General features: G+C 45.8%; 2 protein-coding genes across 3 annotated transcripts; one reads left to right on the top strand and one right to left on the bottom strand.

Annotated features, from left to right (window-relative positions):
- The first annotated feature begins 26,320 nt into the window (after positions 1-26,320).
- On the top strand, positions 26,321-32,446 carry LOC119167207 (putative nuclease HARBI1). 2 transcript variants are annotated; one of them, XM_075875836.1, is made up of 4 exons: positions 26,321-26,767; positions 26,843-26,982; positions 27,435-27,603; positions 30,072-32,446. In XM_075875836.1, exons 1-4 carry the CDS (start codon positions 26,558-26,560, stop codon positions 30,747-30,749), a joined length of 1,197 nt encoding a protein of 398 aa, XP_075731951.1. In that variant the 5' UTR covers positions 26,321-26,557; the 3' UTR covers positions 30,750-32,446. The 2 variants fall into 2 exon arrangements, with proteins under 2 accessions (XP_075731951.1, XP_075731950.1); XM_075875835.1 differs by having other exon boundaries at positions 26,321-26,982.
- On the bottom strand, positions 32,431-34,429 carry LOC119167208 (uncharacterized). The gene is made up of 4 exons (XM_075875838.1): positions 34,292-34,429; positions 33,815-33,877; positions 33,579-33,641; positions 32,431-33,111 (listed from the first exon to the last, which is right to left on the bottom strand). Exons 1-4 carry the CDS (start codon positions 34,371-34,373, stop codon positions 32,444-32,446), a joined length of 876 nt encoding a protein of 291 aa, XP_075731953.1. The 5' UTR covers positions 34,374-34,429; the 3' UTR covers positions 32,431-32,443.
- Positions 34,430-72,089: the final 37,660 nt, after the last annotated feature.

The raw sequence follows: 72,089 nt of genomic DNA, 5'->3' as shown, positions 1-72,089 counted from the left end.
CATATTTGGGTACATGTTAAAAAACACCATGTGGTCGAAATTTCCGGAGCCCTCTCATCATCCCCACCATTATAACTTCTTATGATCACCATCATCATTATTATTGTCGTCTTCCTATTATTTTTCAAGTTAATCTTACAACTCGTTAACTCTGAAGCTAAAATTAGGACTACTCGTAATAATGCTTCATTATAATTACATATGTTACCTCCATTAGTACTTTGAAGTATTAATAACAACAAAAACAGTCTGTGTGATCCACCCGACCCTCGGCTATAGTTTTTCCTCTTCAGCGCTCCGCGCCCACCCCGCCGTGCTAGTTGGCGTCTCCGCCAGCCGTGTCGGCCAGCCGTCGTGCGTCTCTTCTGCTTCTTCGCCGGAGCCGCTTAGCGGCTACACGACAACCATCATCATCATCATCATTCAAAGAAAGCGTGAGGCCATTCGCGCTCGAGGCCACAGCAGCCATAACGACGCATCCGCATTGATCCGAACTTTCAGCTCTACTTGTTCTGTCACCGATATGTACGGTTCCGGCGGGCAGCGATATGTGCCTACTGCGGGCGGCGGCTCGGGCGACGACTGGCAGCACGCCGGCGACGCCGTACCACCGCGAGAGACGCCCGACGTCGCTACAGGTCTGCGGCTATATTACGAGTACCGCGTTGCCGGTTTCGGCTTGCACACGGATTGCCAGCTTCTCGAGTTTCTCGACCAGCTCCAGGAAACGCGCTTCTGCAGCTTGTGTTGCCTGGTGAATGACAAGATGTGCCTCCTGCCGTGCCTGCACGTCATCTGTCCCCGGTGCAAAGAGTTGGCGTTCGGCCGTTCTGCGTCGGGATATTCAATCTGCCTCATCGACAAACAGACGCTGTCCGTCACCAAGACTATCACTTGGACTAACAACGTGCTTTTCGAACGCGTGCGCTGCCCCAACTGGGGCTGCGACTACACGGGATACTTGAAAGACCTGAACGACCACTTGGAACGGTACTGCGCCTTCTACCTGGAGACGTGCGTTAAGTGCAAAGGCTTAGTCGCCTATAAAGACGTATTCAATCACTTTATGACATGCGAAGGTGCTCCTGGCGTCTCCCTGCAGGTTATGGACGTCCAGTCAAATGGGGAGAATGATTACAACGCGTGCAAGGATCTGTGTGGCGCGGGAGAGGGTTCGGAGAGTGTGACAGCTCCGGCAAATGCGATCAACGCAGTGTCCGAGCTGTTTGGCCGGTACAAAGAGCAGCCAGACTCGGATCAACCGCATATCCCGAACCAGGCATTGCAGCAGCCACAGTGAACAGGCGTTCATGACTTCGGCCCAGTGGCTGCATCATGACCGGAGCGAGCATCTTCGAAGCGGAGGGCATTTCGCAGCACAGTCCTTCAGTGTTTCAGGTCGTACATTGGCTTTGTAATGGACACGCAACAAAATTTCTTCAGAATGCGGTTTCCGCATGGAATTCGATAAAAGTCAATTGTCGGCATGTCACGCCGGATATGTATAATCTTGCGTTTTCTTTCATTCGCAGCTCGCGGCTCACATTTGTAGCATACTTATGTTCAATCTTCGTGGGCACCAATTAGAAAAGTTGATTAGGCTGTATTATAACGTATAGTCCCCCGTAGTGGGCAGATGCTAATTATTCAAAGACCATCTTCATCATTATTACACCAAGCAAACATCGGATGCACAGGCTATAGCCATACGCAAGAAAGGCGAAAATGAATAGCTAAAAGACGAGGGGAGGGGCTAGCACCTTCTCGCCTCCCTTCGTTGCCGGTGGTCTTGCTAGAACTATACGCACAACTACAAGACCTGTACGTAGAATTCGAAGACCGAAGAGTAAGCTTGGCTACGCGAAGCTGCGACAAGAGCCAGACTGTTCGTGTAACAAGCCAGGTCCTCCATACGTGCGCATATCTCTGTTTGGAACACACATATCCGTTTGGGACGCGCACAGAGAAAGATGCTGACAGCGCAGACCGGCCTATCCTTCGAGACATCAGCGGGTGAGCACGCGTGGGTGTGTATATATATAGATACCAACGTTCCATCACCCGAGCACGCACGGCAAGTCTACGCCGCAGCACTCCACACTGTAGCGTTCACCGAATTGCGGAATGACAAATAAAGATGCAATGCGCGCTGCAGCTGTCTCGGTTTGGATCGCTTGCGCAATTTAAAATCATTCATGGCGCTTAGAGAGTCCTGCGATAGCTTGATACCTACTGCGGGGCGCGATCGCACGCTGGGAGCAATGTGGACGTTGGCATTGGGAGCGTCGAAGAAAATATGGCACGGACCCTCTACTAGGGACTTGACAGACAGTACGTTAGCATTATGTACACCTGCATCATACGACTCACATGTCACCGATAAGAGGTGCCCTTAGATAACATCAGCTGACGCTAGTCGTCGTGGACTCAACACTAGCCCATGTTAGCCAATGTTACCCAAGTATCTTCATATAGATGCTATCGGAGCACCGTGAAATGCAGTGTACTTTTTCATTTTTTAACACAGTAATATGGAAGACACGACGTGCGATACGCAAAGAGAGTGCAATTAGGCGTGCGGTACGAGTATGTGCGACATGATGCACGTGACTTCTCACGTGCTGCGCAGATTTACGTACAGAATCTAAACGCATGGAGTGCGTGACATGATGTACAGCGCGTGCGTTGTAAACTCGATACGCAGCACTGGTCATTGGCGCTTGTGTAGAGATTTTCAGCTTCACGGGACTGCGATCGGCGAACCGCTGATAAGAGGCGAGTGGTAAAGAAAAAGCATTTAACACCAACACAAAGAAGTGGCTGTATATTGGCGTGCTGCGCCGCAAATGTCGTCGAAAGACGATAGTCTTCGGCCGGCCTTTTTTAGAGCATAGCGTCGCATTCTCAGCGCAGCCGAAGAAACACTAGGCTCTTTACAATTACGTTTCTATGTATTTGCTAGTAAACAAATGCACCACCTAGTACTGACGTATTGATTGTCACCTCATATATAAGTCATATTTGCTTTTTAATCGCAACGTCCACAACTATGAACGCAACTACCAGTTAAGTATAGCTGGGAGTTCAGCAAGACTTTGAACATTTGCCGCGTGGCTGAACTATGTGACAGACAGACAGACAGACAGACAGACAGACAGACAGACAGACAGACAGACAGACAGACAGACAGACAGACAGACAGACGGACGGACGGACGGACGGACGGACGGACGGACGGACAGGCAGACAGACAGACAGACAGACAGACAGACGGACGGACAGACAGACAGACAGACAGACAGACACACAGACAGACAGACAGACAGACAGACAGGCAGACAAACGGACGGACAGACGGACAGACTGACAGACGGGCGGACAGACAACGAAAATTTCTGCGTTCAAGTACCTCAAGATCGTCTTTAAAAAGTCATTGGACGTCGAACTAAACCATGAATTTGGTGTCTGAATGGTGCGATCCAGAGGTCGACTTTGCGTTTTGTCGTGCTGCCGAAACGAATCTCAGGGGCCACGCAAATGAAGAAAGCGCGTGGTTGAAACTCGCTCCACCAGCTGCCGCAGCTGCCTGCTCCATAAGACTGCCTGCTCTTCCGATTAAGTCGTTAAATTAATTTTGGTTGACTATTCTGACTGTTAAAGGACTCTTATCCCAAGTATATTATCCTCCGATATTTTACGTATTTATTATAGCTCTTAACTTGAACCAGAGCCGCAACTTCGACCAATTTTGTACCAGTTACATATTTTGCTAGACTGTTTTTGAATATTCGGAAAGCCTGAAGCAAGTGCTTAACCAGAAGAGCTCGAGATATTAATATTTTCAAAATGAAAACGTTCACATAATATCTCATGCTTACTTCAATGAGCGTTTTTACCTAATATGGGCAATAGCGACTCTTGGACCAAGAACGCACCAAGTTGAAGCGCCAGGGAACGAGATTGTGCATGTTTTCTTCGATGGCGGGGTTGCAACCAGGGTCACTCACCTGCGAAGAAAAAAGAAATACCCACATAAATACAAAGATGACAAACGCAATTATATAGCACTGAAAAGGCGCACCATTGATTTCACACTATCATTTCACAGCCCCACATGCTCGTTATAAAGCTCGGGAATAAATACTTTTTTTGAAAGAACGACAACAAATGGCAGCATTCCCTTCTCCTCGAAGAAGCATAACGCATGCACGCAATCAGAGACGTATGTCGACGAAGTAATCAACAGACACTTAGAATAACTCTCAAGGTTTACTTCGCTGGTGCCCACTCTCCCTTGTACTCCTTGAAATTCACCAAATTGGTAACTGGGCAAGCTCGCGTCCATTACTCTTCAAAGCTTTAGTTAAAAAAACAAAAAAAAAACCTGGCATATTCACGAAGTGAATGATGAAGAGTGAGCGAAGCAGTAGGATCGTTCGGTGTAACTGTAAATCACCCGTACTATTACCCGCTCACGCATATAAATAAGTGACAAAGCGGTGTACAGTTGCATACATTGTTCATTGGTCCTAACTGGTATACCACGCTGAGTTGTGAATTTCGTTTTACTTTCATTATTACTGCTTTTCGGTATCGTGTCTACCTAAAGTTGGCAAAAGCGAGGTCTGGGAACGATCCCCTGGTGGTAGTTCCTTGTGTTCAGTCATGTGAAATGCATCGTATGATTATAATTCCCAACAATCACATCGTCCTTAATGAACTCTCCTTTTTTTTGTTGCTTAATGGTTTCATGATTTATCTCTAAATAATGTGCCTCAATACAAATATCTAAATCTTTATTTTACTAAGAATCTGTCTTGGCGACATCACTTTGATGTCACGTGTAAACATGCCCTTCGAAGACCTGAGTGAATTTGGATTGGATAAACTTTTATTTGGTCCTGAGTACCGACTATAAAACTTACGTTTGTCCCCAAGTAACGCAACACTCTTGACCTATAGTCAAATCCTAATCCGTCCGATACTCAAGTATAGCTATGTCATATGAAATACTCACAAAACAACAGACATAAAAATTTAATATGTCCAAAAGAAAGCAGTACACATTACATATCGTCTCTACGACAGATATTTCTCACCTATAGTTCTCACCTTCACACCGTTCGTTTTACCACTCTCTCTTCACGTCATCACGCTGAATTTCAGTGTTTACTTAAACCAATACACTGTGCACGATTTCCTTTACTCAGCAACTACATCCCACCCGCTGGTCAATATCCACCAGTTATGATCATGAGTTCAACATGTCTCCTTTTAATCACCGAACAAACGCATATGTATATATATTTTGACTGCACTATTCAAATATAAAACGCTTTTACCAGCCATGTTACATCTTCACCGCGCGATTAATTAATTTTGTATATTGTCAACTAATGATCTTCATGCTCGGTACATTTTGTATTGTATTGCAATTTTCGTATTTAGCAGAAGACGCGCTCATGTGCTGCACCGGATTCGCCTGGGCGTCGTCATCACTCGACAGTCGACACTACCCCCTCCTAATCAGCCATGCGGAGAGCCCGAATTGTGAGCGCTGCCAAGTGCGCGAAACTTTAACTCGTATATTTTGTGACTGCCCATTATACGTGGTGCAAAAGATGCTAACTTCAACGCCGGCAAGCATTGGACGAACACCGCTTCGTTAAAGCTACATTTTGTGAGCACAGTGCGACCAAACAGTCCCAAAAAACTGCCACAAGGGTTGTTTTAGACTTTGCCAAAAGCACTGGAATAGATAATAAACTGTAGGGTACTATGCTAAACGGCTACACCCACCACCTCTTCCTGCCCCCCTCATCATCCTTCAAAGCTCTTTTTTTTTTTCATTCCCTATTTCCTTGCGTGGAGTAGCAGGCTAGAGCGCACTAGCTCAGGCCGACCTCTCTGTCTTCTAACAAATTCCCACTATCTCTCTGCCTCAATTTCAGAGATGGCCCTGCAAGGCTTCAGTATGTTAAAATAAGTAAATAATTAAATGAATTAATAAATATAATCACTTTAAAATCAGCACAACGTTACGAGGCAGATGTAAATTATGCCGGCATGACTTCCATGTCTTGAGTATCTCGTTTGGTTCATGTCATTTACTTTCGTCGTCTATTGACGTCACATCGTACCAAATTTGATACATGGTAAGCTAGCAAAGCGGCCACGAGCGTATCATGAGCGTGGCGTGTATTCATGTTAGATGACACGAATCTCATGATTATTTTGTTTGCACCAGTCGAATACCTTCATCAGCCATTGACGTCACGCAATACCAAATTTGGCATATGTGAAGCTTGCGAAACGACCACGAGGGCATTATGAGTCTCGCGTGTAGTCATGACTTACATGGCATGCATGTCATAACTTCCATGTTATGGTCTGTCATTTGTGTTCGCCGTGCAGTGATGTCATACCATACCAGTTTTAGTTTTAGTGATGTCATACCATACCAGCCCTCACCAGCATCGGTACAAGGAAAGAACACGAACCGATCCCGCCGCTGCCAACCAGTTGATATGCCCGGGGAGGGGTTGAGACTGCCACCCAGGATCCAGCGAAGGACGACTCTTGCAACGCGTCTCACGAACAAGTAGAAGATGCGTTTAATTTGCATATTTGCAAGAGAAGTACATTGCAACGAGAGCGTACAGACGCGCCTTTCCATCACAAGGGCCCAGAGCTCTCTCTCTGGACTTTCACCGCGTTTTCACCACAAGGGCCCAGGGCGCACTCGAGACCGCTCGTCTCGAGTGCGCCCTGGGCCCTTGTGGTGAAAACGCGCGTCTGTACGCTCTCGTTGCAATGTACTCCTCTTGCAAATATGTAAATTAAACGCATCTTCTACTTGTTCTTGAGACGCATCGCAAGAGTCGTCCTTCGCCGGATCCTGGGTGGCAGCCTCAACCCCTCCCCGGGCATATCAGTACCAATATTGAAACGGCTAGGAGAGCTAAATGTCAAAGGCGGCTAGATAGATAGATAGATAGATAGATAGATAGATAGATAGATAGATAGATAGATAGATAGATAGATAGATAGATAGATAGATAGATAGATAGATAGATAGATACCTTCACAGTCGCCGAAGTTTTCTAATAAATGCTTTCCATTTAAAAGGTAACCCTGAGTCATATGCAAAGCAGCCATGGCTCGAGTTAAAGTCCTGCAAATGGGTGCTCTTTAATTATAACCATAGACGCTCAGGGTTGAGCACACAGGTGCTTTACGAGCCCTCACCTTCTCTTACTCATGTCTTCAATCACACTACTAAGCTTTGTGTGTGTGGGAGAAAGAAAGAGAGAGAGGAGTAAGCGCTTTTACTATACAGTTATCTTACAGATCTTACAGAGCATCGCAGCGACACTAGCGGTCTTCACTCATACGAGAACATGCACCGCAGTGGAGCGAGCGCTTTACCGCAGAACCATGTAGTAGTCACTCTGACTACTAGCTTTGCTACGACGACGGAAAAGGAACAAGCCCCGACCATAAGCTGCTTGGCATCTCAAGCTTGTGCTGTTCGCGGCAACAACATGGTTTTCATGCACGAAACAACGAAATGGAACAACAAAGTGTGCCGTCGTTATATGACCAATGGCGGGATGACAACAGACGCCATCGCTCTTGACGGAGTTTTCTCCAGCGCTCTGCTCGAACACAGAGAGCAGCCAAGGCCCGAATTCATCGTTGCCCTGACGCTGACTGGTCGCAACGATGCAATAGGTTAAAAGAAATGAGGCACTGACAAGAATACGGGTTGATGTACGACAACTCATTTCGGCCATTATCTAGAGCTTGAGAAAAATCTATGAAAGTTTGAAACGATCCCAGAGCATTTGCAGCGGTTTTTTAACGAGAGATTCATTTTTTTTTTCTTGTGCCATTTGCCTTTGAAGTCAGTCACAGGTCTCCAGTTGATTGTTCCAGTTGAGGTCTTTCCATTTTTTTTAGACGCTGCCAAAACCTATAAGAGCCAAACAATGCCCGGGCAGCTTTGAACATTGGTACCCACGGGACGCCTTCAAGCTCTCCCATAGTATAGTACCCTGTACTCTAAATCGTGTCCCACTTCCTGGACCCCCCCCCCCCCCTCCAGTGCTGTTACCCATCACGCAATGCTTTATTCCTTTGTATGGTGTACCAAGTTAGAGTACCATGCTCCCTAAATTATTACACACTGCTTCAAAACATTGCAGCCGATGCGCTGATCGTATCACTCCACTTTATTTCGTGGTGCAGTGCGCCGGCATTTCCTATGTCGCTCTATCACTAGTCGTTGGTCCAGTCCGTGAACTCATTCACGGCGTAATTTTTGTCGAACCGACCTCATAAAGTGTGAGGCCTTAGATTACTTGGTACTCCAATAGTAGAGTACCAAGTACTCTAAATCGTTAAACACTTTTCCAGACCCATGGCCCCCTGGGAGTATTCATTCCGAGATCACTTATGCATACAATGGCCGTACCTAGATTGAAGTCTTTATAAAACGCCATAAACTCTTGCAGGGTGTAATTTTTGTCTGCACGGCTTCATCAGGTGTGGGGCTCACGGCACGGCTTTACGCTCTTCCATAGTAAAGTACGAATTACTCTAAACCGTTAATTACTTTTTCTAAACACACAGGTGACAGGACTCACTTGGTGCTGGGACAGCTTACTGCTCTGTCATAGTAAAGTAAATCAAACTCTAAATCATTGAAAATTTTTAAACACATATATGATTGTATATGTATAGATATGTACAGATATCATGATATCCCTTTGTGTTCTTTTGTGCATGCACGTCGTGTCTGTCATGTACATTGGAGTAATGATGTGTTCACTACGAAATAGTGATGTTTGTCGTGGCACATAGATGTGCCGATGTCCATGCGTTCCTTAATACTGGAATGGCATGATTTTTTACATATAGTGTAAATAAACTTTTTAAACAGATACAGAGTGGCCTAATCATGACGGCTTACTGCTCTTCCGTTGTTGAGTATGAAGTACTCGAAATCGTTAAACACAATTCTCTGAACACAAAATGTTCATGTTCCTTTCACGTCATCTCATATCCATGTTCATGTAAAGTAAGCCTCTTTTGTCCTGATTGTTGACGCGCTCATAACAACAACATGTTCTGTTTAAATGTTATTGTTGTGTGTGGGAATAAATTTTTCTAAATACACTTATGAACGAAGATCTAGTCACTATGGAGGAAGAAGCTGTTTCCCTGCGCTAGTCAACGCGACTTATTCTTCTTGCAAAAACACAGAAAGTAGGCCAGTGCTTACCCTTTCAGTGAAACTTGCATTCAGTATGGTATATGCATTTTTTCGTTCCTCTTCGTGAATCGTACGTACGTCTGCACGTAGTTTTCAATGTGTACGCTAGAAATTTCGTTTGCAGGTACAAACAGTCCCTGTTGCACACATGCGTGTATATTATGGTATATTATGGATGTCTTGAGAAGTTGTATCAGATGAATGTATTGTTGTGTATGTAGACTTCTTTCGGAAAAGAAAACGCTCTTAAACGTAGTAACCCATGTGCTCACCCCGAAGTTATGCGTTTTGCAAGAAGCTGACTTCTCAGAGAGCCGAGCCCGTTGGTTATTCAAGCTGCCAGAGCCCTTCCCGCTGTGTCACAACCTGCACGTGTACTATCACTTTTCCAAACACATTTCTAAAGCATGGCTCGTACGAATATGTCAACGCTTTATTAGTACAGCCGAGGCATCTACAACGCTTAGTGGTCTGCCTAAGGTTGCACCAGAGGCAGCCGCACGACTTTGTGCAAGTCCATTTGATGGAGTGGTGGAGGCATTGTCCTCTATGAAACGTGGTTAGGCTCCTGGGCCGGACGGGCTGCCTGCTGAGCTTTATTCAACCTTTTAGGGTGGCAAAGGTGCCACTCTCACCGCTGTTATTTGCCGCAGCTTCGAGAACTTCAACTTCCCGGACAGCTTTAACTGTGGTCGTATTGCGTTAATACCTACACAGTAAAAATTTTTACACCCGGAAGGGTGTAAATGAGCTTGTCCCGTGGACGACACCCTAAGGGTGTTAATTCAGCACCTTCCAAAAAGGGTGCTTTACCATGCACCCTTAGAATAGGGTGCACATGTAAAAAAACTGTAGGGTGTTAAAAAACACCCTTAAGGAAGGGTGCCTTCGATGTCCATCACTTTTTTAGCACCCTCTGAGGAGGGTGCGAGAAGGGTGCACAAGGGTGTTGAGTGCCCATGGCAGGGGTGGCGAATACTGCCACCAATAGATATCAGCATGCACTGATTAAACACTACTTGAAGAAAGTGGTCCTGATTATCGATAGTGCACCTGTCGAGCTCCATTCATTGCGTGTGGGCAAAAATATAAACGCGTACAATCGTGGATGAACTTGTGCTGGATCTATATATACTTCAGTGTATATGCATAATGCGCGCTACAGAAAATGAAGCCTTGCTGCCCTTGCATATTGCGTTTATTTAATAGGCAAATAAAACATAAACTTTTCTTCTGCCACACAACTTTTTCACCAGATATACGTTCATGTATACATACACTACACATGCAACACCTCAAATGTTTATTATATTCTTTCAGTTTCACTTTATTGACAATTCTTTGCAACATACAATTACACTGGTTTCAGTTTAGTATACTGCTTCAAGTACATAGAGACTACAAATGAAATACACGCTAATATATCCCTATAATTCTTTCAAGTATCTACAATCCTAGTGGTTTCCAGTTTAATACTCCGTGTACACAATCGGTTAATAAGAATGAAATACAGGCAAATACATACTTATGATTCTTTCAAATATATACAATCACCATTATTTCGCTATATACGCCTTCATGTACACAATCGTTCCCAAGAAGTGATGCACACAAAAATATATATGGATAGTGTTTTCAAATGTATACAATCACAGTGGTTTAAGCTTTGTATTCCTGGATGTATAACAATTGGTTATGAGAAATGATGTACATGCAAACATATACGGGTTTTCGCACATATAACTTTAGCAAATACTTAAGAAACCAATACAATGATCCGAAACACAATATGCTAAAAATGAACACAAAACTGACTCAGGACACACAAAAAACAAAAGAGGTAATGCATAATTATGGCTAATGACACAGCTGGGTCACTTTATGCCAAATTTCCCAGCCATTTTGGCAACCATCTCAAATGTATTCGAAAAACTCGTGCTGCATTGAAAATAGTGAACTTCTGAAATATTTAGGAGAGGAAAAATATTTGGTCACGTGGCTGCCTTCTGAATTTTCTGGAATGCCGTCTAGGTGTTGTATGTGAAAAATTTTATTTTAAAAGCACCGCTCCTTCTTTCCATACGAAACTCGGTCTACGTGTTACGTAACAAGAGCTTAATTTGGGAGAGTTGGTTCATCGTGGTTGTGTGCTAGTCACAGCGCGACAACTTTAGGAAGAGACAGAAAGGACAGGAAAGAGCACAGACTGTCAACTGAATTTAATGAATGTGCTACGAGCGCTTTTATACGGAGTACAAGAACCGTGTTCATGCGCGACGACACGTGTGAGCACTACAAAATAATTTTAACTGTGAAAAGAATACTCCCTCTCGGAAAGGATAAGTGAACGTGTAGTGATGCACTGATCATTGGTTTACCTGATAAAAAATATTTCTACAAACGTTAAAATTGCATTAAGTAAACCTATTCTCGTGACGAATGGGGCAAGATTGACTATTCCTGTTGCTGTTTAGTACACACACTTTTGAAAGCTTGCAAGGGGTGGAAAAGAACACGCTAATATCATATCTGCTGGCTATTTTTCTAGTTGTGAGACACGTGATGGGGTATAACATGCAAAGGTTTTGGTCATTGTTTTTTGTTGGTCCTGTCTTCTTTAACTTTACTTTCTGCAGGAGGGTTTTGCAAACGGGTGTGAAGATTCTGTTGGGATACCCAGCATATTTTAGTCTTTTAATCTGGTTTTTAAGCCTGACCTCACCCTTGTGCTAACATGACTTCTGAAGGGTGGCCTGAATACATGTGGTATCAATTCCTCTTTCTATTAATTCTATTAATTTTGAATGCCCACTATCAAAAGGCAGAACATTCTTAGCACTCCTGGGCTGATAGCACCAGCCAATACCCCAACAGCATCATCACACTTGTTTGCGAAACCCTCCTGCAGAAAGTAAAGTTAAAGGAAACAGGACCAAAAGAAAAAGAGAATGACCAATCACCTTTGCATGTCACATGGTACTAAGTACATAAGGTGTCTCACAATTTTAGGAAAAGGGCCAGCAGATATGACATTGTTGTTTTCCACCCCTTGCAAGCTTTCAAAAGTGCATGTACTTACAGCAACAGGAATAGTCAATCTTGCACCATTCGTCACTAGAATAGGTTTACTGAATGCCAATATAATGTGTATGAGATACCGCTAACACGTGGAAAAGTGAACATAGGACAAACTGGGCAATGCTTCAATGATCAAGCAAGACAGCATGCTTCAAATGTTAAAAAGGGCTATAGTAGTCTCATGGCCGGACACCGTAAAGAATGTAAGTGTAGTCCTAGGTTTCATAAAACACGGTTTTTGAAAAAAAAAGCAAGCAGAAAAATGAGATTTTAGAACTCTTTATCAGGAAGGCCAAGGATCAATGCATCAGTACACCTTCACTTATCTTTTCCGAAAAAGAGTATTCTTTTCTCGGTTAAAATTATTTTGTCATGGTCACACATGTGTTGTTGTAGATGAGCCCTGGTCTTGTGCTCAGTATAAAAACGCTCGTAGCACCTTCAATAAAATTCAGTTGACAGCGCTCTTTCCTGTCCTTTTTGCGATAAGATTTTTATTACAGAAAAGAATTTCATTTTCTTACAGTTTAGGTATAATGATGAGTTTTCATTGTATCACAACATGGAGCAAATTGCATCTCAATACGGACAAAAATCACGATTTTGTGAAATTCGTGATATTTTCTCGTATATTTCAGCAGCTCGAGAGGTATAAAGATATTTTTTCCTCAGAATATACCTTCTGTGGAGTAAGTATTCACTGCTCCGATATTCATACAAAGTGCAATATTGCAATAAAAAATGCAAACATAAGACATTTTGGCTTTATTCTTGGAAGCGAATGTGGCAAAAAAATTGCACTATTATTATTGAGCTTCAAATACCTTACAGAAGCACATTTACTTAACAGGTAGACCGAATTTGCTTTAGAAAAAATAAGAAGTCGTTTTAAAACAAAATTTTCCACAAACAGCACACAGACGGCATTATGCCAGGAAGTTATAAGCCAGCCACATGAACAAAACTTTTTTTCTCGCTGAAGTATTCTAGCAGTTCACTGTTTTCAACGCAGTAAGTCAGCACATTTTTTTTTTCAAATACAATTCAGATGGTCGCCAAAGTGGCTGGGACGTTTGGCATGGAATGGTCCAGCTATATTTAAGCAAAATAACTCACACAAATAACAATATTTGTTCATCTACCATGACCACACTAGAAAAAGTTGTTCAGGCATTGTGACACTAAAATTTTCAGCGTCGTACTGCCTGAACAACTTCTCTGATAAACTCCAAACTCACGCCGAGAAAAGCCGCTCAATCACGGTGGTTGTTAAAGGCCTTGCGGCCGTAGACAATGTTGAAAATAAAAAAAAATCAACTCATCAGTGCTGTCACTCCTTCCTTCTTCGTCATTACTGACATGGAAGATTTTCGGTTATCCATGTGGAGGTTCAGGAAGTAGGCTTGCTCTAGGCTGGGTCCAGGGTAGACTACGCAGGACGTCAGCGGCACCCTCTCATCCTGTAATAAGAGCAAATATGACTTCTCATAAAAAAATGTTCGTGCTGTTCTGGCAGCACCATATATAAAGAATGTGTAGTGTGTATCCTTCGAAATGGCGTGTAATTGACATTACACTGAACTCGAAGCATACAACCCATACATTCCAATAATTTCGTATGATAAAGATAAGAGTTTTCCAGCATACAGCGAATTCCCGAAATGAGGTGAAGTGTAAGACTACAGCTCAAAAATGGCACTTACGAAAGCCTGAACTCCCTTAAGAATCAAATTCCTTCTAGGGTAGTGAGCCAGTGTGAAAAACAATTCTTAAAGTACAACGTTTAGAACATGTAGCATTACTCAAAACGCACAAGAAACTTACCTCTTCATGTACAAACAGTGAAGACATCTCTGCTTTCTCTTTTACATGAGAACAAATGATCTTGGGCGTGGCACTAGCGAAGAGGTCTGCAAAAAAAAAAGTAAAAGATTTACTTACCTAAATCACGCCTCTAACAATCTGAGGAATTGTTACAAGTCAGCAATCAGTGCAATTCTGACTGCCTCTATAAGGGCATCAAAAATGAACAATTTTCTCGTTCTTTCTACTCTCACAAGACGCCCCAAAAAAAATGGAATCTAATCCAAATTTGGCGCTGTGCTTCCTATTTGCCTGCTTTCTAGACGTAGGGCTGCGAACATGTGTTTTGTGCACCTAATCTAGCACAGAAATTCGTCATCTATAATTCAATCATCTTAATTCATTGTAATTTGATAAAAGATGTGATAGCTCGTCCAGTTTTTAAAGAGTTGCGGGCCTGCAATAGGCACTGCCTTGCACGTATGAAAGTACTTCTTTAAAAAAAAATTCAAAGCTTGCTTTCAGAAAAAGCGTCTGGCATATTTCGACAACCAAGCCCATCCTCTGATGGCAATCAGGGGCACGCTATTAGCGATTATTTACTACGAGATTCACAAACGTAACCCGTGCCTAAATACTCAGTTAAACACAATCACGCAACTAAGAGCGCTCGAACGACACCAACGCGCGCGGACGCCGACTACGTTGCAGCAGCCATGACTTATGCTAGAGCAACCACACATAGCTCCAACAGTCACGCATACTCTCTCGATTCTGTTATAACGCCGAACATTATCGCAGATGAAAGCGAAGCACGAAAACAGCAAACAGAAACGAGGGAAAACAACGCACGGCGATGGCCACAACAACGCGTCTTTGGAAGTCTGCTAGATCTTTCCCTGTTGCTGGTGGCACTTGTCCTAAATAGCTTAAAAGACCGAGGCGCACGTGCTGGGAGCATCGCGGCATATCAGCACCTCCAACTATACCGTCTTTAAGCAAAAAAAAAGCCATTTCGTACAGTGCGCCTCTGTACATAATTTTTGCTTTTTCTTTCTTTTTTTGCGCTTACACCTACAGAAGCACGTTGCACATTTGAGTATTAATAGAAATGTTATTACGATGTAGCCCAAAGCACATCTTAAAACAATATCAATCACTTTGTGCAGTGTAGAGACAATGTGCGATCAGCAACTAATCCCGCCCTTGTTAAGTGATCACATTACTCACTGTATGAGTGATGCAGGCACTTGCACAACATCGCGCATAGCAGTGTGAGCTCGTTAAGTCACACGTTTAATCGGGCATCTGCAACAGGCCCGCGAACGCATGCTGTTGTAAATGGCTGGCAGCCTACTTCGGCAGAGCTGCTGCAGGCGCCCAGCTCGCGCTGTATGATTACTACCTACGAAAACAGTATACTCACCGTTAACAGGCCCACGTTGTCCATGTCCGCCACTCCATGAATATTCCTTAATCCGAGCGTCACTTCGAACACGGTGTCATGCGTGACCACCATTGAATATGCGCCTGTTCGCTAGAACACACACAGCGACCAAGACCCCCGACCAACGCAACGCATTTGAAAGACTGATGAGACAGAGAGGGCAACACTGAGAGAGAGAAGGAGGAGGCACTGGCGGCGGCGTGGCGGCGCCGCAGCTGTCGACGCAGGTGTTCGGTGACGCAACTCTTCGCTTATCTACGCCGCCATTGTGGGAGCAACGCTGGCCGGGTTGAGCGGGGGGGGGGAGGAGCGGCAAACCCTCAAAGACGGCGCCGAAAGGCAAACGCTATGGCGCATTCGGCGGACGGCCGTTCAACGCGGAATGACCCCTTGGAAACGGCCACTCTCCTTCCAGCCAGTCGCACAGCGACGCAGGTTATTTACCAGCCTCGGGTTCTTTGAGTATTTTGACGGAATGCGATTGCAGTGGGCGAAAAATAGTGAAGCAAAACTTGCGCAAAACAAAGTGCACCATGGAATGGCCAGAAACAATAATTATTTCGTCCTCGGTGGCATTAGCGGGAGAGCATCGCTACACCTTTTTCCAGAGAAATTTCTTTTTGCATTGTCTGTGTCAGGCGATTCCGCGTATGGTGCCGCAAACACTGAATGCGTAGTCGAAGCTGGAACAAATTAATCCACAGTAGCGGATGTTTAGAAGGCTTGTCATATACCACGAAACGTGCCGAGGTTGTTATAACAAACTTTTTGCTGACCACATGATCAGCACATAATTCCATATGGTTGCCCAATGAGCTAGCTAAGCACCTGTAGCAAAGGCAGTGCACGTTCTTGTTAAACGTTGTTAATATAAACGATGGTTGTGCATAAGTGCCGTGACAGCTTTCCGTGTGAATTGGTCATAACCCACGTTTTCGAGCGTAGAAGCGCCTCAACGGAGCTAATCAGTTACCACAGCAAGTTCGTAAGCAATGATGAGGTACGAAAATGTGCAGCTGTTTTCCATGTACTGAATAGTTAGTGTACAGTGCCTTGACCACCGCCATTTCTTAAGCCACTTCCCATATAGACTCCCAGTCTGAACAGGTGTGGGACCTTAAACACTAAGAAGCAGTGCCCCCCCCCCGCACACACACACGAAATTTGAGGGCGCACGGGCTGATGCACACGCATACTTATTCACAGGCGCACACACATACGGCAACACACACACGCGACCGTAAACGCATGCATGCATGGGCGCACACATGTGCACAGGCACGCTTAACACAAGCACGGACTCGCACATACACGCGCACGCACACATCACACATGCACGGGTGTACACACAATCGCGCTTACACGCGAACACATGCGCAGGCTCACGCACACACACCCATACTCGGGCGAACATTATGTTCCTGTATATAATCCACAGCAAACATGTAGCTTATAACCAACGCTAAGGTGAGCTTTCGTAACGTGGATTGCAGTTAATTGCCATTATAGATGAAACGCGATTTGCTTCTGCTGGCATTCTGCTGTATTCGGAGAGCACCTTCACACATTCTAAGTCTAGGCCGTCATTTAACGCAAGGTCTACCTATTCGTGCAGTAGCTACGCTGCTCGGCCGCCAATCCGAAGGTCACGGTTTCGATGCCGGCCGTGGCAGTCGAATTCAGATGGAGGCGAAAAGGTAGAAGCCTGTGCACTGCGCGATATCAGCGCCCATTAAAGAACACCAAATGGTCAAAATCTCTAGAGCTTTCCACTACGACGACCCTCATAATCATATCGAGGTTTTTGAGACGTAAAATACCAAATATTATAATTATGTGTTCTTCTTATGCTGCATATTCCATCTGATGAATCGTCACCTACACCCTTCTCAGGCACAAAAGCACCCTTAGAGCCTATTTTAGGGTGCTATCGAGGCAAGCACCCAAACAAATGGGTGCTTTTTTTTTTCAATCGACCATTTATGGGTGTTAAAGGGTGTTGCATAGGGTGCTTTCTCCTAAAAGCACTCTTTTTACACCCTTTTGGGTGTAAAAATTTTACTCTGTAGCTAACATGACCCATCGTGAGTTCGCCCGGAGGAGCGGAGACCAATTACGCTTCTCAACGTCGACACAAAATATTTGCAGTAGTTGTCATTCGGCGCTTAATTGAGAAATCTTATACCTTCTCTAATAGGACATCATCAGGCGTGCTCCACCTTTGTTAGAGAAATTCATAGTCTCTTCTTTGTACGCAAGACATCATTGCCTACATGATAGCAAGACGTGCGCGTGTGTTCTTGGTTTTCTTTCGATCAAGAAAGGACACTCGATCGCCTTGAGCACATATTCAGTGTAATGGTGGCATTTGGCTTCTCGCAAAGCTTCATTGAGCATCTCAGAAACGCATACAGAAATATACACAGCACGTTACTTCTGGATTGTTGTGAAAGGGCCACATTTCCTGTTATCCGCGGAGTTCGCTAAGAATGTTTTCTAAGTCTTGTCCTTTTTGTGTTTAGTCTCGAATAATTTCCGCGCTCATTACCGAAAAATCACCACATTCGTGGCATTACACTACCTGGAAGCGGTCCTGTGAAGGTGACAGCTTTCGCCGGTGACATCACATTGTACCCGAAGAACGAGGACAGCCTACCCCGTAGCCGGCGGCTTTTTGCTGAGTTTGGAACCATTTATGGCGCAGCGTGAAATTTGTCGTGATGTCGATATTTGTCCGCTGGTTCACCAGATACATGCCTAAGTCCGCTTTTCCGCATTCAAAAAACCAGCTCGATTCGCATTTTGGGGCTCGATTATGGGTTTCAGTACTTAGATGATGTAAAACAGCATGTCAAGGAAGCGCAAAAATACAGTATATCACTATAGAAGAAAAGGTATTTGGCACACATTCCATTTAGCTGTCGCGCGTGGTACATTTATCATGTTGTAAAGCCACCATTTCGAATAACGAGCTTGCTGTGATCCCTTCTTAGCTCATTTTTCTGGTCAGGTGGAACGGAGTCAGTTTGCCATGCATGCTGCGCTTGGGCAACCATGCAACAGCGGTAGATTCGCGTTCCCATCCGTGTCTGTTCATTGCCGGCTGTCCGCTTTTTGATTCCTGCTTCGCTTGTTAGACGGTCATCAGTGTCCAGCGCGTGATCTTGCTTGCTACTTCTTAGGCACTAAGATAGATCATTTGTTACCGGAAGCAAGACTTAATGCCTCGCCGCAAGTTCTTAACGTAGCTGTTTTTTTTTTACTTCAAGGATGTAGCAATTTATCGCCACGCATGGCAGCTTTGTCCTGATATTGACATACTGAAAAGCCGTGTTGCATATATGACGGCGGCGATACTGCTCCCTGTGGTTCTACCAGCCTGTATAGCACTTTATGACTGCGTCTCGCGGAGCTCTATAAAGGCATCTTTTCTGTATGGCCATCTACGTGACTTCATGTGGCGTTTGTGATGGAGAGTGCTAGCCCAACGCGAGAAAGACTGTAGAGGTGGGGCACGGTGCCATCTTCCACTTGCCCTAATTGCCCAAGAGTCAAAGCAGTGTGTGCTACAGCGAAAAGTTGGGAGGGGGGGGGCACCCTTAACCTTTCCCTTAAAGAGTTGGACGCGATAGTGATATTTTGTTCCTAGTGCGTACTTCAAACATTTCGTGTATGATATCTGTTTGAACTTGCTATGCACCCACTTTACGAGGCCTTAAGGGTACAGTAGCGTGTGTGCCTTTTGTAGTGGGTGACTGGCTTTGAGCTATGAAGTCATTATGATAACGCCATGTTGTGACGCCGGATGGTGACGCCATGTTGTGACGCCGCAATGTATGCCTGCACCACACATTATTACTACAATGTTTCATGTTGTATTGTTAAACTTGCACACATGACGCGTGTGTTTGAAAAGCACAGAAGTTACTTTCATTGCACTTACAAGCAGGGAAAGTCATTTTCACTTTATTCACAAGCAGAGGTGTGGCTGTGTGGTAGAACACCCGCTTGCCACGCAAAGGACCCGGGTTTGATCCCCTCTCTCACGCAGGATTTTTTTGTCCCTTTTATTTCATTTGCATCATTCTCGATTTACGGTCACGCATAAGATCATGATTTTTCGCTCACAGCCAATGACGCCGTCGCCGAAATTTCTGCAAATTGAGCTATTTAAACCTATTGCGTTATTATGTAATTTCAACGGTATTGCAAAACGCATTTAACCACTAATTACACTCCTCCGTGATTATGCGAGGCACAATGTGTGGCATGTGAAATAAAGACTGTGCTTAAACACAAGTGAAACATTTGTCGAACACACTGTGGTCTAACCTTACTAAGAAGCACCAACATGTAACCAATAATTGTGGAAGGCTTAAATGCAGCGGCGCGTTGACCCCCCTGCTAAACAGCAGGGCCGCACGTTTCAGCTTTCGCTGATTTGTACGGAGTGCTTGGGCGGCGTTTTTTTTTTTTTTCAGGACTTATGAATTGTTCAAGCTGTATAGGGCGCGCTGTGAGTTAAGGCGCATGGTATATTTTACGCCCCTTTCAGATAATTGGAAAACGGCTCAGCCCCTGGCGCCGCCGCGGTGGTCTACTGGCTAAGGTACTCGGCTGCTGACCCGCAGGTCGCGGGTTCGATTCCCGGCTGCGGCGGCTGCATTTCCGATGGATGCGGAAATGTTGTAGACCCGTGTGCTCAGATTTGGGCGCACGTTAAAGAACCCCAGGTGGTCGAAATTTCCAGAGCCCTCCACTACGGCGTCTCTCATAATCATATGGTGGTTTTGGGACGTTAAACCCCACAAATCAATCAATCAATCAATCAATCAATCTCAGCCCCTGTGTCCTCCATATGACGTCACGAGGTGAGACGTCGTGATGACACTATGCTGTCATAATTTCTCGCATTACTCACTTTGCCCCCACGGTGGCTGTTCCCGTTTGATGCCTTGTTCAACCTTCTACCTTCGTCCAAGTGGGTTTTTCGTATTGCAGTATGAGCCCACGTCTTTGTTATGGAAGAACGCAGCTCTGACACCGGCTCGCTGAGTAATGCCTTGCGAATTAAGCAAATGAAAACGAGCTTTTCAAAAGTATCTCATGGTAACAGTATCCACAGTTGTGTCATACACGTTGTCTAAATTAAGTGCGATCCACGTTCTATTTTCAAACACGTGCACGAGCGTTGGTGTCTTCACTAATGCGTTAACACAACTTACTACTAGTTCACTCCAGAACAACGCATTCTGGGAAACTCAAACTATACAACTTGTTGTGGTTGTTATATAAGCGCCGCCGCGTCAGTGTCAACTCCTTGTAAGGGCAAGAACGTTTAAACGCTAGCTATACCCCCAAGTATTTGTTCGAAAAAAGAAAAAAAAATCAACGATGGCTTGCCGAAAGGAGTGCGCTGACTTTGCCTTCGTCAACGAAGAAGACATGCAGGCGTTAAAACAGGCTATGCTATAATCGGAACACGTGACAGGCAGAAGAGAGAGGGAAAGTTAGACTTCCAACTGAGTTTGAGGCAGGGAGGCTTAGGGAGCCGGAAACAGAGAAAGAGAGAAAGGACAAAGGAAAGTAGGGTGAGAAGAAGATCGTCCAACTGAGTTTGACGCAGCGACGTATGAGGGCATCAAGCCATCGTTGGACAATTAACCAAGAAAATAACTCTCTGAAGGATGGACCGGCGTGTTGGAGGCCAAAACGGCGTGAATGAGTGGCGTGTCGTGACGTCGACGCATACGGACGAATAGGTACTTTAAGGAACATGAAGGAAAAATAAGAAAAAAAAATGCGAAGGAGAGCTGCAGTGAGAGTGTGGAGTCGATGACGGAGAGTGTCTCGGACGAAAACTGAGAAAAGAGATAAGCGAAAGTGACTTTAGAAAGACATTGCCGGTGAAGACACTTCAACGCTCTTTGCAGGGACAGGCGCGTCGGTTCGAGATGGGAGACCGGCGCGGGTGCAGTCGTGTGGAATAAAAGAGAGAGCGAAAAGGGCAGAGCGGTGAACACCGCGGACTCACGACGCCAAAGCCTATAGCGTCGGCTCGCTTGAAGCGAGGCCGGTGACGTAGGCGCTCACAGCGGAGTACGCCATGCGTTTTTGGGCCCTTCCCGACATCCATCAAAGTTTAGAAGGCCTTCGAGTTGGCGGAGGCCTGTCGGTTGAGTTGAAGTAAAAGGAAGAACGCTGCAGGTGCAACGGCCCCCGCTCGCGTACTTTCTTCAGGGTGTTAGCCGTTCCTTCATACACTACTTCATTCTCTCCATCTTTAGTGAGGTTTTTTAGTGGGCGAGTTCGTTCATAGCTTTCGGATGTTACTGAACTGAGCCTTAACGACACTGAAGAAAAAAAAACGTTTTTTCTTGTATTCGACCTATTGGCAGTTGTTTTCGTTGAAAGCAGGTACCCATCATTATTTGACCTCCGCTTAACTGCTTTAAGCGGGACGGCTTTATGCTCTCCCATAGTAGAGTACCTCGTACTCTAAATCGTTAAAAACGTTTTCTAAACACACAAACACTCATTCGACCTGTAGATGGCTATCAGTTGTTGTCGAACCGGAACAGCTTAATGCTCTCTCATAGTAGAGTGAATGGTACTCTGAATCGTCGCACATTTTTTTTTTCAAAACGGATTCTGATATTTGTCGCGTCATTTTTAGAATGTAATGATTTCTTGTCTTTTGTACACAGTGTAAATAAGCTTGTTCCAAACAGCAAATCACATTTTTACAACCCCGAAACCATCACTCTTACCGCGTTACCACACTTGGTAAGCGAAACAACGGACAAAAAGAAAGTGTGGATGGCGACGCCACCTTGAGATTGCCACACTAAACACTGTGACGTCATAGATTGTGAAGACGTGTACTGAGTCCTACGCATATTCTAATTGACAAAATTGTGATCTGTGGTTTAAATAGGCTTAGCGTACTAACTTTCAGAAAATTTCATCGAGTCAATGTCACGAAAATGGCAGAAATACATTCTGGAATTTTTTACGCCACGCACAGAGATTACAGCACGAAATTTTAAAAAATGAAACTGATTTTCTCCACGAATAATGAACGTATGACACTGAAACTTAAGACATTGCAGTTCTCAGAGTGCAGTTTATCAATTGTTGTTCTTTGGCGTCTCTTTAAGACGAGAACAACAAAGAAGACGCGAATATACACTTGTGACATTGTCTTGTGGATGAATCCTTATCTTATCTACAAGTTTCAACTCAGGAGCAGCGTAAGAATTATTTACTAGGGGTAGGGAAAGGGGGGGGGGGCAAGGAAGACGAGTTCCTTCAGGGACGGAGGTTGGAGGGGTGGCAGAGAGGCCAGGAACTCATGCATTCTCTTTCGACTTTGTTTTATATTGAGAGGGCAGAGAGACGTAAAAAAGAGAGCACCCCCCCCCCCCCCCCCCCATCCCTCCTTACTGGCGCTGATCCTGTTTCGCCTTCGGCGCACTCGATGGACGATTTCAGGGGGCCTGTCTGATGTGAGCGCTCATACCACTCATACTAATCTGAAGATAACTGCAGCCCCGGCACTCGAACACAACACGGATGGGCCTTAACCGGGTGTAAGCGATGTTGAGATGTTTTTAAATGGCCGCTGGCGTATGTATATGCATGCAGCCTTGACCTCCTGCCCAGCGAATCTTCCTGCCCAGCGAACCTCCTGCCCAGCGAATCGAAGAATTCGTGGCCGAAGCGGGCGGTGCCGGATCGGTGCCCATTCCAAGCCGTGATTGCCCCGGGCTGTCGCGTAGGCCCGCATTGATATCAACTGCAGGAAACGCAACCTCTTCAATCATATGCGTGGAAAGCGTTGTGGTGGTGGTATGCACGTTCTTTGTAGGAAATTCATCAAGTCAGGAATGACACGGTATGGCATCTGTGAGATTGATGTGTTGCGCGAACGCGGGCAAAGGAGCGCGGACTGGGTAAAGGGCTCCGTAGGAGAGGACCGGTAAGAGCGGAGGGACGCTGCAGTCGAAATTTCAGCAGGCTTATAGATAGAAGCCAAAATAAGGACCCTCAGTGTCATTCTTTCACACTGATTTGTCACGCAAGACATTGGTTCAATCGCAGAATCTACACACGGGGCGGCCCTCGTGTACATGTATATTTAGATCCTAAAACATTTGACTGAAACCCACCCTGTTGGTGTGACCACTGATAAATTAACTTAGATAAGATATATGTAGAAAATAAATTTATTGTGCGGGTGTCTCTATCTGCTTTTCCGTCGTCGTCTTCGTGCCTTTTACCACGCACCATCCGAAACCGACCCGCCCAGTCGTCCAATCTCACTGCGTTATTATCTCGGTTAAACAAAGAAAATCTTAGATTTTGGCATGCTATTGTTACCAGCCGCACACGGAGGCGAATATACCTAAAAATAAAATATCTGTTGATTGATTGAAAATGCTTCTGTTATCACAAGCTATGTATGCTAAAACTCTATTTGACGACAAACTAAATGCGACAAAAAAAAATGAATGAGAGTGGAATAGTTGCATTTCATTGAAGCTCGTGCACACTCTGGCATTATTTAATGATTGTTATCTTTTTGTGCGTATCATAGTTGGGTAGGACACGATGATTACGTTCTTTTCAACAAAGCCCGCAAATTGTAAAGTCCAGTTTACTTAATCTTACTTACATAATGAAATAAAAAGAATGCGCAGCAAATCTTCGCTATCAAAGTCACACTGTCCCTTGTGCCTTCGCATTAGAGGACTTAAAAGGCATAAGCCGTTTTTGTCATTTTCTACGTGTAAGCCATTTGTACAGATCCCTGCCGCTGTACCGTGTTTGCTTTTAGAACGTAATGTGGCTTTGCATAGGGTTCGTGATCGGAGGCATGCCAGCGTTCTGCACCTTTCGTGGTTTCGCAGTACACTGCCTCCAATATCAGCTCGCGTTAGCTAAGAGACTATGTCGTACGATGACCTCATCATGTAACGTCATGAATACGTTTCAACTTGTTGCGACCTGCGAAGTCACAATGACGTTATCGCTGGCATCACTTCGTGTTGACGCCGATGCCGTCGGATGCGGACAGCCACTCTTCGTGTTTCGTGAGACCTCTCAGGTTTCGGCACTACAAAGTTCAAGAAAAGGAGATGACGCGCGAGTCCGCAGCTCGGGCGTTACTCGAATAAATACCCCGTTCCAGGCGCGAAATGATTTCAAGTCTCCTTTGGCCAAGGGCCTTTGCCTGACTGAATTCGCCTTATATATTGTCGCGTCAGCAGAGCGTAATTGCATCTCCATCCTCACTGAATGCTTCGTCGACCGTCATAGAGTGTTGTTTTTTTCTTCACGGTGCAAACGCTACGAGCATCCGTCGTTTGCCCTCTAATCCTTAACCACCTGTTCTCGCTGTGCCTGTCAACCGGTGTGTAGAGGCTATCCGTCTTACTTTAACCTTCGACCTTACGTAAATTACGCACGGAGCGCGTAAATTATAAACAACGACCGCGATTGTGGATGACTAGAAGCGCGAACGGTTGCGTCGATCCATTTATATAATTTAAGAAAACCCTTAGGAAACAGTCGACGATAAATGGAGATAAAAAAACGTCGGTAAGGTCGATGGAAAATGGGGGCTGTATACGACTGCCGAGTCGCTTCAAATTGGCGTCGTTATAAAACCAACACAGAACGAAGACGGTTCATCTCTTTGTTTCTTCTTCTTGCCCCACTTTTGCTGTCTCTCTAAAAAAGTACTCGACCAACTGGAGATGCGAGTAGAGACGTTAACGCCGCAAACGCCGCAGCCACCCTTTGTTTTTCAGTGAGCCTTTGAATGAAAGGGAAACACGCATCGAGTGAATCACCGAGGAGCAAGGTTATCTATTGTTATGACCGCCATCAGTTGTCGTTATCCCACCTCCGATCACCAGTTCTGATGACCCGTGTCGCTGGGGATCCCACCGCTGCCACCCAGTTGTCGTAACTCGGGGTGCTGCGTCGTATCCCACCGCTGCCACCAGTTGTTGTAACTCGGGGTGCTGAGTCGTATCCCACCGCTGCCACCAGTTGTTGTGATCCCGGGGTGCTGTGGTAGCATGGTGTAGCTTCGGGTTGAGGAAACGAGCGCTTACAAGATGGGGATATGAAAAAACAAACAGGTTTATGGCACTATTTACAAATATTTACAGCATGAGGTTAAGAGTTTACAAACCACGAGCGTGGTGGTTAAACCGTTACACAGTTCAGAGCCTTCACAAACTACGAACGTGGTGGTTGAACCTTTACTTGGTTCAGAGCCACGTCCTGCACTCTGCGGCGCCGTTATAAGCCCTGTCGGGCTCCTCCTTCTTCAGTGGAACACCAATCACACACACACACCACATGTGAGGGGTACGAGCATGCACGGCGCACGTGAACATCCAATTTCGAGTCAAGATCACTGCACTTAAAGGTGTCGCCAGAGAGGCTCTTGCTCGTCGTGTATGTCGCTGGTCGAGGGATCCCAAGCTTCGGACAGCAGACATCAAACGGTCCGCCAATCTGTCCGCTCAATTAGCAGGGCACTTTGTGGCGGCGGTCGCCGTTTCTTCAAAGTAATACGCTGTCTTTTTTGTCCCCTCTGGAACGGCTTACCGCTTCGTGGCGACGTGACGTCTCATCCGCCGGCTAGCAGGGACAATACCTGGCGGGCATAGGCATTCGGCGAGACGGCTACTTGTTTGATGATTTATGCTGTTTTTCACTGGTAGATTCGGAGCAGGTTTTTTTGCTCCGTGGCGACGAAACCGCATTTCACTGGTAGATTCAGAGTGGATCCGCGCTTTTCACTGGTAGTTTCAGAGCAGCTCGCTCCGAGGCGGATTGCTCGCACTGCTCCGCCGACAAGTCGCAGATTCGGGCGGAAACACGACGAGCAGCATACGTCACTTCCGTCGTTGTACGTTGCTGAGTTTTGCAAAATGGCTGCGTTCGCTGCCTTGGCGGAACTTCTGTCTAGCGACGAAAGCACTTCAAGCAGCAGCTCGTCCAGCTCAGACGACGAAGACTTCGAGGAAAGACAAGCGCTATGCGAAGCCTTCTTTCGGGAAACTTTTTCGGAGTCCCACCGCGAACGTCCCAAAATTTTGGGGTTCATCGAGAACGTTGCGCGGCTGTACACAGACGAGCAGGTAAGCGCGGAGCTCCCTCTTTTCATAATACTACATGAACCTAATTTCATCTTTTTATCATTTCCTTCTCTGCAGTTCCGTCAAGACTTCAGGGTGTCGAGGCGTGTCGCGGAAACGTTGATCCGTGGTTTTGAAGGCTCGCGTCACTACCCATGCAGTGATCGTGGTGGGTCCCCCTCGAAAACCGCGGAAGAGCACATTCTGGTCTTTCTGTGGTAAGTCTGCACGCTGTTTTAAAAGTCATGCCTACCAGTGTGTATAATCTTAATGCTTTCAAGTGCTTCGGCGTAGAAGTACGTTTTTTCGTTGCGTGCGCAGAATTTTGACGGGGAGTCCAACCATTATAAATTTTTGTTCGTGTGTTTATGTGCGCGTGTGTAGAGAATATACACATGTGAAATTTAACAATTTCGGCGGCGTTAAATCTCCCTAGTAGCCTTCCCGTGGCTACGCCGCTTGTGCTTTTTGTCCTTGAAAGTTGCTAAGTGTGATGCAATGGAAACCAATGAAATATGACCGCTTGCAACTGCACAGCCAGAGAGAACAGTGTTAAGAGCTTCTACTTTTCTTACGGCTGCTAATTTTGATGCAAATATTTCATGCCTTTATTTCACAAAGCAGGCTTTACTTGATCACTTTCTTCCATAATGTGTGTTTGCTGTGTCAGGTTTGCTGCAAACAAGGCGTGCCTGAGGGACGTTGCTGGACGCTTTGGCATGGCAACTGCGACAGCATTTAGAGTCGTGGAGCGCACGCTCGAATATTTCCTTGATATAGCCGAAGAGGTAATATCATTTCCAGGAGATCTTGATCAGCTGTCAGCGGACTTCGAACAAGTAAGAATTTTAGGTATTTCACTGTTCCATGGCAAACACAACAAATGAGTTGTCTAATTGAAGCTTACTTTAGAGAATAGTCACATAATACATTGATTGTAGCAGGTTAAGCTGCCGTTGGGGCACAGGGGATGTGGTACTAAGTTGCGCTTGAAAGATGGGGTTATTGTCAAGCAGTCTCACTATCAAATGAGAAATGCTAGTGAAACATGTATTGTTCATTTACAGTGCACATAAAAGCAGGGTGTCTGCCAACGTGGAAAAGTCAGGGAATTTCAAAAAAACCAGGCCAGGTCATGAAAACTGACAGCAGTTCTGTGGGACCGTCACAAAAATAAGCATCGCCATTCATCAAAGCTTAAAAAGTCTCTCAGCTGCAACTACAGTGGGCTGCTGGAAGGTGTGTGAAAAAAAAAAAAGGACAGTGCATAACTCTTGCTTCTGAGTGTAAACGCGAAAGGGACCCATAGAACACAAAGTTTACTGACATTTCAGTACCTCATATGGGAGAGAGCCTTGTTTAAAAGTCATGAAAAAGGCACAGTGTACTTCAGTACGCCTAAATACGTGACGTAAGCAGAGAGAGTACATTGTCAGAAGCCTCCCATCACTCCTGTGCAGCGTATGTACAGTTGTCTGTATCTGGATTCGAGAGTTTTACAAGTCTATTTGGTGGTCTGTGATTCCGTGTGTTCAGGGAGGGCAGTCGAGGCCACGCCTCGTTTTGTGGTATCATATTTGTGTTGTTTAACTTTTACCAGTTTCACCGATGTACTGGTCACAATTATGTCAGCCTATGGCATAAACTAGACTAAGGAAATTTCTGCTCGGCAACTTGTCCTTCACATTGGCTAAAGCATTCTTTAACATCCATGTTGGTATATCCACTCTTTTGGTGCCTGTTGCTTCTACATATCACACGGCATATCTGACTCACGTCTGTAGATTTATGCATGTTTTGTCTATGCCACGATTTCGGCCCGGCTTGAAGGCCGTCTGGTTTTTCTAGGCTAGAACTGCTATCAGCTGAAGCTTGCTGGGCTACTCATGTCTTTTAATAATAATAATAATAATAATAATAATAATAATAATAATAATAATAATATTATTATTATTATTATTATTATTATTATTATTATTATTATTATTATTATTATTATTGGTGGTGCAACACCAAACGTCTTCAGCTACACACTTATGCTGGTAGCTCGTGTTTCAAGGGTAGAACTTGGGTAACTTCAGCTAAATTTTTCATTTCAGTTTTGTGAGATTGTGTAAATAAATCTGCAATTATTTTTCAGTGTCACGTCTACAGCAGAGTACGTAAATCAAGGTAACATGCGGAAATTCATGATTCATCTATAGAATCAAGGAAACTGTTCCACCTTGACAAATTCATTCTCACCACCACATATTCAAATGTCAGCACTTTAAACGTTGACCCCAGCTTTCATTTCACTTCAAGTATGACAGCCCAGATAAATGCATGTGCTTGTCGTAAAAAAAAAAAACATTTTGCAGTATGGCTATGTTCTTGCAACGTTGTCGTTACTCGTTGTCAAGGCAAGATACATAGAATATGCGAGTAGTAGTTATTTACTTTTTTTGTTGAAAAGTATACTTTAGAGGTGTGCAAATTAGGCGGCGGCGCAAATCAATAGTAAATACATCAATCTAGGTCGAATCAGTTCTAATCTAATCTACATATAAATAGGTGAGTCAGTAAATACAGTAGTTCAGGTCGATCTAATTAAATCCAATCCACATCCTAACCGGCGTGGGCTACAGCCATTATAGTAAAATAGATTTTACTCCAGTGGCAGAACCGGCCAGGCTCCTGTGTTTTCATTTTACACGAATGCCACCAAATGGCACCACTTCTAAGTTTCTCAGCAGCTTTGACTGCGATGTCAAACGATCGCAGACACCTTCAAACTTCATCTGCGGTTACTCTTAACTTGTGTGTTTTCTTCCTGGTTCTTCGGAACATCAAACAGCTGACTTGCTCACTGCCTAGCTCAGGGGTTTTATTTTGGCCAGATTTACATGTTTTTTCACAATTGTCGCATGCCCTGAGAACATTTTGAGTGCGTCTGGTAATTATGTTTACCTTTATAGAGCGCCCGGTTTTTTTTTTCTACTCGGGTTTGTTTGCAGTGTACAGTGTTTTCCATGCAAACGTGGCAGTCATGGAATTTGCTTTGAATCATGATGGAAAACCTGGGAAATTCAAGGAATTTAGAAATATGAAATTGGTAGACACCCTGAAAGGGACCCCTGGCACTTAAAATTTCTAATGCCTTTTGCTGTGGTGTTCCGTACAATGATTCCATAGTTCTGGCATGTAAAAGACTTGTGTCACCTAAAGTTAACTCCGCTAAGACCAACAAAACTACTGCATCAAGTGTTAAGATTATTTACTTCAAGAAGTTCACTACAGGTGTGTTCTTTTTCTCTCACTGTCACAGGTGTCAGGAGTGCCCAACACGATCGGTTGCATTGACGGATCCTACATAAGCATCCGCTGCCCTGCAAAAAAAGTGCGTTCAACCTATGTGAACAGGCACAGTTATCCGTCACTGACACTGCAAGCTCTGTGTGATCACAAAAAGAAGTTTCTCGATGTGACTACTGGACACCCCAGCAAGATTCACGATTCGAGAATCTTCAGGACATCGAGGCTTTCTTCAAAGTTGCCGCATGTGTGCTGTTCCGGGAAGTACCACGTTCTCGGGGACGCTGCCTACCCGCTTCGAGATTACCTCATAACCCCATTCAGGAATTATGGTCACCTTGACGCGAGGCAGCGCGCCTTCAATTATCACTTTTCGGCAACGAGAGTGAAGATTGAGAATGCCTTTGGAGACCTCAAGGCCAGGTTCCGCCAGCTGCTGCACCTGGACTTTCTGTTTGTAGACAAAATGAACAAGTTCATTATAGCTTGTTGTGTTTTGCACAATATGTGCATTAATTGTGGTGATGTGGATGTGCCGCCGTACATCGATGATGAACATGCACCGTGGGAATGGGAGGCACAACCGGATGATGTTCCCCCCAACAATGGCCCGCTTGCATCAACTGAAGATGCACTGCGTCGCCAAGGCGAGGAGAAGCGTGAGCGCTTAATGCAAGCGATGCGCATTTGATTTAAAGTTAGGACTGCCTACGTGTACACAAAACAAGAAACGTTAAGGTGTTGTAAATTTTGTTTCGTGTTGTAGAGATTTCTAGCAGAAAATAACACTAAAAGACGGGACGAAGCAAGGACACAAACTACGGCGCTGACTAACAAGCAAATTCGTTTTATTCTTCTAATCCGCGTATATATACTTTACCACAATCTCAAGGAAACAAAAAAAATAGAATCATGATAAATGCATGCCCCTCATTTCTGAAGCGTATCATTTACAACGGCGGCGAAACATGCATCAGTTTCCCTTATATTTCCCTCTCTCTGAAGGAGTTACCTCTCCTGTCTTATTGAGCATTTCTTTCCTCCTGAGTCAGCCAACATTTGTGTGTGTCTTTTTTTTGCTTTTTCTCACCCTTCAGATTAGTGGTGGAGTGTATATACCTAGACTGGAAGAATAAGACACATTTGGCTGTTAGTCAGTGCCATGGTTGTGTCTCTGCCATGGTTGTGTCCCTGCTTTGTCCCATCCTTTAGCACTGTTTTCTACAGGAAACACTGTACTAACCAGCTAAAATGCATGCCGCACTGTGTTGTAGTGACTCATCTTGCTAGGGCGCAGCCTGATTTTTTTGTTTCTTAGCTTTGTGACACGTAGCAGCTTCCACATAGCGTGAGTCAACCCAAGATGTTTGCAGGAATCTGACTGGATCAGTGTAATTGTTTCCTATGCGAAGCCATCAGCATGCTTATTGCTGACTAGTGCTAACGCCGCAGCGTGTTGGTCGGTATGGCTACTGCAGCTGAAGATAGCTGGTGATATTGATAGTAACTGCACTCTTCGTGCTGGTGAGACACGAGAAAGTGACAAAGTCAACCGGCCAAACATAGCTGGGCTCCAGCTCTCGTCAGCCACCACAAACATTCTGAGAAACATGTAGTGACATTGGCATAAGTCCAAGCTAGTGCAGGCTACACTGAGGAGCATTTGTGTTAATGGAACAATGTCACCAAAATTACGAGCTTGAAATGTTTGTGTTGTTTGTCTTGCAGTTGGGGCACCATGCTTGTCAGTTAAACCTGTCGCTTCGAGGAATATTCGTAATGAACACCCATCCCGACTCATTGTTTCCCACGCATGGTGCCCAAATTCAAAAAGTGCGCTCTGAACGTCACAAAAGCCCGAGTCTACATAGTCTTATGACTCCTGAGATTGTTCGCTGTGTAATTTTTTGTGATTCCAGTAGTAGTTTTACAGTGATGCCAAAATTAGTCACAAGGAGCCATTCTTGCATTAATTACACAGTACATTGCAATATTTATGATCAAAGTTTGGGGACTACCGGACACAATGCTCTTAATTAAAGCATTCAAGTCAAAACAAAAATTTGTCAGGGGTCCTTTAGGCATGGTGACTGCTGCTGTGAGAAATGGCTTCTTTGTCATGCAATTTGGTTATTGCTTGTGCATTAACATTTCATTTGCCTGATGAAAATTTGCATGGACAAACGTTCTGCATTTCTTAGTCTTTGTTCAGCTTTTCTTACCATCAAAACGGCGTGAAATTATAATGATCATTGCAACTTTGTCTTGTAAAAGGGCCCTGGAACCCTTATTTCACCTCAACAACAAACATTGTCAATCTGTTATCAATGCGCCTGCCAACGTGCACATGTGTACAATGCTTACAATAAACATGCTTTTCACATTTTATTCATTTTTCTTCAAGTTGAAAATTTCACGGAGAAGATTCATCTTTTCTTTGTGCATTTCTTCTCGTCGCTGTGTTTTAGCAAGTCGTCGCTCTTCCCTCTTGCTGTCTCTTTCAGCCTTTCGCTCTGCTCGCCGTTCATCTAACTCCTTCATTTTTTCAAAGAAGGTTTGCAGGTGGAGCTCGCGTGCTGAATTCGGGCGTTTTCTTTTTGAATCAGGAGTGTCGTCCTGCCCAACGGAGCTGGATGGAGAGTGTGACGTTGACGAGCTTGAACCAGCAAGTGGAACAGACTCGGTGGATGACTGTGGACATGTCTTTTTTGATACCACTCCACTTGCGTCGCGTACCACTTCTGGTTCCAAGCTGTCGTCCAGCCACTTGATTTTTTCAAGCTCGGCCTCGTAGGGGACTTCTTGTGGGGAACAGCCAGACGTATTATTTTTCCCAGCTGCCACATTTTTTCTTTTCAGTACGGTTTTGTACCGAGAGCAGCACTGCTCACCAGTTCTCATTACACCCAGTTTATTATTAATGTCTGTTGCAATTTTTTCAAACATGGCCTTTTTGTTGCGAAATTTTTTCAGAGGGCCAACTTGAGGGAAATATGAGGCGTAGAGGTCCAGCAGCAGCTTCGTCTCGCCACTCGTCCACTCACACCCTGCAGCTGAAATATGCATTATACACACATAAAATACATATAAACTGGCATTAATAGACTTTTTTGATACAGGGCACGAAGCTATATGCTCTCTGAGCCATAGAACACTTACTGTAAAGCATTAGTACTGTCACACTGTTTTGGCACAGCAAATATTGGGTGCTGTGGGGATCGCTTTGCATATCAGAACAGACAATCATGCAAATTCATAATATTACTATACATAACTTATTCACAGCATAATTTTCTTAGAGAGTAAATTTGAAAACACTGCATAATAAATATGGGGCCTCTTCGTGCAGCTGACTATTCGTTGAATTCAATTTTATTATTTAAGCACCCAATATTGAGAAGCGTGAGCAAGAAGCCATTAAATGGTTTTGCGTAATTCGTGGTTTTTTTGAGAGGGTTTGCAATCTGCTGGACCTATCTTCATCCTAATGCCACTAGCATGTTTGTGTATGCATGCTTACCACGTGCAGGAGTCCCTGGCTGACAAGCCCGACTTGGTGACGCACCAGTAGACGCTGCAGAATCTGTGTTTGATAATTGAAAAGCATTGTAGTATGTTAATATGTGTTAATTTTAAGCAGGTACACAATTTTCTTCAAGTAGTCCTTACACGTTGCTCGTCAAGGCATTGTCCTCTACATATATAGACGACTGTATACAAAACTAGTTCTACAGAGACACATGTAGACCAATTTACCATTTCCTAAAAATGCGCCCTGTGTATGTGACAAAGCGTCGGTGGCGTCACACTGTGTAGCACCTTCAAATAGAGAAAAAGAAAAGACATTTGCGGGTTAACACCAAAAGAGTAGAGGTCAAGAATCACCAAGAAAACGTTACTTCTCTAGTAAATTTTTCATGCATGTATTCATGCGCGAATACAGAGATCGCCATGCATTTTTATTAAAGGTAATACAGCAGCTTGGTGAGCGCTGCGAAAATTCCGGCGCTTGTGATATTCTAAATAGTAGGACTGTAAGGTGTTGGGTAAGCAACTGCTCTGATTAAAAAAAAAAGCCTGCTCACAACATGCCGTATTTTTGCGAGCGCCGATTGCGGCCGTTACCACGTGTACCCGCATGCTTTACAATTATCTGACCAGTCTTCATGCGGAGCTATCAAAGTTAGCATTCCGTGCAGAGTTTATTATCAGCGTCAAGTACGTCGCACTTACCGTTCAGATCGTTGCCGCTGTTTCTGAAAACGCCCAGCAACAGCCGACGCACAGCCGGTGTCAATTCCGCGTGCTCGTCCATACTTGCTACACAACTGCTGTTCGCGACTGCGTTAAAGTGTTCTACAAAGCTTTAACTGCGTGGTAGGGTGCCTGAATGGTTTCCCTCGCCCGCCGCTCCCTCGCACGGAGCGGCGGGCGAGGGAAACCATTCAGGCACCCTACTGCGTGGTCGAAATGCGCGCCCTGCAGTGGCGGCCAAAGTTGCCAAGGAAACGAAGAGAGCGGAAAAATAAACTGTTTCCGGAACCGGTTTGCGTGACGTATGCATAATCAACTTCCGGGGCACCTCTCACGGAGCATTCTCGTGTTTCACTGGCAGAGGTGGCTTCGTGCGATCCGAGTGCTCGCTCCGGGATTTCGGCGGTCGCTCTGAATCTCCCAGTGAAAAACACCATAAAAGAGCGCCGCTCCCCCGTCAGCTCTCGACGCTGGTTCCAAGAAAACCTGGGTTCCAGGCGTGGGAACGCGGCCCGGCTACGTTTTTCAGCGACAGCATGGCGCCTACCGATGGCGGTCATATGGTGTGTGTGTGTGATTGGTGTTCCACTGAAGAAGGAGGAGCCCGACAGGGCTTATAACGGCGCCGCAGAGTGCAGGACGTGGCTCTGAACCAAGTAAAGGTTCAACCACCACGTTCGTAGTTTGTGAAGGCTCTGAACTGTGTAACGGTTTAACCACCACGCTCGTGGTTTGTGAACTCTTAACCTCATGCTGTAAATATTTGTAAATAGTGCCATAAACCTGTTTGTTTTTTCATATCCCCATCTTGTAAGCGCTCGTTTCCTCAACCCGAAGCTACACCACGCTACCACAGCACCCCGGGATCACAACACTATCTATCTATCTATCTATCTATCTATCTATCTATCTATCTATCTATCTATCTATCTATCTATCTATCTATCTATCTATCTATCTATCTATCTATCTATCTATCTATCTATCTATCTATCTATTTATCTATTTATCTATCTATCTATCTATCTATCTATCTATCTATCTATCTATCTATCTATCTATCTATCTATCTATATTGTCGTAATAGTGGCTGCGCTTCCTAGCAAGACGAGAACTGTAACCACTGATCCAATGTGACGGACCTTACTGCAGTTGCACATGTCCGCTACGTCCTTGTTCGGTTTATTAGGGAGCTTTAGAATAGCGCACCGCAAGGGTTTGTGGTGCGCATGCAGTGGTAGTGACCACTGCATGCGCAGTGGTCGCTCCTGCTGCGCATGCGTCGTAAAGTGAGCTGCCGTTCACGCTTGCGGTCCGCCCGCAGAAAATCCGAAATAGCGTGCGGCGGTTGCGGCTCGCAAGGAACACAAAGCACTGGTGTCGAGGCTAAGGTGTAGCTTCCATCGCGCATTTTAGTTTGCGGGGGAGGGGGTGACAAACGCTTTTCTAAAGCTCATATGGCACTCGCTACGCCCGCAACGCTATTCTAGAGCTCCGTATTGCGTGTTGCTTTCATCTGGTTGTGTCTGACCGGGAAGAATGTCCTTCCCACGCATGCTTGTGAGCTCGAGGAAGCCAGCGAAACGGCTGTGTCAGCGGTGTAGAGTGAAACGTCAAAGAATAGGGGAAAAAAACACGCAAGTAAGAAGGTAACGACAAAGGACAAGAAAAAAAAGGAGACGAAGGCGCGGAGACAACGAGACAATCGTACGAGCAAGCTTAACGAGATATAGTGAAACAAGGTAACGAGAAGTGCAGCCGTGCCAATCCTCTGGACAGAATTTTATCTTCTTCTTTTTCTTACCCTCCAACATGTATTGTACCTCTTCAAGTAGCTTTCTTTCACGATACTAGGTAAAACAAAACGCAAAACTCTCCAAAACTGCAACGACGAGCCATCGTCGTCTGAGCGCAAGACCATCGAGTTTGCAAAACGCACACACACGCACAAAACGGGACGATGCGGCGCCTCGTAATTCATTCAGCGCGTATACCGCGAAGATTTCATGTCACGTCGAAGGTTTCCTCTCGAGTAGGTGGAAAAGAATACATCGAGTGAATGGAATCCGGGTCCCGAAACAGTCGGTTTCTGCGCACGGCATCAAACTTGAAGCACCGCCTCTTTTGTGTGCTGTTGTTGCGTGCAGCGCCATGTGAGTCTCGGCACTTGGTATAGCCATGGTTGACACCGAGCAAATCGTTTTCGATGCTGCTCCGCTTTCGCGCTGAACTGTGAATTGCAGTGAGCCGGTGACTATTACGAAACCACATGTCATCACATGGCACATGACACGGCGCACGGCATCAAACTTGAAGTCACGCGTCTTTTGTAGCTGTTGTTCCGTGCAGCGAAATGTCGGGTTCGGCTATTGATAGCGATAGTTGACATAGAGCAAATCATTTTCAATGCTGCCCCACATTCACGCTGAACATCGGGTTGCAGTGGGTAGGTCACTATTGCGGAATTGCGTGCCGGCGTGTTAAATGGTGCTGACTGACCGAAAGCGCAGGAATCAGGGCCCACAATCTCGATCGATCACTTTTATTGGCTGATTCGATTTGATTTTATTATGCTGTGGCAGAGCAATATTTGTCCCCATGACAAACCCAGAAAATGGCTTCCTTATATGCTCTTCACCTTCAAGCTCAACTAATCTCAACGCCGGGGTGGTGGGAGGGGGTGTTAGTCAAGGACGAAAACACAAATAGACCTGAGAAAGTCGCGAAGCTCGATTACATGTTTTTGTTTGAGAGCAGTGTCCCGGAACATTCCGTGCGGTGATAGCACATGATCCGTAGGCCTAGAATTACTTCCACCACTTACCCCTCGGTGTTCAAGCCTCGTCACAGAATTTAGAAGATGCTTGAGCTTCGCTTTCAAGAGCAGAACGTGAGAGCGCAATCGAACCGTGTTAGTATCGCCTCCTGAATCGCCAGTCTGGCTTCGCTTCTCGGTCAATACCTAAACCACGCCTCAAGGAAAGCTAACGTGCGAAAGCGCGCCGGTTCCTATATTCATGCACGCATGCAGGGATATAGAAGCCGGTACTCTTCGATGTTCTGTTGTAACAAATGTGGCACAACGGAAGATGTAAAGCGCGCCTGTTAAGCGCCCATGGGTCCTTTGAGCCGTCTCGCAACCCCTATTCATTTATTTTGTTTGGTTTAAAACCTGGTATGCTTTCTTGCAGGAACAGGTTATATAACAAGTCGGTGACGCACCTCCGAAACGAAGTGTTCCTGGACCCAACGAGTCGGTCCGCCGGTGCACGCCCGATGAAGACACAGACGTGCAGCGTCCGTCCCGGGAAGGTCGAGAGGCGAGCTGTGGTGAAGAACGACGTACTACGCTATGGACGTGACCCTACTTCCCGCAGGGTGTTTGCGGACATCATGTGCTGTGGACAAAGTTAGTTTTTTTTTTCTTTGGGCATCCAGTGCCAAACCTGAAGAAATCTAATCATGTACTGTCGAAATGTCGATGTGTCGTCGAATTACTTCTCTCTCTGATTTTTTTTTCGTTTCTTTTTTTTTCTCAAGCTGCACCATGTGTACGACCTCTGTAGCCTGTTTTGATTATGTGGTCGACGACCGATCGCAACGCTGGCATCTCTAGTGGAGGCCCTCGCGCCCAATAGAAAAGGGGGCACGGCGTCAAACTGAGGCGACGCCTGCTGGGCTCCGAGTTTGGTGCGAAACATTAGGAAGTTTTAGAATAGCGTGCGAAAAGCTTGCGGGCGTTGCGGCGAATGCCTCGTATGCTCACGGGCTTCCGTTAAGTGACGCCCGCAACACTACGCTCGCAAGCTTTGCGTACGCTATTCGAAAACTCCCTGTTGAGGTGTGGTCACTAGGTCTCGCATGCCTCGCGATGTGTTTCCCGAGACCACGAATAAATCAAGGTTTGCCCGGCACAAATCTCGACCAGCCAAGTGGCCATCTTCTTCGCTATAGCCCATCGTCACCAGTTCAAGCTGCCCCCAATTTTTTTACCGTTTCAAATATATTGATACGTGTATGATCTTCCCCGTAACAATATTTTTACCGCGCTAATTTTAACTCCCATTTTTACTCACAATGTACTCACAATTTACTCACAAAGGTGTTCTAAAGCTCCCAGGCCATGATACCAACCCATCACATGGGACAGCGGGCTGGAAACTTTTGAACACCTCTGTACGCGGTTTGAACATCTATCTTTGTAAGTCTGAGTTTTATGGGTCAGAGATGAGAATGTGTCAGTGGTGTTGTATTAAGCATCGATTCGCTAATCAGTCAAGGCGATTTCGCGGTACAGTTATGACGTGCATATGTCCTTTGCTTAATATCACAGCGAAGCATGCATTTACTGACAATTTCAGACCGCGCTGATGACATGCCGTCCGGTGGTCCAAGCTACGGCAGTTACTACTGTGTGTCGTGGTGCTTGAACAATGACAGAACCCACAAGAAGCCATATAGATCCATATAGATCCTTAACCACTTGCCCAGTGCGTCATACTTCACCAGCTTGTCGGCTACTGCCAACTCTAGCGAAATGTTCATTATCTGTGTTCTCGCTCCGTTTGTTAGAATTTATATGTAGCCTAGATGCATTTATTGTCTACTTTGCATTTCTGTGCGATGCCCTTATGATTTTGTGCTTTTTATGTGCTCAGCCGCTACCTCGCCTTGGAACAAAAACATTGCGGATGCTCTGTCTCTTTCATTGTTGTATATATTGACCACTTGTTCAAAAGCAAAACAAGCGCGATGAATAAAGCCGTAGTGAAATGTTGTTACCTGCATCTCTTTCAATTATAGCTTCATCGAAATAAAAATTAAGCCATGACCTCAATTCGCATGAACAATTTGGAACTAGACAAAATAGGGAATCACTAATCAATACGACAAACAATAGCCTTGCCACTTGGGCGAAAAAAAAAACTGGTCTGAAATCATTAACTTTCGCCAAAGCCAAACGTCGGTTGCGCAGAGTAATCCGAAATTCAGGAAGCGCAGGTCAGCTGTTCTCCCGAACCACCAGGTGCGCCAGGGTCGATTGGGCTGCCAGAGTTTATGGCGTCTCCACTCTTAACTTTTTTTTTGCTTTCTCTATGAGTAGAGTGCCAAGTACTCTATATCGTTAAGTAATTTTTCTGAACACACAGATTTTTCCGTATGACGGTTGATCGGGACTAGTAAACAGGCCCTCATCAAGTGTGAAGCCCACGGGACGGTTTTATGCTCTCCAATTACCTATATAGTACCTAGTACCCTAGTACCTAGTACCTAGTACCTAATACCTAGTACCCTAAATCGTTCCCCACTTTTTCTAAACACACCCTCCCATAGTAGTAGAGCACACCATACTCTGAATCGTCTAATTTTTCTTCTGAACAGGTTCTCATTTTTTTACGGGCAGTTTCAAGCCCACATTTCATACCGGGATAGCTCGAAGCTCTCCTATAGTGGAGAAGTACTCTAAATCGTCGAACATTTGTTCTGAATAGCGATACGTCTAACTTCTGAATTGGTCGCCATTCGATTACTGCAACGGCTTTCTGCTCTGCCATAGTATAGCGCCAAGTACTCTCAATCACTAAACTTTTTTTGTGAATACTGCCATCAGAAAATATTTGGTAACGATGACTTGAATGTCTAAAGATGATTGTTACTAGTACCTACTAACCATGGAAAAAAAAATGTGTGTCATTTGTATTTTTAGTGCCTTATTAGGTTCCTGTCAACCCTTTGGCTGCGAGTGGCCACCAACTTCAACAAAAATAGTGTTCATGGGCTGTTTACTGACCACGCAGTAAAGCCACTGCCCGAAAACTTTCAAGTTCAATGAATCAACGCAGAAGGTGAAAAATCGAGTTCCGCCTTGATGCGCCAGGAGTGAATCTACTAACCCATTTGTTATCTCGCCCTATTGCACTACTACGTACAGAAGCCTCTTCCCGCATCGGGGCCACATTTCAATGCGAGACATTTTTGAAGTAAGCGAACACAAATTCATTGCGTAGTGTTATACTTAATAAAAATAAAGTGCTGTTTATACTGATTGTTCTTGTGGGGTACTGCGTCAATATCCTACTATTAACGGTGTTCTTGTTTATCCTGGGTTGTGAGGAGCCTATTGACACTATCATTTTACGTGACCTCATAAATTGCCCTTTTTATTTCAAAATATGCGGCGGTAGAAGCGATGTAACCTGCAATGGTTTGCGATATGTTCGGGCAGTGTAACGTAAGTCCACGCGAGTTCCAATGTGGGCTTGTTGGTGATGCATCTGAAAAAAATTGTATGTTATCGCGAGGTGAAATACGAAAACAGGAAAGGTACAGATGTACAGGCGCTCTGTCCTGTCCATCTGTACCTTTCGTGTTTCCAAGAAGATGGCTCACAGTTTGCCAACCCTGTCAGTGCGTGTTCCACACAGACGTCTGTCTTGCGTTAGGGTCACATTTTTAATGGCCCCGACGTCTTAGTGATAACAGCAATACAACGCATATTGCCACTAAGCCAGCACGGCAAGTAACTGATTTGCTGGTCTTCAGGAAAGTGTCGCTATACAACGAAATAAACAAAAAGGTGTTTTACGTCTAATGGTTTAACGCTCGCTCCATCGAATTACAGGAGGAAAAAAAAAGACAGTAAATGCTATGAATGCAAACTGGCCGCTGAAAGTGTTTTCCTGTAAAGTGACCTTAAAATCGCCCTATATTGCGAATTTAAGGTCGTATAGAGACGGTGTCTATAGGTCGAAGAGCGGTGTCTCTACGACATCAACTGGCTCTGTTTACCTGCGTGCATGAATAAAAAAAAGAAAAAAAACAAGAAAAAAGAACACGGGAAAAATTTCAACAGTGCACGTGCCACGGGCTCACCGCGAATCATAATGAGCGCGAGTCGTTCACTCAAGGAACTGCGGTTAAAGTTTGAGCATTCAACCAACCGCGCGTACATTGGCATGCGAAGGACATGCTGCCTTTCTGTCCGTAGACAAGTGCAACGCACCTGTCCTAAAATCACGTAACGATGCTTAATTGTAGCAGGCACACGTTCGTGGCGGTATGCCGTGCTGGCTACACAAGAATCTTAATTTCGAGATGTGCTGCGAGTTGCAATCAGGTGTTCCACTAATAGGTCGCATGCACGTTCGCAATTCACGCAGCTACCTACAACGCAATGGTCGCTAAAAACAATAACAAATGAACAAAGTAAAGAGAAGTACATAAATGAATCTTCTCATTGATGGTATAGTGGCGTTGTGTGGATTTCCTCCTCACAGAATACTTTCTTTCAGGGGCTGAAACAATCGTACTAAACACGTCCCAAAACTAAGATATAATTATGAGAGACGCTGCAGTGGAGGGCTCCCGAAATTTGTTGACCCAAGAGTTGTTTGACGTCCACCTAAAGCTAAGCAGACATCCTTCTAGCACTTGTCCGCAAAAAGTTCAGCCACAGCGGCCGTGATTTATCCTTGAACTTCGAGTCGGCATCGTATCTATATGCCACCACAGCGAGTATAAATTAGTGCGGAGCACATTAGAGGTCTGGGCTAACGTATTCCGTTATCGTATTCTGTCATAGTTTGGCGTAATGCACGCAAAACCGCGTATAAAATAATTCAACAAAGAATGAAAGACAAAAAATAGGTAAGAAAGAAAGAAAGAAAAATAAAAAGAATAATATTAATACATAGAAATAAGCACAAAAAACAAAAAAAAGCAAAAGAAAGAACGACAGTTGGAGAGATACAGAAAAACGAAAGGAAACAATAAAGGCTGTCCAGCTGCGCACTTCTTTCAGAATCGGCAGTATACTATAGGGCCAAGCTTCATTGTATTGGTGCTGACACCTTTCAGGACCAAATCACCTTAAGCACACTGTCCCTCCATCCATAAATCACCACCCGGCTTCTACAGTAGACGGAGAAACCGATACGTCAGTCAACAACAAAAAGGTTATCTTAAGACTGTTAACCAGTACAAACAAATTAAAAGGCCGCAGCACCGGAAAAGCATCGACGTGTAACCACCCACAAGTCAAAGCAGAGGACAGAAGAAAAGCTAAACAAGAACAAAATAAAAAACTGTTAACCATATCCAAATAGGAGGCCATGAATAGTGATACAATGCACACTGCTCTACCTAGTTCGCCGCAGTGTCTTGACTGTGTAATCCTGTTAATTGTTTTGATGGCGCTCTTGTGGCGCCTCGTACAAGGCGATGAATCCCAAGCGCCAACTCTACCATATAATTTTCTAGGCACTCACCTTCGGTATATTTGATGCCTAATGTGCACCTTGATTGAGGCCCACAAACAGTGGTACTTCCCTGGTTGTATGCAACAGCTGTCGCGTTTTTTCGTCATATCCAGTCGACTTGCCCTGAGGTAGATGTGTTAGACAATCCTATCGTTGACACAACAGCCCCTTGTTGCTCCTGTTATAGTTCCTCCGGCACGCCGCACCCGCTCTATTCGCGTGTCTTGGAGCACGCTGACGGCATCATTTCTGTATGGCCACCTCCGGGACTTCATGTGGCGGCTGGGGTGGAGTGCTCTTTTTCACCCTCGATCATCTCGAAAGGTGCATAATGGTCCAGTCAGCAACATGCCCGAACTGCTCTCTACGGGATAAAAATAAGCACGTTTTGAGACAATGCGTCGTTGCTCGTGTTTTCTGGAGGGCCGTGCATGTTGTATTTCGCGGCCTCGGAGTAAATCGCTTTGTTTCTTCTGGCCGTTGTTCTCGGTGCCGCTTGGCCTGTCTTCTCATTGTTGCTGGTGCCCACTGTCTTTGGCGCAATCGCTGTGAGGCGGTTGCTGCAAGTCGTCGCCGTCACGCTCTCTTCACGATTTTGGAGCGACTTTAGAAAAAACTTCTATCTGTTTTGTCGGAGGAACACTTCTTCCTCGTCGAGGAGGAATTCCTTCGGCACTGATCCTGCCTTTTTGGGTTCATCAGCGAGAGACGTGTAAAGCTTGTGTTTAGGCCTGTCTGGTTTTAGTAGGTTTATGTTAGTTTAGTACTAAACCTTGTAAATACAATGCACCTTGTAAATAATATTTGTAAATACTGCATAAATACCTAACATATAGATCATTACGTTTCATGTGTGTGTTCTTCGTTTAACATGTAATCTACACATGTAAACATATCTTCTTTTAACACTGATTTTTGATATGTCTGTGCATGTTGTGTTCCGTGTACATATGTAAACATATCTTTTTGTCACAATTTTTGTTGCGTCAGTGGATGTTGTGTTCAATCGAGATGATCTGTTGGATTGTACTTAATGTTCACTGTTCGTGAGAACAAATTTCTTTAAACACACTGTTCTGTTCTGTTCTGTTTTAACTGTTTTGCTGTGGAGAGGTTGAGGTGCCTATTGCCTCGGCTACTCCATATCACAAAGTTCTGCAGCGAAAAATAAAATATAATACAGAACGGTACCCAAAAATTAACAATACGGAAAAGAAAAAAAAGAAAAAAACACATAATAGCACACTGAAACCAGTTCAAATAACATGCCAATACACAGTTTTCTTCACGCAGTTCACACAGTCATAAACTACTTACACGCACACCTTACTACTCTAGTGTCAGTATATACATGACCACATTTTACGTAATACCCATCTCTGGCTGTCAGTCATAGGCGCTTGTCCAGTCCGTTCTCCACTAAAAAGTCTGTCAGGAAGATTATTGCCTTTTTCTGGAGATGCATCTCAGGCCATGGTCCAAGTAGTTTCTTTATTGTGAGGGGCCGTCTGTCCAAACTTGCTAATTTGTTCTATAATTTTTCTCTTTCATTCGCGTATTTAACGCACTCCAAAAGAATATGGCGAACATTTTCTTCTGCATGACCACAATGGCATTCCGGTGAGTTGGATCGATGTATCTTGTGCAGGAAGCTGTTTGTGTATGCTACTTCTAATCTAAGTCGGTGGATCAATGTCTCTAGATGTCGTGGGAGGTCTGTCGCTATGGAAAATTTTCTGTGTGGATCGACTTCATAAAGTATCGTTTCCTTTGATTTAGGGCTCTCAAACCACTTCTCCATCGAACAATATTTAGCTCCTTGCGATATAAAATGTTGGATATCCGCCCCAGACATAGGGATTGTGCTATTCCGTCCTTCCTTCAATGCTTTCTTCGCGAGACTATCAGCATCTTCATTTCCCTTTATTCCAATGTTGCTGGGTATCCATTGGAATATGATGTTGTGACCCTGCGATGAGGCATATTCCACAGTTTCTGCGATACATTGTGCTATTTCACCATTTTTGTAAGGTGATCTCACACTTATGATTAGCTGAAGAGCAGGTTTGCTATCAGTGTATATCACCCATTTTCGTGGCTCGGGATTCTCGCAGATAAGCTTAACTGCTTTAAAGATAGCCACCAATTCTGCTGTCGTCGATGAAGATTTGTGCGATAATTTGTACATCTTCTTTTTCTGAATTTCGGGTATAAAGACCACACAGGCTGACGTTTCTTCTGTGCATGATCCGTCTGTATACATCTTCGTTTTTTCATTATGCATTACATGAAGCTGATGAAGTACTGACTGTGCCGCTACTAGAGGTGCCATGTCTGCTTTCTTCTCTATGCCGTCTATTTCACGGATAACGTTGAGAAGTGGCAACGTCCAAGGTGGTTTTGAAGGTTTGCATTGTTTAAATTCTGGTACTACTACTTGAAATGATGATATAGTATCCTGTAGTCTCGTTGCCGTCCTTTGCGTTAGTGCGCCAGTTAAAAAATGACTTTCATGTTGCGCGAAAATTCTAAATAAATTTCGAGATGTTTCTAAACACACTCTTTCATGCGAACACACTCTTCCATGCGAATCTCCTGTATATAGAGAACTCTGAGCAAGTGTGCCACTCAGCGAATGCTGATAGGAAATTTTATTAGGGCGAAGCTTCTTAGGTTGGGGCACGCCTGGCCTAGAGGAGCGGCACGCGCTCACTTCTAGCACGGCCATGGTTAGGGGTCGTTCCCTCCTCTGTAGTAGTAGTAGTAGTAGTAGTAGTAGTAGTAGTAGTAGTAGTAGTAGAAGTAGTAGTAGTAGTAGTAGTAGTAGTAGTAGTAGTAGTAGTAGTAGTAGTAGTATATAGCGACGCTTTAAATGCGAATGCATTTCTCAGTCGGGCTATGTCAGGCGTCCATCAAGATCCGTTCACCACCCTCTCCCATAGCAACAGCTGCGGGTGCGCACGTCCCCAGCAGCCGGAGCCCCCACCATTTTAGGTTTCGGCGTCGGCAGCTGTCAGCAACAGCTGAAAGCGCGTGCGCCTATCCCCGCCCCTAGCAACCAGAGCCCCCACCTCTTTGACTTGAACGTGACTTGCCACCACCTCAATGGAGTTCGTTTGAAACGCGTTTGCAGCGTTTGTGCCTCCTTGGCACAGCCTGAAAACAGTGTGTTCTCAACGCTTTTTTTCATTTTTCTAACGTTGGGTTTTCACGTGCAAAAGAACGTTGTGGTGGCTACGCAATGGATTCGTATTCCTTCCCGATTCCTTTTGTGGAGGTGGGGCATTTTTAGATACTGGTAAGTAGCCACTTCTAGTTAGCTTTAAGAATTGCTCACAAAATGACGCTGTGTGTATATGTCCTTCAAAATATCACTAGGTGGCGTTAGTGGCTTTCGTATAGCTGATGGACAGACAGACAGACAGACAGACAGAAGGACAGATGTACGGGCGTTTCTAGCTACTCAACCTCATTCACTCCATGAACACGCTGTGCATTTTTCTTAGAATAAAGTCAATTTCTTACTATGGCACACCTGCCGACATCGACACTAACATGACGTCAGGCTGCAGCCGCTGATTTCGCGCTGCAGTCTGGATAGTTGTAATAATGTCAGGTACTGAAACTGCGAAGATGCCCACTCACGCGTCACCAAAACGTTCAAATGGTCGTTTTGGTGTCTCCAACGGAGCCACGGGACGGAGCGGCCAAGGAAACGTCTCACTATAGCTTGCACGAACACGTGACGATTAGCTGATACCATGTTTTGACGTCAGGGTACAGCAGGAACCGAAACCAGCTTTTAAAACATGCTCCAATTACTTTTTCAGAATGAACTCTCGCATATAACAATATATTTTCTAAGCTCTTAAGTGCTTGGCTTTTTTATTGAAGCAAAAAAAACAATAAACAAACATTTTTGTGGAAGTGACCCTTTGAACCCCCTTCCCCTCTTTTTAAAGACAATAGCTTTACGGACACCGGTGGCGGCGGCAGCGGATAACTGCGGCGCTGCGTGAGACCCCAGTTGTGATGTCATAAAAGCTTTCGTTGCAAAATACTACGCATATCTGAGGCACGACATTAATACGCAAGCATTAGGTGGTGTGTTCCTTCACTAGCAACTACACAGATACACGTAATTCTAGATACCCTAAAGTTTCTTTAGCTGCGCTGAAAAGGTGACCCCATGATGAAAGAAGACCGGTAGACGGTCAATCGTCTAGTTGAAATTTGCTGCAAAGCACGCAGATACCTACGAGGCCATTTTAAAGACGGTAGCCTTTCTTGGCATACTTCGATGCAAATATTTTGGTCTATCTATCTGTCCGTCTGTCTGTTTGTCACACAAAACGGCTTATCTTTCTGCCTTTTATCTGTTTGCGTTCAATTCCGAACCAACCACATCCGCTGAGCCCACCAATATTTCTGTAATTTCTGCGTTCATAATTGTGCGTAGTATCTATTTGTAACCCGGCTGGACGTGCAGCCATCAGATAACACCCGTAATTAAGTGACATGTTACGTCACGCATCTATTTATATAGCACTAACCCAACTGCAATAAAGTTGTTTACCCAACTGACGGCGTCGCTACATTGTGGCAGCGGAACCCACCTGATGCATGAATGGCGTCAGCGTTATTACCACCTCCGAAGCCCATGGAGGCGTCACAGGACCCTTGGATTGCCTGAAAACTTGGAAAAGTGAGTTTCTGCTGTTTTCCACTGCTACGAAGTTGAACACACAGCCAAAGGATGCTCAAGCAGCCACTTTGCTATTTACCATAGGCGAAGAAGCTCGAAAGGCATACAGTATACTGCATGCCTTTCGAGCTTCTTCGCATATACCTTCAAGTTCGAGGAAGAGGAAGACAGAAATGATGTGGAAGTCCTGATTAAGAAATTTGAAGAGCACTACAGGCCCGCGGCCAACTTGACATTTCGAGAATTTCTTTTCGGTTCAAGAAACCAAAAGACAGGTGAACCATTTAACGAGTGGCTAACAGAACTGCGTGTGTTAGCGAAGAACTGTTAATTCGGGAGTCTCGAAGACCGCATGTTGCGCAGCCGCATCATTCTGGGCACAACGAATAAGAGCGTCCACCAAAGATTGATAGCGGAAAACCCGACGTACGAAAAGACCGTCGACATGTGCCGAGCGCAGGAACAAAGCAAAGAGCACTTCAGAGAAATAAGTGGAGCCACAGGATCAGGTGAAGGCACTCTAGTAAATGCAGTCGCAATAGGAAAAAATTGTTGCTACAAATGTGGCGGTCAAATGCACCGCAGGGACATGTGTCCAGCGAGAAGGGAAACATGCCGAAAATGCGGAAGGTTAAACCATTTCGCTAGAGTATGCAGGTCATCCAAATACCCGCAAAACGTCAGCCCACAAGTACGAGATCTGCGAGCAGAAGACAACGATTTTTTTTCTACAAACGTTGACTGTCGGCGCGATCGCCAGTGATTGCTGGAGCGCAACTGTGTACATCGAGGGCTATCGCATCGCATGCAAATTAGATAACGGTGCAAACTGTTGTGAGATTTCAAGAAGCGATGTTTCGAAATTGCGATATAAAGCTCAGCAAGCTTGCAACGTGAAGCTCGCAGCATTTTTTGGGCACACAACAGCTGCGCACGCGCAAGTTCAGTTGATGCTTTCAGCAAATGACAGAACCAAAGAACAAACATTTTTCATTGTCGATCAAGACATCCCTGCTACTCTGAGTTGTGCAGCAGCAGAAAGCCTTGGCTTCATTTACCGTATGCGAGACCTACAGCATGAACTATACCCGCAATCCTTCGCAGACGTCTTTGAAGGACTCGGGCAGCTAAAAGACTTCAAGTATGACATGAAGCTCAAGCCAGACGCAGTGGGAGTCGTTCCGGCGAGAAGAGTTCCCGTAGCTCTTCAGGACAAAGTCAAGACAGAGCTGCAGCGCATGGAAGCCCAGGGCGTCATCGCAAAGGTTACCGAGCCAACCGAGTGGTCTAGCCATATGGTAACAGTTATAAAGAAGGATAAGGTTAGAATTTGCCTGGATCCTACAGCGCTTAAAAAAGTGCTGCTGCGGGAGCATTATCCAATGCCAACCTTAGAAGACGCAGCCTCACAACTATCCGGTGCCAAGTACTTCTCAACGCTTGATGCGGCGTCAGGGTTCTGACAAATTAAGCTAACCGAATGAAGCTCAAAATTCTGTACGATGAGCACGCCGTATGGGCGTTATCGGTTTCTTCGAATGCCCTTCGGCATCGCGTCTGCCCCAGAAATATTTCAAGCAACTATGCATGGCATACTGGAAGGCTTGCCGTGCGTAGCCGTGATAATGGATGACATATTGCTTTGGAGCCGCACAAAACAGGAGCACGACAACAACCTGTCACTTTTGTTGTTACGCTGTCGTGAAAACAACCTCAAGCTTAACCTAAAGAAATGCACTTTTTTGCAGCCTGAAGTCCGCTACCTCGACACATTCTTAGCACTGAAGGCCTCTGTCTGGACTTAGGTCGAGTGAAACATACTGGAAATGGAAAAGCCAAGGAATTGTAAGGAACTTCAAGTCTTTTTAGGCATGATGAATTATGTACAGCGCTTCGTTCCTAACATGTCTGACGTGACAGCCCCGCTAAGAACATTGCTGCACAAAGATATTGCATGGGTTTGGACTGACTCTCAGCAGCGAAGTTATGAAATATTGCGTGAAAGCTTAGCAAATGATATGCACCAGTTCTTGCTTTCTTTAACGCAAATAAGCCAGTAACCCTCTCGTTTGACGCCAGCCAAAAGGGAGTTGGCGCTGTGCTTATTCAAGACGGCCGTCCTCTCGCATTCTCGTCACGTTCACTAACAGAGGCGCCACAACGCTACGCTCAAATTGAAAAGGAAACATTGGCAATTGTACATGGTTGCGTCAAGTTTCACGATTACATCTTCGGCCAAGAAACTGTGATCGTTGAGACCGATCCCCGCCCCTTGGTGCCGATATTCAGCAAACCGCTTTATCAATGTCTGCTTCGCTTACAGCGCATGCGTTTGACTTTGCAACGATATCCTATTACATTGTTCTACAAGCCAGGGAAAGAGCTCTTCCTGGCTGACGCCTTATCTAGGTTTCCCAGCGAACAGCTCAAGCAAGAAGAAACGGAGCAATTTCAAGTGAATGTGCTTGAGTACATTTCAGCTTCGCAGCAGCGCCTGAGGGATCTTCGTGCTGCAACGAATGAAGATCCGGCCCTGGTCAAACTTCGAGGTTACGCCGAAACAAGCTGGCCTGAAAAGAGCGAGCTGCCCGAAAGTGTTCGTCAGTACTGGTCCTACAAGGAGCAGCGACACACACAGGATGGTCTTGTTTTTCGCAGTAACAAGGTAATTATACCAACCTCACAGAAACAAGAAATTATGTTGCTGCTTCACGCTGCGCACCCGGGAGTTGAAAAGATGAAGGCGCGGGCAAGAGACATAATGTACTGGCCAAATATGTCGCGTGAAATAGAGCAATTTTGCAAAAACTGCAAAGTCTGTAACAAGTATCAACCGCGAAATGCCAAAATGCCTCTTCACAGCCACGACATCCCAAAACTGCCATGGGAATTCGTTGGCATGGACCTGTTTTTCCATGAAGGCCGTGAATTTGCTAAATTAGCCGGCTTCTATTCTTTCTTTTTCGAAATCTTCGAACTCCGGCAGAACACTGCTAGTGCTCTGACAGTATGGTGCACAGAATTGTTCGCCACGCATGGCTTACCGTCGCAGCTCTGCAGTGACAATGGCCCGCAATTCAACAGCCACCTTTTCAAAGAGTTCTTGCGACAGCTAGGCGTTACTCATATTACGACAAGCCCTTATCACCCCCGCGCCAATGGTATGACGGAAAGAGCCGTACAGGAAGCTAAAAAGCTACTAAATAAATGTGGGCGCAACCGGGCTGATTTTTATATGGCGTTGCTAGAATGGTGCAATAACCCCAGAGATGATGTGCTAAAGTCCCTTGTGCAGAGACTCATTTGACGGCAAACCAGGACCCTCCTGTCTGTGTCTAACAGCCACCTGGAACCAGAAGCAGTACCTAGCAAAGCTGTTCACAACAGGCTCAGAGAGATCCGTCAACGCCAGAAGGTCTATTACAACCGCGGAACGATGGATCTGCCGGCCCTCTCTCCAGGCCAGCCAGTGTCCCCATATGACACCCTCCAGCGAACATGGTCACCGGCGGTTTTTCTGAGGCCAGCCAGCACGCCCCGGTCAGCGATCCTTAAAACAGAAGAGGGTCGAGAATTCAGGCGCACAAGAGAGCACCTGCGAGACAGGACAACCCACAGCGACGAAGGCCCCAGAGAAGACAACTCCCCTCGAGAGCTTCGCCGAAGCACAAGAGCTCGCTGCCAGCCCTGTCGATACCTACAGCCTGAAAGGCCTAATTAATTTGCGCTACAATAAAAGGAAGATGTAACCCGGCTGGACGTGCAGCCATCAGATAACACCCGTAATCAAGTGACATGTTACGTCACGCATCTCTTTATATAGCACTAACCCAACTGCAATAAAGTTGTTGTTCACCCGACTGACGGCGTCGCTACACTATTAAAGAGCAATTGTTGCGCATATCTGAGGCAGAACATAAACACTTGAATATACTGTGGCGTGTTTCTTCGTACTATAAAAGCCGTGCATAAGTAATTCTAAGGAACGTAGCCGTTCATTACGCTATAGCTGACAATGCAACGCTATCCACGCAAAAGGCGGGTGTTGCCTGCGCTTCACTAAGATGATACAGTGGTCACACCTACCAGCTGCGCTCATCGAGGTACTTTAACGCAGCGCCTCCAGAATCCCATTCACCACCTTTTTTTCGCGCAGAATATCAAATAAATGTTTTATTAACTCTCTTCAGACAGACTACTATCGTCTTTGGACGACATTTTCAGCGCAACATGCAGATACGGGGCTAATTTTTTTTTTATCCAGAAGACGTTGGTTCAACTCGATTTTGCGCCGGCAAGCAGCTCATATTTCAACTCTCTTTAGCCCAGCCCGCGCTAATACGATGACGGCATAAACGGGCGAGGTCGATGCACACGCTGGCGTGTGTCTTGATTATCCCCGACTAGCCGGCTTCCTTCCTTCCTGCCGATCTTCCCTACACTTGCCCTCACTTCCTCGGTTCGTTCTCGCTTTTCCCTAATGACCTCCGGTGACGCGTTACGAATCTACTCCTCCGAGCGAACCCTAATTGGTTGTGAGCACGCGACACGATTGTGACGACACACAGCGGTGTGCGACGGAGCCACCGCCCTGCCCTCTGGTGTGAGGTCGTCTCATATCTTCGACGCGTTAGACTCGACTGACCACGTATCAGGAAATGAAATAAAATAAACACAACATAACACAACGAAGAATAGAAAAAGATGAGGTGGGAAAAAGGGACAGTACTACCCTTTTATCATGTGTCAGTTCAACAAATTGTACGTGTTCGTGTTCCCGATGTAAGAGGGTTTCGTGCGTGTAAAAAAAATTAACAGCTAGCAATTTAATCATCTACAGCGTATCGCAGCGTCCCGTTGATCGTTAGCCCGTACGTGTGCTAATGATGAAATGAAAACTTTAGTTTCCTGAACGACTGTATAGTGCGCAGAAACCAACTGCTCGGGTGCCTGCATTTTGCACGTTTCTTTTTCTTGTAATCACATCCTCGCGGTGCATGAGCATTAATTTCCAGTGATTAAGACAAACGCAGGTTTTCGGTGTGTTCGAAGGAGGAGGTGCACAGCCAGCGTCCATCAAGGATGAGAGGGGCAGGTCAACCTGGACCGTACATTGAATGAGGCACGCACGCATAATGTATTCCATTATAGGAATCAAAATTGGCAAGTTTGTTTATACTAAGATCGTACTAATCACATCCTACATAGGGGAGAGCCACGCCGAGGGAGGCGCTGCGGGGCGTGGCGCTGTCAGTCAATGTGGGGAGAAAACTGGTTACTCGAGTCTTCACCCCTCCGCTGTCCCATTCAACCTGCCTTGAAAACGCGTTTCTTTGCTCGCGCGCTGCACGCGTTCTGCACGTGCTTTTGAGAGTTTCGCGTCGCGTGCGGTGCGCTCTGGCCGCATTTATTAGGATGCCGCAATTGAGGATTTTTTTTCGTGGCAGCAATTTAGTAAAAGGGCAGCGAAGCAAGTTGTAGCAGACGACGCCGTCCTCGTCAGAGCGAAGTGCGTTTCGCAAGTGAAAGACGACGCTGTTTACGACGTTAGAGGTGAATAAAACTTTCTGTACGTTCGTTATTATATACTTGTTTTATCTGGTTTACTCTGTGTACTATGCACTATGTTTGTTCCTGGATGGATGGGTAAGGCCGCTTCTCGTGCTTTAGGTTAAGCGGTTCTTGCGCTGTGACTGCTATTAGTTGGGATACCTTAATTAACTAGCACCTACCCAAGTTATCGTGCGGTGTATACACAACACTTCAAAAATAAATGGTCTATTTGGCGCTTGTTTCTGACCCACAACAATAATTGACATCTATCTCGCGAGTCTTTCCTTGCATTATCACCGTTCTCATCGCGGGTACCTTGAGTTCACGAACAGCGTGCGTGCCATCATGATGAGCGCCCAGCTTTCAGAGAAACTTTTTTGTGTGTGTCTAATCTGCAGGGGAAGAGCGCATTGCTATAAAGGCATTTTATCTTGGTCACGTATCAAAAATGCACCGTGTTGTTCGGGCTGCCCCTGCACACTCAGTAACCACTAGTTCACTGTATCTGCCAACGGACGTGCAACAACGGCTAATGCATTTTTTTTTCTTTTTTTGATAGTTGCCCAAGCTTTTGGCAGCCACACACTTCCGTCGGCGCTACGTAGATTTAAAAATATATAACAACACATTACCAATACCACATGCATGTGCACACAGCTTCAACTACTACGTCCCCAACAATATCGAATAATAGTAGCAGCATAAAATATTTATTCACTATTTTTTAACAGTGCTCTAAAGACGGGCGTTGAAAAATCTATACTTTTAATATGGGGACGTGCATCTCCCAGTAACTCGATAGATTAGAGAAACGGTGACGCTGGAATTAACACACGTAATTTTGAATATATTGTGCGCGTGCTAATGTTTATGAAAAAAAATTGTTTACATACTTTTTTCGGCGCACTGCTTTAATCCATTTCTGTCGTCTGCTTGTTTCGTACCATCGGTTTGGGAATCGGTAGAATTTCACTGGTGGAGTCGACCTCTTCGTGTTTGCATGGTTATTGTGACAGTTGATGACGCAGCGATGTCACCCCCTTTTCTGTTGGGGTGACTTCGTGGAACGAGGGACGTTTCACGTGCAGCGCGTGCTTCGCAAATGCGTGGAAGCCAAAGGGAGCGGAAGGGTCGGAAGACTCTATTGTTGTGCGCTTTTTCTGGCAGGGGAAATGCAAGCGCTGGCGTCGCCGGGCAAACTTGAGCGGGTCTCCCCTATGGCCAGAGTAAAACGCAATCCTAACGAGGAGTAGTATGGCCTAAAAGGAGGGTAATTATCCCCCTCCCTACCCCCCGGTGCAACATTGTTGTACAGTCCCCGCCGCGGTAGTCTAGTGGCTAAGATACTCGGCCGCTGACCCGCAGGTCGCGGGATCGCGTCCCGGCTGCGGCGGCTGCGTATTCGATGGAGGCGAAAAAGCTGGAGGCCCGTGTGCTTAGATTTGGGTGCACGTTAAAGAACCCCAGGTGGTCGAAATTTCCGGAGCCGTTCACTACGGCGTCTCTCATAATTCTATGGTGGTTTTGGGATGGTAAATACAGCATATAAATCAATCAATCAATCAATCAATCAATCGGTCAATCAATCAATCAATCAATCAATGAACATTGTTGGACATTGTACAGTCAAACACAAAAGTGTACTGACTGTGCGAGCACGTGCCATAAACTGCTTGTTAGGATGAATGGATGGATAGATGTATAAGGCTGTACCCTTTAGATCGGGCGGTGGCTAGCGCCACCAAGCCGTAATACTTAATGAACCAAAAACTAGATTTTTTTTTTCCTTTAAATAGTGAGGTTGAGGATTCGTACTTTGCAGTGAAGGGTTTAATTTTCACTCGTGCCTTGACTTTAGCCAACAATCAGATAACCTCCTTCTAGTTAATTTTACCCGCTTAAAGTCTATTTTGCCCTCACTGTCCCTAAACCCCAGTGCTTTGAAAAACTCTGCACCATCATCCTGAACTATAGGGTGAAGCCCTTTGCAGAACATTATCAAGTGTTCCGCAGTTTCTTCTTCCTTTCCACACGCACTGCATACCGTGTTTACCCCTTCGTATTTGGCCCGATATGTCTTGGTTCGCAATACTCCCGCCCGGGCCTCAAACAGTAGAGAACTACCCCGAGTATTATCATAGATCCTTTCCTTGGCTATTTCCTGCTTAAAAGTTCAATAGATCTCTATTGCGCACTTCTTAATCATGCCGATTCTCCACATATCGGTGTCAGCTTCCTTCACCTTCCTCTTAACCGATAATTCTTTTTGGTTTGGCCCCCTGCTGTTTTCCAAGTATTTACCAGTCAATTTTCTGGTTCGCTTCCGCCACTTTGTATCGACATTCCTCATGTACAAGTAGCTGAATACCTTCCTAGCCCAACGCTCCTCCCCCATTTCTCTCAATTGCTTCTCAAATTTTATCTTGCTGCTAGCTTCCCTGCCCTCAAATGATGTCCATCCCATATCACCTTGTACTCACCGGTTTGGTGTATTTCCGTGAGCTCCTAAAGCAAGCCTACCTATTCCAAGTTGCTTAATTTCTAATCTTGCTTGAACTTCTGATCTCATGCACAAGACCGCATTGCCGAACGTCAGACCATTCTTCTTGTTACCTTTTGCATTCTTGTTACCTTTAGTCGACACGTATATTTCGTGTTCCCTTAGGTACTCGGCCCTATTGCTTATCCATACGCCCAGATACTTGTATTAGCGCCACCCAGTTTAGCGCCATCTACCGTCGACCGCAGCGCTACGCTGGAAACGGGCCTTCTTGTTATTTGCTGGGATATCAATCTTTGACTGCAGCACCGAACATCGTTCGTTCGTTGTTTTCACGCAAAGCCGTGATCTGCGGTACGAGCGCCACACGTCTACCTTGATTGAGGAATCAAAGCCACCACCGTTTGCTTCGAATAGTGTGCCGTTCGGTATAGACATCAGCTTGTGAAGGCTGCGACATATAACAGTTACGTCGATAGAGTTCCCTCAAAACAAGAAGGTATACCTACAACTGCCGAAGAACGCGCCGTAATAACAAGTGAAAGGTGGACGATCTATGCGCCCCGTGGGAAAGTAAACAGGTCATCGATGAAGGGACCAATACGTCTTGACGCTGCTGTCGATCGCCGCTTACGTAGCGGAAGTGTATAGCAAAGATCCCCACCACGAACAACAGCACCATTTCCTTCCTTCAGTTCCATCTTCAGCTTTAAGTCGTGTGCGACTCCTCAACGTCACTACGGATGACATAACTCAAGAAACGCGTCGCCAGCAATGCGGACTAGTTCTTATTTCTAGGCACGCATATACAAGTCGTACCTTCGTCTGTACTTGCTTAGCTAACGTGCTGACTGCCGTTTTTACGACAGGCTTCTTGCATCACTGAAGAATGTTTTCAGTCCAGTGAACTGCGACAAACACGCAAAAGAACTGGACGGGTGCCAACTTCCGACTAAACATAGTTCACAATGGAAATAAACTTTTGTGGCTTGTTGAGTCAGTTGCTGTTGGTTAAGTTAAGAAGCGGAACCAACAAACTCAAAACAAGATTCTGCTTCTTATAGTTCATGCGTTGCGCCGGAAAACCGCCCAGCAAGTGCGTTGGTGTTGGGAACGCGACCAAGCCGCTACCGGCATGCTTTGTGTTGTGAAGACCAGAAATAGTCCTGCGCACACAGCGGAGTGAGGCGTGCAGGTGCATATCTCGGGCCCACACCTCTCGAAAACTGTCTTCGACGTGTGCCTACGACGCGAGGCGCCCCGACGAGACTGTCTCCTCAGGAACGTGTCAAGAAAGAAAGCGTCCTGACACGCTTCTTGCCGACTCCTGCCAACAAAGGTCCGCCCAGTGAAAAAACGGATTCAAAGTAAAAGTACCTAGTTTCTAATTTTCTTTTTTTTTCCAGCACGGCACATGCATCTTGCGCAAGTGAATGACGTCGACTTCCGGCGTGCCCGCGGCCCTTGGACGAAGAGAAGTCGTTTGTCAAGACCAATGGAGCGTAGTCGAATCACTCCAGCTCAGCTAGACGGAGGAAAAATGCATATATGAACAAAAAAGATGACGGATCCATAGCGTGCGCACCATGAATGTGTAGTACCCGTGCGTGCTGGTTGCAGCCCTCTAGTCAATACCACTCAAACACTGTCTCATGCGGAAGGGCGTAAACTATAGGCGCATGCGCAACGTGGCGTCAGAAATTTTCTCTTCGTCTTCCGTTTCGTGAGATATTACCTTTTACTTGCTTTCATTCTTGGTATTCAATCTTCTACGCCGCCTTAAAAAAGCAAGAGAAAAAAGAAGCACCAGACGAAAAGGAACTTGCACTTCCCACCGTGAGGCAACGAGCCCAGAACAAGACTCACGCCTGCGTTCGGAACTGGCGGGATAGCGTATTTACCGGTGCGAGTCGAACGCTCGGGGCAGGGTGAGGAATAAAAACGCTGTTTTCCGGTTGGTGCGTCCGGTAACCCTACACGCTCGCTGTGCCTTCGTTCCGGCTCTTGCCTTCCCTAGTTTTCACTCTAGGACCAATACAACGTTCCTTTACTTTGTTTATTTATTTTTGCTGAGGCATGTAACCTTATTCTTGCTTACTATACGATTCATTCGGCCATCTTTGGCTGGTCGTGCATCTTGCGTGGCACTGCACTGCATCCTTCAGAGTCCTGGTAGAGGACACCGAATATTCGTTCGAAGCTCGCAGCGGTTAGAGTCTGAGAGTAGGGCTAAGGTTCATTGGAAATGACAAGGCGTGCAAACGGGAACACTTGAAGAGAGCAACAACGAAGCTCCCCTTCTTATCTAGCTTGGCATTGTCGAGAATGTAGGAGCGCGGCGAAATTAGATAAATGCGTAGTTTATTTGCACTCTAATAGGAATGAAGAAACACGTCAAATGATTGCGGGATGGCATATCGGTAACAGTTGTTGGGCGTGCGTGAGCCAATCTTCGATTAGCATGCATAGAGATGAAATCGAATGCATTGACAGTTATCTTTCACGTAGGCCCCTACGCGTGCCAGATCGACCGGACCGCCTATTGCGTGGGCGTGTGTAGGTAAGTTTTCTGTTAGCTCAGCTCAGTTTTCTGCTCTTCTAGCGCTAAGGTGTCACGCAAACAATCACGAAGATGTTCTTTATTTTGTTTTTGTTTTTGTGTTTCGTCCTGCTCTTCTAGCGCTAAGGTGTCACCCAAACAATCACGAAGATGTTCTTTATTTTGTTTTTGTTTTTGTGTTTCGTCCTCGAGGACCTGAAAGACCAGCGATAAGTCGTCGCCAAGGACAAGAGGGCAGTCGAAGCCAGAGGCTTCCTAGACCAGGGAACCCTCACACCTTATATAGGGCAATACCGGGCCTCGCTCAGAACACCATTTTTAAATAAACGATAATTTATCCACAGTGAGGCTCCACATGGCTACGGCATAGCATTTCTCAGCGAGGAGAAACGTGTGCGCCACCGAAATTGGGCAAACTCCGCCACTCCCCGCTGATTCACTAAAAACAAAGACGGAAATTGACTCGCGTCGAATGATCTACGTCGCAACAAGGTTTACTTGAAAATAAGTCCTGGGGTTGACGCGATCTGTTGGCTGCGATGGCATGCTACTCTGCACAGGGCGAGTGGAATGGGGACAGACTCTCGATCTCAACCTCTTCGCAGCAACCTATGCTGCAACACGACCATACAGAAAATCAAACGGGGTAGTTGACATTTAGCACACCCTTCAAGCTTCTATTTGAGTGTGAGTGCTGTGTGATGTCCACGCACGTTGAAGAACACTACATTGTTCAAATGTCCAGAGCACATCCCCTACGGCGTCTCATAATCATATCGTGGTTTGGGAACGTAAAACTCTTGATAAGAATTAATAATATATTCGTAGCGGAGCTTGCGTGGGCACACATTTCACTTGCACACGACTCCTCCTTCTATAGCTTTCTCGACTTTCATTCGTTCCCCAGCACTGAAACTGCAAGTTCGACGTGTTGAATGCAGTATCATTTATGAACTTTCATTCATTAAGTTTTATTCATTCAATGAGATTTAATTCATTTCATTCAGATGAATCTTCATTCACTCTATAACAGCAGTCGAAATGCAGGATGCTAAATTAAGTTTTATTCATGAACTTTCATTCATTCACTACGTTTCATTAATTTATTGCAACTAAACTTTCATTCAATCTGCAGCACTGCAGCGGTCACTCATTCACTGAGCGCTCATTGATTTATTTCAATTGAACTTTCATTTGATCTGCGGCACTGCAGCCGAAAGTGTGACATATTATATGAAGTTTCATTGATGAGCTCTCATTTACTCTTTCATTCATTTCATTCGAATGAACTTTCACTCATTACACAACAGAGCAGCCGCAAGTGTGGTGTGCTATATGAAGTTGAACCAGAGAAGTGCACCTCTACGCGTGTCTGGCTGCGTCTGCCCACCCTCCTCTTACATTTAGCATATGTACCTCCGCATCTTGCTCGCTTTATTTCCTGTTCTATACTCCCGCGCCGGCTTGAGTCTGGTATGCGGCATGAGTTGCTACATATAGCCAGCGAGCAAAGGCTGCGACCGCGTTGCCTATACCGGGCGTGCTCCGCCAGCACACGCGTGTATATCGGTAGCCCCGGGTACGTATAGGCCCCCACCGATATGAGCTGGCCGCCCCGAAACGATCGCCCGGTGGCTTAAATAAACAGGAAAAAGCCCGCTGGAAGTGGGTGGCCATCGGTGCTCGGGGGAAAAGGGGCGGCTGGCCGTTGGCGGCGTCACCGTGCGAGGAAGCAGAAGAAGAGACCGCAGCATATGGCTCCCCTGAGACGCATATGTACGGCCCCGGTTGTCCGACGTGCGCGGCTGTGCGTCCATTAGCGCCAACGGAGTGGACGTGCGCCGATGTTTCGGACAGAGTGCACGCAATCCGTGCCGTGAGGCTCGATCTTAGCTATTTACCCACATCTATCTATCTATCTATCTATCTATCTATCTATCTATCTATCTATCTATCTATCTATCTATCTATCTATCTATCTATCTATCTATCTATCTATCTATCTATCTATCTATCTATCTATCTATCTATCTATCTATCTATCTATCTATCTATCTATCTCTCTGTGTGTGTGTGTGTGTGTGTGTGTGTGTGTGTGTGTGTGTGTGTGTGTGTGTGTGTGTGTGTGTGTGTGTGTGTGTGTGTGTGTGTGTGTGTGTGTGTGTGTGTTTCCAGCTTACCTGAGGACTCGAAAGTGGAAAAGATCCTTCCAAACTACAAAGCCGATAACAAAAACTCTCCACTTATCTACCGACCCATTACTTGAGCCAGTGTACCATGCAACGTAATGTAACACGTCATATACTCTCGCATCATGAATAACCTAGACTCGACTCAGTTACTTAACCCCTCCAAGCGTGGTTTTAGTAGAGGCATGTCATGCGAAACACAACTAGCCATCTTACTTCGCGTTTTACACGCTAACCTTGGCCTCAACGTAAGGACGCTATCATATGCTAAAGCATTTGACAAAACAGCCCATAAAAATGAATACTATAACTTCTTTCTTTATTTAGAGATCCCAGTATTCTCGAATGGATTAAGGCATTTATAACAAACTGCTCTCAAACCGTTGTTATTATTAACATGACATCTTGCCCTCTCCCAGTATCTTCAGGTGTGCCACAAGGATTCGTCCTTGGGGCCTTTCTTTTCTTAATTCATACTAATAATTTGCATTTACCAGTTTAAGATAACATCAGAATGTTCGCGCATGACTGCGTCATCTGTTCAACTATAAATCCTCTCGACCAACAAGCTTCACAGACTAATCTTAACCACGTAATAGACTGGTGCCACCAATGGCTAATGACACTAAATCCTAGCCTAGCAATTGTAAATCTGTAACCTTGTCGTGACATTCTGTCGCCCTTTCCCTTCCGTATTCAATTTCTGGTGTTCGCATCAAGGCCGTTAACTCATTGAAATATTTGGGGGTGACCTAATGCAATTACCTATCATGGCGCACTTATATATTAATATAGTAGCATCTGCTAATAAAACACTAGAATTTCTGAAACGCAACATTCATCATGCCCCCGCGCACATAAAACTGCTAGCATTCAAATCACTCATCAGACCGAAGCTAGAGTACGCATCCGCTATCTGGAGCCCGTACAAGTCCTACCTCGCCTCTCTCCTGGAAGCAGTCAGAAACCGTGCCACTAGATTAATCCATTCCACCGGTCGTTACCAAGCTAGCGTATCGTCATTGAAAGCGGAATCCACTTTATCTATTCCTCCTATTGCTTTATCTATTCGTCGTAATTTTATCTAGTCGTCGTATTGCCACGCTATCTTTATTCCACAATTTTTTTCACAGTGATCTCGGCCATCCACCTTACATCGTTCACCTTCTGCGCATATCTCATCCCGGCGGACATGAATTTGAGTGTCAAGCCAGCGTACTCGCACCGTCACATTTTACTCTTCATTTTTCCCCCTATCAGCAACAGATTAGAATGGCCTTTCCCACACCATTCCAGCATTTACAAACAATCAAATTTCTTGGACAATCTAACCAACTTTTTGGTTAACTTTTTGGTTAACTTTTTGGTTAACCAACTTTTTGGTGAATTCACCGGGCTGCACTGTACACCCACCTCTAATGTATGTAATGCCCCCTTGAGGGGTCTTTAAAAAAATAAAGTGTTGCGCGCGCGCGCGCGCGTGTTTGTGTGTGTTTGTGCGTGTGTGCGTGTGTGCGTGCGTGCGTGTGTGCGTGCGTGCGTGTGTGTGTGTGTGTGTGTGTGTGTGTGTGTGTGTGCGTGTGTGTGTGTGTGTTGATGTCGATTCCGACCACAAGTCAGATCCTGCCTTTTTTTTTCAATGTCAGCGTTAGGCAATGTACTTAGAATCTTTTTATCTATTTTTTCAACCTCTCCTCATTTCTTCACTTCCCCGGGCCTTGCGAGCGAAAGCACTGAAAACTCTAGCACAAGCAGTTAAACAAACGGTAACGACGAAAACTCTGTGTTTAGAGAAATTTATTCTCACGAACAGTGAACATCAACTTCAAGTACACTCCAATAGAGCATCGTGATGGAACACAACATCCACATCCACACCAAAATTGTGACAAAAAGGTATATCGGAGCCTTGGCACGTACAGATACGGTCAATTAACGTAGATTTTCAAAGCCATACTCTAAGAAATTAGCAATAACTCCGGCACTAAGTTAGTGTGTCTGTTTTTATTTTGTTTAACAATGTCTTTCAACTTGCAAAGCTGAGGACCCCGCGAGGCGAGGAAGTTACTATCCTAAAGAAACGCAAACCGGATTCTTATCTTTTTGATTTTTACATAACAAAAGTTGGGTTGTTGTACAACCGTCTCTGCTTTATCCGCAAGAGCTATTCAGATTTTCGATTGAGGCGAAAATGTTGTAGGCCCGTGTGCTCAGCATTGGGTGCACGTTAAAGAACCCCAGATGGTCGAAACTTACGAAGCACTCCACTACAGCGTCTCTCATAATCATATGGTGACTTTGGGACGTTAAACCCCACATATCGTTTATCCAGATTTTCGTCAACAGCCTTGTGCATTACCACATGCTTCAGGGATGAAAACTCGCGGGGTCCCTTGTCTATTGACCAAAAACTACTCGGGAGCGAAAGCCATCATCTTTGCCTTTTCTTTTTTCTGTCTTTGTGCAAGTATTGATCCTCCCCGTTTCAGCTCGGGAAGCTTTCTGCACCCTTCGCGCGCACATTAGCCCCGATATTGGTTCGTATAGTAACCTGGCTAATCTTTGTACATTATGTCGCATGCTCACTATTGCTTGACAATGCACTTCTCCACCTAACATAGTTTTGGACTGTTTCCAGGATCGGAGATAGTGCAATATTTCTGAACCTCACTCTGCTTTGCCCTGGCGACATGGTTGGTCCTCATTTGACAGAGTCGACATAATTTGATGATTCATCGCATGACGTCACGCAATTTCGTTGTGATATCATGATGAATTCATGGTGTGGTCGCGCAGTACGACAATACGTGATATCTTGACGGTGTCGCATGGTATCGCCATCATGTGACGACTTAAACGCGAAAGTGTTCGATGCCAGGGTCCACGAAGGCTTCGGCCAAGGCGTATTTCCGTGACAGAAATACGTCACGGAAATACGTCAGTAAACAACAGAAAAAAAAAATTTGTTGACTTGGTTTACCAACCTCCGAACTCTCCCACGTCCAACCCACGAACTCTCGGTTCCCAACGATAGGTGCTACTCACTCTGTACACGCTGCGCTATACTGACGCTCACGCATGAAGCTTCAGAAACGTGCCTTGTACTTCCTACACTTCTCTTTTACACGACCTTGGGTGTCGGGGGAGAGGGATGGTGTCACCGCCTGGGACCGGTGAACTATGCTGCGCTGTGACACTAACGATTGCCGGCAATTAGCGCTTCGGTAGTTTCAAGTTTCGGAGAAGCCCACGGTGCATGGTGCACAGAGAGAGACGCACCAGCGGGAAGCGGAACGCCTTTACGCATTCACGGCTCCACCTACGAAGTCAGCCTCTCGTGTTCCTGAAGCACCATGTGGTGTATGCCAAACGTGCAGGTTTCCCTATTACTGGGGAGCCCACCTATTGACGTTCCACTACTCAAATGCCGTTGCTTTGAGTGAGTGCATGGATATCGAGTGTCAGTGTTCTGTGCCTGTTGATATCATAATTCTACGGGATTTAGCGTATGCTTTGTCCACGTGAATGGTAACCACTTGAGCTACTGCGAGGCTTAAAGTATGTTCGTTGGCGTTAGTGACGCCGGGGTGAAGGTGTGCTAATAGGCGTTAGTCAACGTGGGTACATCCATGTCGAATGGTGCTGTAGCAGCCAAACACCAATATACACTGTAGAAGGCCTGATAAATACACGTACAAGAAAGAATCTACTACAACCTGTGAAGACAAGGTTATACCAATTCTTACGAAGGGGGGACCATCCCGTTTTCAGGGCGAAGCTTCTTATGGTCGCGGCTCGTCCGTTGGCGTTGTGTGCCGTAGTCGCCGCTGACGATGATGTTGAATACGATGAAGAACATGCGCGTTCTAGACCACACATTCTCTTTCTGCCATCACGACACAGCAAATGCAAGGTACCCGCTATACGCCATGACGATGACGATCATGCTGATGGTGATAAAGACGATGATGATGATGGTCAACGAATGGCTTGTGCGGTAGATGACATCGTGATATGACCTACGACGCATTTGGAATGACTCGAAACAACCGACAACCAGAGGAATGTGACCAGACCTCGTATTTGCCAACTTCAGGCTATACCCGGCACCACAAGGCAGTCTAAATGAAGGCAGAACGAAATCCACAACTCAACACAACATACCAGTTATGACCAATAAACATTACATAATGGTACATCGTTTTGTCACTCGTATACATGCGTGAATGGTAGATGTCACGGGTGATACACGGTAACACTGAACGATCCCACTCCTTCGCCCACTCACCATCATTACCTTTGTGTATGTTTCATGATTTGTTTCTTTTTTGCATCACTCGTGTTGACCTCAGTGGTTCATTTTGGCGTTTCATAAGCAATCTCAGGCTATCACCTTCATAATTTCTCGAAAGTGTGCGTGATCTTCAAAAAGGGAAAGCGGAGGCCGTGTTGGAAAGGTGTTGAAGGGGATGTACTAGTAAAAGACCTTATTGAACTCAGGGAACGCTAAAACCACCAACCAAGGAAGGAAGGAAAATAGGAGGCAAAGAATGGCAGGGAGGTTAACCGGTCTATAGCCAGCTGGTTTGATACCCTGCGCATGGGAGGTGGGTGGGGGAGATCAAAGATAGAGAGGAGAGAGGGAAGAGAGATAAACACAGCACATTAGGCGGCACACAGTTTTGACATAGGCTAAGAGCTCACCACCAACGGTTCGACTGCCGCTCCTTTCTGGAGGCATATAAACTAGCGCCGCACATCCCCGTGCGGCCACTTCCGGAAGCATGAACTCGTACTCGGCGTGCGCGGTAGCTCCTATCCAGGCTGCACCGAGCGAGCGTTTTGGCCCGTCGCGACGAGCAATCTTTTTTGCCGCCACTGCTCCGGCGGTGTTTATATTTGTCACCCTTCTCTCCCGACGCTTGGCTGACACCGCTCTGTCGTTTCGGGCACGCGCCGAAGTCAAAACACGGCACGCAATGGCCCCACGCGCGCGACCGGTATAAATAACGCCGGTGCGCCCTCAGTGCGAGGGCTGTGCACGCGCTGACAGGAACACTTTTCTCTCTCTCTCTCTCTCTTCAGTCCTTGCCTCTCAACGGTTGTTCACCGAGGTCCTAGCTATGCACCAACGCCTCAGCACCGAGCTGCGCTGCCGCCTCACATTTCCTTTCGAACGGGCTTGCGCTATCGTTTCGAACGTCCCTCAAACTTCTTCCAAGAAAGTTGGCGTGACTGTGGAGCTTCTGAGGAAGTGTCGTAAGCGCCGCTGTTGGCAGAAAAATAAAAAAAAATAAACGCCTTCTGAAGACATGAGGAGAATCGGTACGTCGACTGAAAAAAAAAGTAGCTTGTACTACGGCTGAAACCAAGAGCTGAACTAGTGTTCGGACTGACTTTTTCTAGCTTTTTGCTTGTAATGCCAAGCGTTAGAGATATACTTAGGTTTTTACTAGTGGTACTGAGTATGGTTAGGCTTGGTTATCCTCCGGTTTAAGTTATGATCATACTTCCTATATAAATTTGATGTACAAGTTATCAGTAAAAAACGATTGATTGTTCCAATTTAGTGCCCCTCTAACAACGTTACTAGATTCGCCCTTTGCTAGACTTTCTCAGCATCGTCGTCTCGGAGAAGTGCGCCCTGACGGAAATGAGACAAAGGAAGACAGCGACGAAGAACATATGCGCGCGCTGCCGACACTGATCGAGAGGCAAAAATAATTCGATCTGCGCTGGCCCACTCACCGGAAGTTATGTTTCGCATCCCGAGGAGCCAGCTGAACCGGGGCGGGACCCTGACGACGCCGACTACGAGCGCCACCAGCATACCACCACCTGAGGGGGACGTACGTTCCAGGTGACTAACAGCGCACTGACGAAGCTCCCAGCTCCTGGAGCCAGTGTTAACGTTGCGAATACTACGCGCTGGCTGCTACTTTGGCTAAGACCTCCTTAAAGAACTTCTAAGCAACATTTGAAAATACAAACATCGAGCTCATTATTTTATCCTGGCGGTGCCCGTGTTTTCAGCACATTGCGTGACGCCAGTATATTCGTGACGCCTTGAGCCTATTGGTCGATATACGAGGAATATCGGTTGTGAACTATGTCACCCTGGTTTGTCCGCACGCCCGTTCTGCCATGTCTCACACGACTATATCGTGCGCGATGAACTGATTTTACTTCGTTTTGTTGCATTTTAGACTGCGCAAGCGGAAATTACCGAGTGTTGCCGAAAAGAGTGATTGATTGATTGATTGATTGATTGATATGTGGGGTTTAACGTCCCAAAACCACCATATGATTACGAGAGACACCGTAGTGGAGGGCTCCGGAAACTTCGACCACCTGTGGTTCTTTAACGTGCACCCAAATCTGAGCACACGGGCCTACAACATTACCGCCTCCGTCGGAAATGCAGCCGCCACAGCCGGGATTCTATCCCGTGACCTGTGGGTCAGCAGCCGAGTACCTTAGCCACTAGACCACCACGGCGGGGCCCGCCTCGTTGGCACAATGGTCACGATGCTCAATGCAGTCGACGGTGCTCCGCAGTTGACCCGCGGCACGATGATCGTGGGTGGGATCCCGGGCTCGGCAGTCACATTTCGATGGAGGGCAATTAGTAGTTTGGCATAGAAGAGCCTTCGCTCTTCTATACCAAATGTCAAACAACTATCCCAGCTATTCCCTATTTTGGATATGGTAGATTTGGCGCACTGTGCGATGTCAGTGCACAGTATGCAGCGCACGCTCGAAACCCAGCGTGTATGCTGCAGGAGACGGCCACCGACCTTCACCGGAGTGCGACCTCCCGCAAGACCGTTCTTCGTTCCGGCGACGTCACGCACGCCCGTGCGGACGCGGTCCTCGCCTCCGACGACGCCCACGTCCAGGCCCTCGACGGCTGCCGGCGGCGTCAGGGCGACTGCCTCCGACGATGAGGACGACGATGACGACGATCACAGGCGCGGCTACGGGTACGCGACAGTATCACTTGCACGTTCACCTTATGCGCTAGTCTTTGTGAAAGACCCCCACTGGTACACTGGTAAAATCTAAGCAGGTAAGGTGCCACCTTGTCAGATCCGAGGCCACACGTTCGATCCTCAGCCGTGAAGACCAAACTTCGATGTGGGCGAAAATGAAGTGCGTCATTATATGCTCGCACACTAAATGTGCAGGTCAGGGAACCCCAAGTGGCCGAATTATTTCTCTTCTATGGCGTGCCTGGTAGCCATCTTTTTGTATTGGCAGGTGAAATTCTCAATCCATTACGTTTGTATGAGCAACGGTACATTATACAGAAAATATCTCCCATGAAATATAAATAAGCAAAAAAGAATGAACTCCGCGAGTTCGTAAAGGCACAGAATTCACTGAAGGCTGCTTCACAAAAAGAACCCAGAAACTTTGAAAACTTCTTCTGGCCATGTGGTATGCAGTCCCTACGCGGTCTTGGGGCAATATGCGCTGTCACATAATAGCCGGATTTACACCATAAGGCAGTGGGATAATCCCCTGTTCTGACGCCCGATCGCAATGTGGGCTGGTATACCACGCAATTTTACTGCGATATTACACGCCTTATTGCTAAACCTGTATACAGGACGCATGTGTTTGTCAAGCACGAGTTTTATCCTCACTGAATTTTTAAGCAGATTAAGTTTTCTTTTCACTGCATTTCCGCACAAACTTTCGTATCTTGTCTGTTTTCTTTTGTCATTGCCTTTTCGTTTAGTGCTTCTCTATTTCGTAATATCCTACCATCATCTCGAGTCTAACGTATAACCCTTCATGAACCCTACGTGTAACCACTTGCCAAATATGTGCGTACGATCACCACCTCGTCGAATAAACCTGTACCTTGTCTAACAGGCTGAGAACATTGAGCTTTGTTTGGTAACTTTCCCACGACACTTCTTTCGTGCTCGTGTTAAACAGGCGGCCCTTCGACCCCCACCTGACCCTTGACGAAAGCGGTCGCGCATGCGTCGTGGTCGTGGCTCCTGGACCCGTGGCCGCAGCTGCAGCCGCAGCCTGCAAGCGACCGGTAGGCATGCTTCCAAGCTTCATAGCAACACATTAAAAATGTTATGAACCGATTCTCCAATAAAGTGCCAAATTACCATAATATCTGCTCTTCACAAGACAACGCAATTTTTTTTTCAGAATGAATTCGGTTTCTAGTGACACTGTGTCCTGTTCTCTTGTGTTTCAGTCAACGTGGCTTGCGTCGTAAACCTTTTTTGTAGAACAAGATACTCTTCTGACGTCATTGCGCAGCTCCGGCGTCAGCGTCCCCCGACTCCAGTGGGAGGCGACGGGTTCCCGAGCGTCGCGGACGAGTTGCGCACGTGCACGACAGCGTTGACCGAGGTGCCGGTCGGCGTCGTCGTCGTTGGTCGGCCCAGTTCGCGCGGAGCCGGGAGTTGCTCGCCCTCTTCTTACTCCTTCTCTACGGTGTGCGAAGGGGACGACGTCGGGCCCAACCGGAGGACGGGGCGTAACGCTAGCGACGACGCCAGCTACGACCGCCGAAGCGTCCGCAGCGTCCGCACAGACAGCGCGAACGCCCGCGTTCCGGGACGATTGCAACACGTGAGTGCTTCCATCCGTATTTGCTGACATATTAGTTGCAATTCACCTGTTCTAATTGCTCTAAGCTTAATATATTACTACAACACACACACTTAAACAGGCTGAAAGGCGTACTGACACCTTTTATGGGAGGCCAGTTTTACTCTGCCGTGCAAATGTCCTGCATGCCGCAGAGACGGCTCTGAGCAAGTGCCGCGCTCAGCAAATGCTGATAAAATATTTCACTTTGATGTAGTAAGTAATAATCCTGGTCACTTCAGGCCGCATTCTGGCTAGTTGTGATGACGTCAAGCACCAAAACACAAAAATGGCCACTTGCACGCTGCCTTCTCGATCGTCTGCTTGCACCGTGTGGCTTGCGGTCATTGACATCCAGCGTACCTGTGAAGCGAGCTGGCGGAGTTCGGAATAGTGGCACGCCAATACAACATATACACTAATCAGAAGGCAAAGGAATCGTTTGATCTGGAGTTTGTCGTCATCACGTCAATATTTTGACCTTGAAACCAGCAAAATGGGGGACAATAGGTAAAAGTTCCACGGATTCCCACCCGATCCGGCGCTCAGACAAGCGTGGGTCAACTTCGGGAGCCGCGGCCGCGGCGGAGACTGGACGCCAACCAAGCAGAGGTTACTCTGTTCGCTACGGTTCACTCCGGGCGCTTACATGCGCAACAGGCAGTTGCTGACCGACTTTGGATTGTCGACGAAGAACCTGCGCCTTAAAAGTGTTGCCACCCCAACATCATGCCCCCCTGCAGCGACAGTTGCCACAAGTGCAGCTGACGAAGCATGCAGATGATCGAAGTGACGAGCGGATGATGATACGTCCCGAAAACTTGAGCATGCACATACTACCGCCAGATCACGCTGCTCATACCATGTCATTAGGGTCCCTAGATAAAACTTGTTTCATCTAGGAACCTTACATGTCGTGACGTCAGAGCACAGTAGGAACAGGAACTAGCATTGAAAGCGGGTTGTAATTGATTTTTCAGGGTGCACTCATGCATATCGTTATATTTTTTGCAGCCACGGGGGCTTGTCCCATCATTTGAGGAAAAACAAAAGGATAACTGAAACATTTAGCGTCTGTACCCCTTTAATAACACATAACGAAGGCGTGCGAACAAAGGAGCGAAGGACGACGCCAACTTTTCCCAATCAGTGAAAGTAGCGCCGAGTCTGCCACACATATTTACTCAGCTGAAATAACCAGGTCCTTGTTCACAGTTCAGAAATGCTGCCAGGCAGGTTCTGCTGATACCAGCCGAGAATCACTTACGTTGCATTCAGAGAACTGCTTATTTCTCACCCTTACGCCAAGGAAAGGCAGCGATGATTACGGTCAAGGTTCGCGTTCAAATCATTTTAGATCTTCGAAGACATTTTTAGAAACGACCGTACCAGAGTAAAATACCCTTAAAACGACCGTCAGTTAAACAAGACGTCCTGTTGTACAAAATTACTTTAAATCCCCCATTGAAGCACCATGTAAGCCAATGCTGTTGCATTTCAGTTTAACAAAATTCTGGCAGATTGGATTTCAGTTTAACGAACATATCTTCTGATACCATCTATAGTGCTTGTCGCGTAATATATTGCTTGAAAGCCTGGGTACAGACAGCGTTTTGTCTTTAAGGACTGTCACCTGTGACTATTACCTTGGGACTACCTCAGGAAAAGAGTATGAGGAGGATGTAAACGTTGCGGAGGAATTACCAAGAATTTTAGCTAGTGAAGCACTCACGTACTTGGCAAAAGTGAAGTCCTTCACTCTCCGGCAAAGTGTTACTTGTGCCGAAGAAGGTTTATAGGTCTTGGACACACCTACCTATACTCATTACCGCTGTAGTGCTAAGGGCACAAATGAAGCAAATTTACTACATATTTTTTTCTTTCAAAGCATGCTAAATAAGCAGAATGGACATTCAAATAAATAGCAATACATATAAAAAGGATGGAATTTCTTTTCAACAATTGATGCTTTCTGTAGCTCCTGATGTGTTGCTGTTACAGTTCAGCGAACTTTCACATTAAAGAACCTTTTTTGGGGGTCCCTCAAAGTTATCAAGTTTCACTGTTCTAGCGCTTATATTATCGTGTATGCCGGGTCATAACGGACACGTCGGACACGAATATCTACCAGAGGTACGAGCCTAATGCGCGTACCATGATCTGCGCAGTCGACGCTGGGAGCGTGCCTCACACTGGCGCTGCTAGGCCTCACCTCGGTGGTGTTGCTGACGGTACTTCTGGCCTACAACACGCAGTTCGAGCAGAACATCATACACAGGTGAGGCATGCCATGATGTAGCGCCCGGAACGATACGCCATGCTGATCCACGTGCTATTGGGCATCACAGTTGCCCGATGCTGCCGAGCTAACGTGCAAATAGTTGTCACAATAGAAACCAAAAAGAAGCGGATGGAATGAATTTTTGAAGGAAATGCATTATGTTTATTAGAACTGCTCCTCTGGAGCAAGAAAGAGAGACAAACAAGTTTACTCAAAATGGCAAGTTTTCCAGAAGTGTGTTTCGTAGGGCTATATAGTTGGTCATACATGGTAAACGTAGTCAGTGCTCGTCCTCTCTGTTATTTATTCATACCTCGTCTCTTATAGTTTGCGCTCTTTTTGTCTTTTACAATAAAATGGTTTATATCGCTTCGTTTAGGTGGCAGCTAGGAGTCTTTGGGCCCTAGCGGCATCTTCGGTTTGCCTGATCACTCGCTGGTCCTGGATGTTCGAGCTAAGCAGCGTGGTCTATATATTTGGTGTTTGGCCTTGTTTTTGATTGTAATTACCTCGTACTTCCACAATTTGCGCAAATATGAAAGAAAGCAGATATTTACTTATCAATACTGTCTCCAGGGTTCTCTTCATTCAATTATTAGCGTTTCTTGCAGACTTCTCCAACGAGGCTTGACTTCAACACTCAATTACTAAAGTCATCGACCAACGCACGGTTAGCGAACGACAAACACGCTATTAGTGAAAGTGATAATCTCTAAAATGACTATATTTGCTGGAAGAACGCAAACAAGACCCCTCCCATTCCCCCCCCCCCCAAAAAAGTACAAGATGCTGGAAAATTCTACTTATCACTCGGCGAAAAAAAAACCTATATCCATTGACGACAAGTGCAAGTGGCAACCCTGTTAAGAACTACAACACTGGTCATCTATAATTATTGTTGGGGTTTTAAGTCCCAGAACCACGATATGATTATGAGATACGCTTCAATAAAGGTCGTTCTTCCATAGCGGGTTCAGGAAATTCCGACCCCGATGTTCTCAAACGTACGCTCTAATATCTGGAGTTAATAATATCTGGGGTTTACGTCCCAAAACGCCGATATGAATATGAGAGACGCCATAGTGAAGGACTCCGGAAATTTTGACCAT

This window comes from Rhipicephalus microplus, chromosome 10 (assembly GCF_043290135.1).
Source record: "Rhipicephalus microplus isolate Deutch F79 chromosome 10, USDA_Rmic, whole genome shotgun sequence".
NCBI lineage: Eukaryota > Metazoa > Arthropoda > Arachnida > Ixodida > Ixodidae > Rhipicephalus > Rhipicephalus microplus.
This window is presented reverse-complemented; position numbering and strand designations above follow the sequence as displayed.

Bases quoted from the DNA above. Each gene is read 5' to 3' on its own strand.
- LOC119167208 (XM_075875838.1), bottom strand. From the start codon at position 34,373: ATGGACGAGCACGCGGAATTGACACCGGCTGTGCGTCGGCTGTTGCTG. The intron at 33,878-34,291 runs GTAAGTGCGACG...CTCTATTTGAAG, and splicing joins CAGCGGCAACGATCTGAACG to GTGCTACACAGTGTGACGCC. The intron at 33,642-33,814 runs GTAAATTGGTCT...TATCAAACACAG, and splicing joins GGGCGCATTTTTAGGAAATG to ATTCTGCAGCGTCTACTGGT.
- LOC119167207 (XM_075875835.1), top strand. From the start codon at position 26,558: ATGGCTGCGTTCGCTGCCTTGGCGGAACTTCTGTCTAGCGACGAAAGC. The intron at 26,983-27,434 runs GTAAGTCTGCAC...TTGCTGTGTCAG, and splicing joins CACATTCTGGTCTTTCTGTG to GTTTGCTGCAAACAAGGCGT. The intron at 27,604-30,071 runs GTAAGAATTTTA...TCACTGTCACAG, and splicing joins TGTCAGCGGACTTCGAACAA to GTGTCAGGAGTGCCCAACAC.